The 71,674-nt window shown below is 39.6% G+C and overlaps 4 protein-coding genes across 11 annotated transcripts; 1 reads left to right on the top strand and 3 right to left on the bottom strand.

The window, feature by feature from the left end:
* Positions 1-24,203: 24,203 nt before the first annotated feature.
* On the bottom strand, positions 24,204-45,139 carry LOC141908681 (RNA polymerase II subunit B1 CTD phosphatase Rpap2-like). The gene is made up of 10 exons (XM_074798822.1): positions 45,018-45,139; positions 44,549-44,675; positions 44,143-44,241; positions 43,911-43,976; positions 43,675-43,808; positions 42,113-43,283; positions 41,460-41,551; positions 41,273-41,353; positions 41,014-41,082; positions 24,204-25,566 (listed from the first exon to the last, which is right to left on the bottom strand). Exons 1-10 carry the CDS (start codon positions 45,062-45,064, stop codon positions 25,425-25,427), a joined length of 2,028 nt encoding a protein of 675 aa, XP_074654923.1. The 5' UTR covers positions 45,065-45,139; the 3' UTR covers positions 24,204-25,424.
* A 59-nt stretch (positions 45,140-45,198) lies between these two features.
* Positions 45,199-55,206, top strand: LOC141908654 (uncharacterized). Of its 4 annotated transcripts, none has more exons than XM_074798779.1 (21): positions 45,199-45,272; positions 46,087-46,324; positions 46,528-46,720; positions 47,168-47,399; positions 48,065-48,159; positions 48,664-48,860; positions 48,944-49,022; positions 49,107-49,212; positions 49,301-49,384; positions 49,516-49,671; positions 49,907-50,103; positions 50,441-50,557; positions 51,042-51,188; positions 51,275-51,344; positions 51,787-51,959; positions 52,248-52,322; positions 52,398-53,395; positions 53,764-53,952; positions 54,095-54,297; positions 54,590-54,647; positions 54,732-55,206. In XM_074798779.1, exons 2-21 carry the CDS (start codon positions 46,125-46,127, stop codon positions 54,811-54,813), a joined length of 3,651 nt encoding a protein of 1,216 aa, XP_074654880.1. In that variant the 5' UTR covers positions 45,199-45,272; positions 46,087-46,124; the 3' UTR covers positions 54,814-55,206. The 4 variants fall into 4 exon arrangements, 3 of the variants coding, with proteins under 3 accessions (XP_074654880.1, XP_074654877.1, XP_074654879.1); XR_012619617.1 differs by lacking the exon at positions 45,199-45,272 and adding an exon at positions 45,426-45,498 and having other exon boundaries at positions 46,091-46,324; positions 54,095-54,301; positions 54,732-54,804; XM_074798776.1 differs by lacking the exon at positions 45,199-45,272 and adding an exon at positions 45,426-45,498 and having other exon boundaries at positions 46,091-46,324.
* A 70-nt stretch (positions 55,207-55,276) lies between these two features.
* LOC141908656 (transmembrane protein 98-like) lies at positions 55,277-57,523 on the bottom strand. Of its 5 annotated transcripts, XM_074798784.1 has the most exons (6): positions 57,410-57,513; positions 57,231-57,286; positions 56,638-56,813; positions 56,350-56,472; positions 56,008-56,214; positions 55,277-55,874 (listed from the first exon to the last, which is right to left on the bottom strand). In XM_074798784.1, exons 3-6 carry the CDS (start codon positions 56,781-56,783, stop codon positions 55,718-55,720), a joined length of 633 nt encoding a protein of 210 aa, XP_074654885.1. In that variant the 5' UTR covers positions 56,784-56,813; positions 57,231-57,286; positions 57,410-57,513; the 3' UTR covers positions 55,277-55,717. The 5 variants fall into 5 exon arrangements, with proteins under 5 accessions (XP_074654885.1, XP_074654882.1, XP_074654881.1 ...); XM_074798781.1 differs by lacking the exon at positions 57,231-57,286 and having other exon boundaries at positions 57,410-57,523; XM_074798780.1 differs by having other exon boundaries at positions 56,638-57,286.
* A 131-nt stretch (positions 57,524-57,654) lies between these two features.
* On the bottom strand, positions 57,655-71,067 carry LOC141908102 (DNA (cytosine-5)-methyltransferase PliMCI-like). The gene is made up of 36 exons (XM_074797940.1): positions 70,931-71,067; positions 70,769-70,817; positions 70,391-70,498; positions 70,012-70,150; positions 69,445-69,558; positions 69,279-69,357; positions 69,067-69,162; positions 68,524-68,650; positions 68,009-68,118; positions 67,317-67,435; positions 67,140-67,232; positions 66,476-66,705; positions 66,174-66,277; positions 65,586-65,748; positions 65,329-65,505; positions 65,018-65,074; positions 64,796-64,879; positions 64,550-64,674; positions 64,054-64,159; positions 63,851-63,963; positions 63,651-63,765; positions 63,084-63,266; positions 62,646-62,818; positions 62,105-62,178; positions 61,812-61,930; positions 61,429-61,500; positions 61,193-61,328; positions 60,935-61,086; positions 60,499-60,630; positions 60,176-60,378; positions 59,896-60,007; positions 59,367-59,516; positions 58,878-59,044; positions 58,477-58,723; positions 58,229-58,345; positions 57,655-58,134 (listed from the first exon to the last, which is right to left on the bottom strand). Exons 1-36 carry the CDS (start codon positions 70,981-70,983, stop codon positions 57,925-57,927), a joined length of 4,608 nt encoding a protein of 1,535 aa, XP_074654041.1. The 5' UTR covers positions 70,984-71,067; the 3' UTR covers positions 57,655-57,924.
* Between the last annotated feature and the right edge of the window lie 607 nt (positions 71,068-71,674).

Raw genomic sequence — 71,674 nt, 5'->3', positions numbered from 1 at the left:
GGTGAATTTCAGAGCGGGAGTGCGCATAATATTGCCTTCTTGGACAATTAAATGCCCTTTTGGGATATGGAAACATCTTCAAAATTACCCTTTGGATCATCTACCCATGTGAGGTTTCGTTTCAGTTCCGGTGTCGTTAAACGCGAGTCGTTAACGCTTTTATTGGATGTTGGTTTATGAAAAAAATATTCGGAGCATATAGAACTATTCTGGCGGGCCAGTGAGAGGCCCATCATGATCATAGCTGTCACAGCCGTTGCAGAGGTGTGCGCACAATAACAACATCATTTGAACGAACGTTATTTATTGTTGTCACTTGTTGTTGACCCGTGGGTAACGTTTGACAGATGTATGTATATAAAACGCCGATTATGGCCTCTTGAAAATTCCGTCGAGCCACAGGTGATGGCGCCATGCCGTTCTAGCCACTTCATGTGTGTCAGGTTCTATAGAAATCCTGCGCGTCGCCTCGGGCTCTTGATCCAGAATCGTTGACACAATCTGTACCCGAATTACGCCCGTCACTCGGCACTGTCCGGAACTTGTCGTATAATTCCGGTTAAGTGCGAGTTCGTGGCGATCGTCTGCGTTACTAAACCGTCGAAAAGACAAACAACGCCCCGTTCACACTCCACAGATACTACACAGATGAACTTACACCTTTTTTCTTCGATTTACTAAGCGTTTTCATTTTCATTGTAATTTACGTGAAGTTAGGGCGTACTTGTGCACCTCATCATAGGGATCAGTTTCGTAAAAACATACCTCTTATAAATGAATTTAAGTTCTTCATTGTGGGGTTAATCAGTTTTTGTAAAATAGATTTAAGAGTTAATGCTGAGTTAAGGCCCCTACCCGATGAAATGTTAATATAATCGCCGGCTAGCGGCGGATTTATCGACAGACGCTTCGTGAACTGATCGGTTTAGAAAGTCTTATATATCGCACCGGAGTAAAAACATTCTCAAAACAATTACTGAAACTAACCCGATCTCGATTCTGGGCGTCGGTTCCCAATGATCCGATAAAGTAAATAAAATGAAGCCGATTTCTAAAGAATCTAATCGTCTTTATCCGATAAAGAACCTGCGCGAAAAAACCTCTAATTTACACCTGCACCCGCGACTTATTCCTCGTCTAAGTCTTCTAAATTACCCGTTTTACGTTTTCAAAACAAAACTCGCCGGCGTAAAGACCTTTCTTTCCGACACATTGTCGGGTAATAAAATCGAGAATTCTAGTTTCTTTTTTAATGAATATAGCGGGATATTCTCTTAGTATTATTTTCATACGGGGATAAGCGGTTATTTGATGTGAAAATATCGAACAAATTCGCTCGATCTCTAACACTGAAACTCCCTCGGCTGGGATTCGAACCTGATGCCATCGCGAGACTTGTACGAACCTGTTTTGTGCTGTTCGCAAATCTAATCATTCGCACATAAATGAATTAAGATCGTAAATTGTAATTTTCATCGTAGCTCCAATAATTCGTGGTTATTGCATGCGCGTTGAAACCGACCCAGTTCTCAGAATGCAGTAGATCACAGTGCGTGTTTTGTCAGTAACGGTTTAGAGGTGAAACCCCGTCGCGCCGTGACCGAGCCACGCGCGGTCGTTACGGTCATATTCATTGGCTCGTTTAAACTATACCCATTAATTCTTTTTGCGGAAATAACCATAAGGCGACGCTGGAATTGTAAAGCGCGAATACCCGCATAGCGCGCGACAGGTGTATACATTGTCGGGCCAGGAAAGATTTTATCAATTGATAATTTATGATGACTTTTCAGAAGAAAAAAAAACGGTTTAATTGTATCAATGATAAAAATAACGGCAGACTGCATTCAGTCGAAATGTCGTCGACTGTTCTAAAAACGTGTGGTTTGTGGTTAGGTCTACTGTTTTTCAATCTAAAACGCATCTTTTGTGTTTGTTGTCTTTCCTATTGTATTTCAGCAGGTCATTCAATAATTCCAGCTATTCGAAATACGGATAGATATTATATGCACTAAAACAGTCGATGCTGGCGCTGAAAGTCTTTGAATCCGAGAAATGCGGTTATTTTGTAAACATTGATTCTATAAGCGCCCGGTCATTAAATCACCATTGATCGAACGACGCGTAACGTTTATGCCAAATAAAGCTTGAATTGAATTGAATTAAATGAAATTGAATTTAATTGACGGGTCTTAAGATACCTTTCCCCAATATCAAAATCGAGGCAACTTGGCGGTTGTCCTTAAGTAACACTTTAATGATGGATACGTCATTTGGTTCTATAGCGATGGTATTGGAGCCCGATTATAACTACGAGTTAATAGGCCCTATACAAACCCCTACTAACATGGTGCGTAAGTACGAATCATCCTCCCCGGCAGGGATTCGAACCTGATGGCATCGAGATTGCCAAGGCACGAAACCCTGCCATAATCGACCGTGTGCGCAGATACATGCGTAGTTCAGATGATGTGATTTTTAGCCAATCAGAAATCCCGTTTTATTTTATCCCGGGTTTTCCCATTTATAGTTCTTCCTTGAAATTTGCCTCAACGATTATACAACGAGCAATCTGATTGGTGCCGCCAGTTTTCGTTCGGAAAGCTGCGCATGTATCTGCGCACACGGTCGTTTATGGCAGGGGTTCGTGCCGTTGCTGAGTGTAGCGATGCCATCAGGTTCGAGTCCCTGCAGAGGGAGGATGGTACGAATAGGTGAATGAACCCGTGGGTCAGCGACTCTTGGTGGACGGTACGCACGTGTAAGTGCTCGTGATAAAGATGCGTCTATACGCACCGCATGCTGGTAGTGATCAACATTATTGTTATTGACAATATGTATGTGAAGCCAGTAACAGATTTTGCGACGAGGCTTTACTTTGTTCGCACCAGCTGGTGTACAATACCCACGATCGATGCAATGATTAAGTGGTTTTATATTGAAATATATTTAGCTTGTTGTTAAGGATGCACAACACGAAATTACAAATACGCGTACTATCAAAATTTACAAACAATGGATCATAGTATCAGCACGTTTTATTTTCTGTACACGAAAGTAACCGTTTAATGGGCTGAATATTGAGCGTTAGTTTAGAAGACATAATATTGTCATGGACGAGATAAATGACGATGTAATTTTCGTTAGATGAAATAGATGTCCCACGATAAAGTTTTATGCGATTAAGAATTCATTAAAATTGAACCACAACGTTTCGGCTGTTGACTAACAGCCGTCATCAGGTGGAATGATGTTGGATGATGTTGGTATCATTGCACCTGATGATGGTTGTTAGTCAACAGCGGATACGGCGCAGTTAAATTTTAATGAATTTTTAATCGCATAAAATCCTATAGTGTGAATTGAAATACCCTCCATCGAAACTTCGCCGTTAAAAAGTATGTGAAATCCTTCGAAATACATTTTTAGGGAAACGAATTTCATGTACGGGCTAAATTCCGATGTGGTTTTCCTTTTAAAAAAAGATAAAGAAACCTAGTAAGACATAAAAGTCATAGGCACCATTATGCGATACTTTATTGCCGAGTAAACTGAAGTGGCTAAGACCGAAACGCTTTGTTGGAGTCACATGCGTTGTTTGCTGACCCTCGACTTCAGGGCGGAATCGCGGAAAAGATGACTTTAAATCGGCGGGATTTAAGTACGTGTATCGACCTTATACCACGGACGGAAGCTATCATACGGCAATCGAACGATATTATAGCCGCTATTAATCGGTTTATTCGCGCCGAAATGCGGCGTAAGTTTTTGTTGAAACGATGGTCGAGCGATCCTCGGGAGTGCGATAGCGAACTGTCGCCACAATAGGGAAATCAGAGGTAATGGGCCCGGTCGAAACCCGAGTAAACAAGTTACATCTTAACGGCCGCGTTGGCAAGACAATAACTACAAGCGATTAAGTGAGAACTGTACAAACACTTTTGTACAATGATGGGTCGAATTCTTGGAGTTTACCGGGAGAGGCCTATAACGGGTTTTGTGCTTCGAATATATCCTTTTTATCGTAACTGACCTTAAAAGGACAATAGAGCATCTCCATATCCCGCCACTCCGAACAAAGCGATGCTTTTGTTTCTTAAGAACGCAATTAATAAATCTAAAGGTGGATGTTGAGAATGGGCTATGAGATAACATTTTTTTCGAGGGCACTCCGCGTACAGTTAACTTTTATGAACGCATTTCGTGGAGTATATTCTTCGCCAAATCAACCGGACAGTTTGGAGGCTACAGCCATATTCATCTAGCCTGTTCGGCCAATTATTTCATTAGGTTTCGGCTATCTAATATCACGTTCATTAACCGACACACGATCATCGCCAATCTGTCGTAATTTTAAGAATCACTTGTCGTAAGTGGCCACTTTCCGGGTATCGCTTATTCAATTAAGCCATTCAAGACGGCTCGTGATTCGAAGGCGCTTTCTTCGCGCAGTGCTACTTGACTCCACTCGAGTCGAGAGAGAGAGAGGAATCTTGGCCAATATTGACTCTCACTCGACGCCGGAGTGCCTGCTTGTATCGACAGTGTTTACCAGCTCTTCCTGATTCAATTAGCCGAACAGAAAATCTGGTCATTTGTGGCGAATCCAACGATCCAATTAGCGATGAAATTGCCAGTGTCAACAATTTCCTACGACGTCAACAATCCCGGTCGCCATGGCGATTGCAGTGAGTTTCAATGATTTTGTGTACTTTTGCCGATGCCCCGCGCGAGAAGGCACACATCGCCGGGGTTAAGATTCCATGTTCAAACTATAAATGTTTGCGTACACTGAACAAATTGAAAATTTCCTATTGATTTTTTGCATGTATTCCAAATATCCAATAATAACGTCGTCTCCAGAAACGGTGTATTTTTCACGGTTCAATTTTGAGTTCGCGGTGTGAGAAGCGCTTCCGCGAAAATATGGTAAAACCAGTTAATTTCAACGATGTGGAGGAGTCGTGTTAACCTGACGTCGAATTAGTAAAACGTAATGACGAATAATACTTTGAAGATTGTCTTCATTTTAGTTAAGGTAAGAGCTTTCTCACTACTTAGTGTGTAGTAGCTTTATCAGGTAAATTAGTTAAGTTCAAGTAGTTAGATGAGGTATGTCAAATGAAGTATCATATCATAAAACTAGTGCATGTGTTTAATCGTGAGAGGTATATAGTTTCGGGCAAAGATTTATTCAAACTCTGGCCAAGATGCCCTAATATCATGATACACTCACTTTATTTATCTAGGCCTACATAACCTTTTCGGGGGTTCGGCTCTTTGCCTTAAAGCACAGGATCAAGTTCCACAGACGCGAGTTAAAGTTAACCCTGAATCAAGATTAGGTAATTTTCCATGAATAACTCCGAGTCAAGAACTGTGGTACTGAGTCCTGCTCTGTGTCAACATCAACTTAGACCGAACACGGGACTGGCCTCGTCGATTCGAGTATCGTGGGTTCGAATCCTGGCGGCAAAGTTTCTCGGTCTAAGGTTCTTATCTCCCCCGGTGATAGACAAGTTCGATGACTTTTTGCTTCGGCCGTTTATTTCACAATCACCAACGCCTTTTACACAGATATCGATCGCGCGCGCCTCTCCGCAGCAGACGACAAGCGCAAATACGTTTCCTTCCGGTAGTGCTAACAACTGAAACTTCCTGAGATTGGGCTATTAGGATTTGACAGGTTGCAATAACAGAATTTCGCCGGAAATCCAATAAGACAAACATGAAATCCAATTTTAGCAATGATCTAAGGGCATGTGTCAATTTGCACAGGCGTCCCACGTTTTGTCCTGTATTGCTAATATTTTCTTAGCGAGCGTTTCGACATTTTTCGCCACTTCGGCCACGTTCGGTTCTGAATCAACGATGAATCTTATGAATCAACGAACAAAGGCGATCACGATCTCCCGATACAATTTCCATTGCGCCGCGACGAATCAGAGGCGAACTCAAATTTTCAATCGAACACGTTCTAAAAATCGTAGAATTGAAAAAAATTGAATAAAAAAGTGCCATAAAACAAAGACATCTTTTTTCATGTTTACTCAATAACAATGTATAATGTATGTTTCGAAAAATGAAAAGGGTTATTGAATGCAGATAACGATTAATCTACTTTTTTCCGACAGATCATTTGAAATCCTTTTGTTTCGCGAGCGCACCTGAAACCACAGAATGCCTAGATATTTTCGGTAATGCGTGTTATTCCTTTTGTCTCCGAGAATGTCACCTGTGCCAGCTGCATTAGTGAGCGGCATACAAATGTCGAATCTTGTCCGACAGAATCCGCGCAAAGGTGGAAAAATGCTATGAATCTACAAATGCTTGGAAATGCTGCATCGGACTGTGAAATATAGCGGTGTCTGGTGTCTATGTTAAGCTGGTCAAAGCTGCATCGATCTTTGATGGTGATATTATATCTCATTCTGGTTTTTAAAAAAAATGAGATGACTTAACGTTTGATTCAATCCCCGACAATCATGTGCTTGTATCGTGATAAGATTGTCGAATGAACTGTTTGAACTTAATTAGATTAGCTGTTTATGCAAAAGAAGAGAAATTGATGTGATATACATCTTTACAGTGTAATAATGACACTCATATTTTGAATTTAACTCACAATATGACGAAAAAGCTATAAGAGCATTAAACGTTTTGACTCAATTCTATGAGCCATTTCCAGAACTGTTCTTCCAATAAGGGGGTTTTCTCCTAAAGAATTAGAGAGTTAATTCTTGTACATTGAAACCGAAATGAAATTTCTCAATAGCTTTATCCCGCAGAGAATTAAATCTCGGGATCTGATCGGATTAAAATGATATTTCGAATCATTATCTAGTCTATATAACGTAACGATGTTGTCTTGTAGTTTCAGGTTCAGATTAAAGCTCTCATTTTTCGAGTATTCGTGATTACAAATATTTTACAGCGGTGAATTTCTTCCATCGCCGAGGACGAAAGTTCGGGAAGAAGATTCGTCCAATATCTCACGGACGCGAATATCTATTCTGGCCGATGCAATTACGGCTACACAATGGACAAGAGTCTGAATCGGATCGGATGGGGTTTTTTTCTGTGTATTTATGAAATCAAAGAATTGATGAAATAGTGGCCGATTTTTTCCCACCGTCTGACTGTCCTGTTGTAGCCACGACGGACAAAGGCGATTCAATTGTAGATTTTCGTTGTCCGAATCACAACTGGCGCGATACGAAAATGCAAAAAACCTGCTTATGAATATATGACCATTCGAACTTGTCAGCGACAAAAAGAAGCAGAGGGCTTTATATTCTAGTAATGTATGTATATTGACCGGACAAAAGGCTAATAAACTATAGGCAATAAAAAGGGTCCAGCTTACTAAACGAATAAAAATGCAAATCGTCAATATGCTACAAGCACACTCCCTATGTATGTTATTCGATTATTGTCGGATTAAAAAGACTCTTTGTATCTGTTAGGATGAGAAAATAGTAATTTACTCGTGAACCCGCTGGGACCAGGTCACCGCGACAGACCTCTGAAAAGAGCAACGTTTATACTAACAGAGAAAGGCATTTAATTTGATTTTTTCTCCGTGAGAAATCCGAGGCCCTTATCTACGAAATTGAAAGACGAGCCGCGAATTTCTCAAACTTTAAAATGTCATGTTTTCAAAGTCAGAATGCGAAGGTTTTTTAATCAAATCGTCGTTAAAAAGCTCAAACAAAATCATGACTGGAATGCGTATAACAAAAGAATGTTTCGGTACGAATATTGTTCTTTTTGTATCCGTGCATAGTTTCTCTGGTCTATCCGAGTTTCGATTGTATATATCCTGCCGCTATAGAGTTTTTGGGGAATTTCTCATTGAAGCGAGATTTTCAACGCGCGCCAAAACAAAACGCATCGCACTTCAAAACCGCATAGAAACGGAGATAGAATTATTTCTAACGGAAATATGCCAATACGGGGCGTGATAAATGACATATCATTAACGACCTTGTTTAATATTTCATTTGAATTCCGACGCATTCGCCTCTATGTGTGAGTCTTTAGATGCGTTTTAGAATAGAATCTATGAATACATTGTTCATATATACGTGCATGCGGGCCTCAGGACCAAGTCTTAGTTTTTACGATCAAGAAATCACGAGTCCAGTTGCACTGTGACTTGGTCCTGGTGGTCTCAAATCTTATGACTTCGGGTCTTAGGTTGTTAGATTCGATTAGCTATAGAACAAAGATGGTCCCAGACTGGTCTCAAATATAACCTACGACTGTGGAATTGGCCCCTGATTTTGATCACGATGGGGATGAGTTGACCCATTCATGACTTCATTAAAGTAGGTTTCGCCACGACGGATCCATTCGTTTAATCTGAATTTGAGCCTTTGATTCTGGTAAATCAAAAATGGGTTTAGTTTCATTTGATCTTATTTCAAAAGTGTCTCTGGGAACTGAGGGTATTGTGTGATAGTTCGAAATGAAAAGCAAAAATCTTGCGCATGATGCCTTCCATCATGGTGGCCTCAATATGCCGTGTAGACGATTTCTATTGCGCATCATTTGTCGTTATTTTTGTCCGTAATAAAAATTTACCCGGCCCGAGGCGGTAAAACAAAAAGGCTACAAGCTGTAGATCAGAAAGATACCGCCCGGAGCCAAGATCTTATCAAAAGCTATACCGAAATCATCGAGTTTATGTCGAGCCGCGACAAGATTGCATCTCTCCTCGCCCCGGTTATAATGCAAGCGAATTCGATTAGATTTGGGAGCTTTTTGTGAATATTATCTCGAACCGGCATCGAAACCGAGTTTTAATAGGTGGGACGGGATTAGGAAAGCGGGCTGCACAAAGCGTCCATTTTGTCTCGCTATTTACGATAAAGTGCGTGTCATTAATACGTGGCCAGTCAGGCGCAGATGCGCGCTTGTAATATGGACGAGGCGGGCGCTTTAGTTTCTACGATTAATACCCAGCCTTGTTAAAGCGTGTTATTGTTTGAATTCGATTTTCGGGGGTTTTGACGGTGATGCTGATCCCCGTCGGTCTCTGCCGGGCGACAGGGCGAAGCGCCGCCGTCACCTCGGCCGCCGCTGGCTACGATTAAACCGGCAATAGAAACTTACATCAATCCCGACCATTCAAAAGCAAAAACAACAAATCGACAAATACCGAAATGCGATGCCGAGTCATGTCTCGCTCATTTCGGACATGTTTTCAAGAAAGTTTTCTACGCTCGAGGCTGTGATTTTATCGGCGCGGCTTTTCTTTAAAATGTAAACACGACAAATATTGTGTTTAAATTGTCACCGGGAGCCGCCATTTTATCATCGGATCGACTCAGACGCTTCTAACAGTTGTTACCCGTCGTACCGAGAACAAACGGTTGCGTGGAGCGGTTGTTGTCGGAAAATATTTGTCGATCGCTACGAATATGTTATCGTTTCGTGACGGTTTAAAGACGTTTCGAGCCCCGAATAAGACGATCGGAGCCCTAACGCCATGGGCGCCTCGGCAACAGGCGCGCGCGTAGCCTAGAATCAAAACACGTTTCATGGCGTGGGAATTTTTCAACAAACTTGTCGAAGTCGAAATTATTTTAGACTAAAGCAGGGCTGTAAATAGCGTGGGGGTGCAAAAACCCTTTAGAAAAGTGCCCTTTCTGCAAATATTATTGTTATTTCCAATCGAACTGCCCATTTTCGGGTTTCTCAGCCCAAAAAAGAGAAAAATTCAAATGCTAGGTACGGCTTTGTATATAGTCGCAGTATATCAGGTATATCTAAAAAACCACAACAAGTGCAATTCTTGTTTCGTGTATAGTTTCTGAAAGATTACTTCTTCCCATCTTCAGAGTCCATTCAAAATATAATTCTACATATCCGATATTGAAATTTCGGCGTCAAATATTTGCGCTGCCTTTCGAGACCTTTTGGCCTTTGACTTGAAATGAAATTGATACCTGTAGAAATGTCTGCTGAACACGAAAGCCGTAATTTCGTGTTCGAGTTTATGTTCGCGGTTGTATATAAATCTAACACAATTCCATCCGAGCCCAAATGAATCCATGCAACGCGTAAAACTCGGATAAAGAAAAATTAATTAAAATCACCACGAACTTCGCCGGGGCGATGATACATTTCTGCAACCTACACCGAACGATGGAAGCCGTCGAATCAAATACCTTTAAACATTAAACCAAGAAATCTAATCAGAAATTTCACAGTTCTCGTCGTCCCTCGTGAATTCTCGCGCTCCCACGTCGCTACCGCTAGCGTGCTCAACTCCGTAACGTAATGTCGAACAATGTAGTTTAATAGTGCGACGTTTTTATTAAACTTTACAGTTTCAATCAACTGCGCGTCCCGAGTTTGAGGTGCAATTCGTGAAATTGCATATCCCTCGAACGCACATCAGTTCGAGCGAAACCGTATCTCTCTATCAAGAAAACTACGAATGGGGTCAGTTGCAAACGGTTTCAGATCTTAAGGCTACTGGGCGTACGTAACTAAAAATCCATCTGTTCATCAAAGCTTTTGATTAGATAAGTTTTTATCTTCTCCGTTCTCTTTGTATATCATCAAAGATACATTTGAAATCATGTAAAATCATATCATTTGATATCATGTAAAACTAATGAGCATATGCTATATGGATCTTATACTCGATAAATCCTTTAAGTTGTTATTTTGGCTATAGAACTAAGTTGGTCTTAGACTGGTCATAAGTCAAAGCCATGACTATGCAACTGGCCCCTGGTCTTAAAAAGTTCATAGCTAGATACTTAAAAAACTAAAATGAACTTAACGGCTTATACGTAGGTGAAGTTGTTAGTTAGAATCATGGATCTTTGAACCTCAATTGCAACTGGTCCCTGGCTGGTTCGATCAAAGTTTAGTAATTGTAGAATTTCATGAGATAGATAAAAAATTACAATTACAATTACAATTAGTTTATTGCTCCACAAAATTTACATTTGCACAGAGCACAAAAAACAGGTTCATACAGTGTACACGTATCCATGCAGTTTACAGAATTCATACAAACACGGTTTAAATGAAAAGAAATACATGAATACTTATCAAAAGGAACATCAGAGCAGGAAAGTTATCACGAGGAAAACCCGCGTTAGATTTTTGCTGAAATTAAAAACAAGGACCTATTTGTTTGGTAATCAAGACTATGAAATGTATTGAAAATGAATTATAAAGCCCGTTCAATTCGTACCAATTCAATTAAACCATCACGACAAAACAAAGGATATTGTAAAATATGAGTTCTGTTCCTGTTGGCGATTTTTGAGGGCGGGAAAACAGTGTTTGTTTTGTTCCTGGTCTCGCAGAGGATTGTTACAGAGCACCTACACCCGGTAGCTAATCATCAATTGGTCAATTGAATGCAGTGGTAATTCCCCGTGAATTGTGCCACTTTTTAATCGCTTCCTAATAAGGGTCCATCATCAATATTACGTATATATATTCGTAGAATATATTCTCGAAGCAGTTTGTTTATAATGTGAATTTATGACATGGAATTGAGTTTGAAGATATCCTGCGATGTTCAGAATTTCTTGTATGTATATGGTAATGTTATGAAATAAACCACACGGAATTCGCCTTTAAAATGTCATTAGAATTGCGCGCAACTCTATTGACGGGTATATACATATAGAAGATCTTAATATTTCGCATGATTCGCAATTTGGAAAACAGACGTTTGTTAATACTTGAAATGTCAAAATTAATCGTCGAAGATTGATGGACCGTTTTGGATCGTTAGTTTTCATACAAATCCGTCAAACGTGAACAACAAAAAGCTTCGTCACCGAAATCTTTCTAAAGGAAAACTAATTTCGGTCTGATCATCGCCTTGTCGAGAGCCGTATCGGTTCATGTCAAAAGTGACAATGCTGAGAGCAACACACCGACTTGACACTTAATGGAATAACACACATGGAAGATAGTTCACGAGTGCTAGACGCATCTATACATACAAAATTCAGACGTTTACCCGAAACGTTCTCAATCGACCAAATCTCAAATCGTCATAAGACAATAATACCGACGCGACTGCGCACGCGACCTTCGCCGGAGTCACGTGACTCGTGACGCCGATGGGATGGTTCGACGGTGCGCGCACGGTTGAAAGTAACGCCTCGAATCGCGTTCGACGAACGACACTTTTACAAAAGAGGATCGGCGCGTGAAATTCAAACTGTTAAACTCGTCAAACCGGGATGAGAGAGAGGGTTTTGAAAATTAAACAAATCGAGGGAAGAGACGTATTGTGAATATTGTATCGTAGAAGCTCTTATTGTCGACACGCGCTCGAAAATCAAACATTCAAAAATTCGAACATTCAGAATCTAACGAACGGTCGATGGGGTACAGGCAACTAAAGTCACTACTCTACACACCTGGTCGTTCGTCAGACGAATTGATTTAAAATCTCTAGTCGCACTAGTGAGTGAAGCAAAACATCATTTTTAGTGAACTATCCGATCCCATCCGAAGGTAGAACATGACACCTCCTTTCCCATTAACCAGACCACCCGATCAGTAAAAGGAAGAAACAACCTTTAAAAGGTCGGGATCTTTTTTAGGGGCATGGGAAAGTTCCCATTCGTTAGACTTCCCAGTAAACGGAAGAATCAACCGCTATATTGCTGCGGGTATTTTAGGGAATAAGAAACTTTGTCCGATCGCCACCAGGATTTACGAACACAAGGTAATTATATAGAAACCTACTGCAATGTCGGTTTATAGTGAAAGAGATGATTCCTCGTTCATCACATAATTCGCTCGCGTTAAAATAAAATTTTAATGAGCCTGGATTCGACGGCACATGAAAACCGATTCTCAATTCAGAATCAGATTGCGGTCGATTCTGGGAAAATCCATCCGCGATTTCATCGTCGTTGAATATTTAACCATACGGGTATTATCGTCGCAGATGAATACGTGATTATTTCAATGTGACTCGTGTGTGATTCGATTCTTCGCCGCAAAATCACCGATTTCAAATATTTATACGCTAATGCCCTAACGCGTGTAACAGCGTTTCCGGGGCGCCGTCCAGCCGTCTCGCAGACACGTTCACACGTCGATAGGGATAAAGCAGATCGTTATTACTATTTCATGCTAATTCGCCACGCAATCATCTCATGGCCTATCATCATTTTCGATGATTTATACATAACGCATTATCTCTAGATAAATATTGAAGTCGCATCTCTCTCTCATCCGATAACCGGTGAAAAAAAACATGTCCACCGCGATTCCATTAACTTGTTCTATTTATCTATGTGTATAGTATAAATCATAATGATATACTAATAATGCCAATTTATGTAATAAATTTGAAATCGGGCCAAGGATGATTTCGGTAGCTAATTTGCGAACAACAAAAAGAACTTTATTGTCTACGGAATCATTGTTTTTGTTGCGGAAATTGTGTTTGGCTCGTATAGTGTCCGTATTCAATGACAGCGCTGTAAGTCGAACCCCGAAGAACCAAATTGGACTTGTTGTTTCGACAGTCATAAAAAGTCGATTGTCTAATACGATGGCTGTATCAACCGTCGATGTGTTCCCTGGTTTCCTCCGCGAGGTCATGATAAAGTAAAGGAGCCGATACCTGAGTTGTGTCTACAATGTCCTCCCGGACTCTAAAACGGAACCGGATTCTTATTGTTTTTGTTTTTGAAATGAATTGTTGCGAATCCTCGCGTTCGGAAAAATAGAGTTTTCTTTTTGTCTTGGAATTGTATCCTTCCTTAAAGATGGCCGTCTTCATAAACCCTCGTTTGAAATCACTTATGCCATATCGTCTACACAAAGTGTACTAGTTTACGAAACAAGAACCTGGGAAATTTGATGATGTCACGGTGATTCATAGAGGCAGCCATTTTGTCCAAAGGTATTAGACTATACCCAAATCACTAAGTAATTTCGATGAAGTCATTAGGAGAATTATGGAGGCAGCTATTTTGTTAGAAGGTACTAAATAAATCTAATCACCAGTACATAAGACTATGAACTCTGAAACGAATTTTTCTCATTCGTTTTAGAGTCTATGATCTGCTTAACTGTGAGAGCAAAACAGACCGGATATATAGGTCTTCGATGAATTGATACACCGACCGGTCACACGAAGGATATGATAACCCACGCTGCGCGTATAATGCAACCACAGTCTTCAATGGTGATATCATTATCGTGACGTTAATTTGCTCATATATACCTATAATTATAAAATAGTGCAATTTTGAAGAATGGCTACACGAAACATTCCCATGCCAGGTATACAGCATGCCGAGTGACCCCCGACTCGTACTAGTGAAAGCCAGTGCGTTCCATTATTGCACCAGTATTCAATGGACCGCTGGTCAGTGTACACACCTTCCACCCGTGTGAATGGTATGCAGACCTGGTTCTCTGGGGTTCCGATGAAATGCCCGATTTTGAACGATGATGCATTCCGATGGAGTTGGCGGTCTATCCATGCGAACATGGGTGCCCTATTCGCCCAACTGCTGGGTACCCATCCGAGCTGATATATTATGGGAACATAAGTTCGGAATGATGTCCGACTGTATCCAAGAAAGAAAATTCGTAGTTCTTCGAGGTTTCTAGAAATAGTTGTTTTGGGGGTATTGCATGTAGTTTTCGATTCCTGAATTGTTGCAGCAGGGACGAACTGCCGCGAATATTACCGGAAACATTGCGCACACAGAATTGGATCTCTTTCATTTAGTCAAGGATAGGAAAATTTGTTAACTTGTTTGATTGTATAATCGGCGTAGCAGGTCATAAACTAACGCAAACAGAGTATATTTTTACAGCTGAGTTTGACCTAGATTTCAGAGTTTGACCTTGATTTTATTATTTGCTGAACAAACTTTCATAAATTCGATTAACTTTTATTTAAAAAAAGTAATTCCATAAACGGGATCGCACCTGCAGATGTGTGTAGGGTTTGCGTGAACCAGTCGATCGATTATTAGTGAAATACCTCGTAATCATAAATCGAATCTATTTCCGCGACACGGTTCAAGCATATAAACGATTTCAAAGATATCGAAAATTCAAACGATAATACGATAAATTACGGGGTGATAAATCAGCCAAATTAAAGCCTGTCATTCAGTCTCGTGCATCTTTCAACTGGTCGTCCAGCCTCCCTGGTCCATTCAGCCGATAATTGAGTATTGTTTGGTGATGTTTCATCCCCGCGGGCTTCAGGTGGAGTTTTAGACAATGTCTTACTTACATTCGTGTATTATTCAGGTGGGGCGTATGTATATATATAAATATATAAATAGAGGACACTTGTGTCTAATTAGGAAAGGCAATTTTAATGATCGGTTGTTAAGAATTCTATATTCGACAATTAAACCCCCCTCAGCGGTTCGGTGGCGCGTCCATTTTCCATGGGAAGCAATTACGAAGTATTCACGACTCAAATTTGAAGATGAGTTCTGTATTGTTCAACGTTTTACTTCGCATAAAAGACTTTGTTTTGACGACTTTCAAAATGCTATTGTTCTTTCTCTGCTTGAGAAATTGAATTCGAATCGCACCTGAAAACTGAAACGAAATTGGCGATCCATAATCTAATCAATAGAAATTGAAAATTTAAGTAGCTCGGAATATTTGAAAGAAAAGGGCTAATTATTTTTTCGCATTGTTTTTTCCGTGAGAAATTCAGTCAATAACAAACGAAAATTGGTGATCTTATCCTACGTATGGTTCGAGCGATGGAACAAGTCTTCAAGATTGCCATGATTGTCTTAACTAAAATTACTATAAACAGCAGGGATTTTCGGAAGACCACCGACCCGAACCCCGACACTAAACACTATATCTCAATCAAACGACTCGGAGATAATATTCGAGCATAACGGTTCTAAATCCGATTATCACATGACGATCGTCTGCCATCTTAAGATAAGGTCCCGTTAAGTGAAAGATGATCCGATAATTGACGTCGATTTAAGAGCCATTTAACCGATTGCATTTAGCTTAATTTCATCCACCTTATCGCGGTGTGGTGGACGGACATATTCGATATTTCAGAAAGCAGATATTGGGTTAAAACGGTTGCGAAAATGTCTTTATTTACAATTGGAGATTTGGAGAAAATTTCAACGGGTTTCATCGCGGTTCCTTTATGTATTTCGGAATCGCACCAACTACAATTTCGGGTTTCATCGCGGTTCCTTTATGTGTTTCGGAATCGCACCAACTACAATTTAAGCTCGATGATTTTAACTCCGAACTTTGGTCCTTTCCAAGTAAAGACCTTTAAACACTTGATTCATAAAGAGTGAATCTATACAATAAAGCACCAAAATGGTTGTTTTTGTGGCAATACATTATGTTACGTTTTGGACCGTCTGTCACAAGCCAAAGACACGAGCGCGTTGGGCCACTTTGCACAATTATTCGCTAATGTTGTGTGTCGGCGTCTTGATCCGTTAATCCATTAATGAGGATTACGACGACGCGGTCCATTACAACCATCTGTAGAGGCGAGACGCGCGTCTGCAAAAATGTGGGAATATTGCGTCGAAAATGATGTTCGATGAAGCGAATTGACGTGATGTCACCTGACATTGATCCCCGGCTCCGCATCTGTCTTTACTTCGTTTCGCTTACAAAACGACCTTGACTTATTAACAGACGACTGACTTTGACGTAACGACGCCGGACATTGATCTCCACGCGGCATCTGCCTCGCGGAAGGAGAATTAAAAGCGACCATTTTTTCGGGCAACCTTCGTCGTTATTTAGGCGCATTGGAGATAATTTCTTTATTTGCGAATTCAATTCGACAAAAATGACCTGTCACTGATGTCATCGCACTTGTCTGGATGCACCTGGTCATTTTTTAAACAACCCCAATACTTCCCACGGGACTCGCGTTCGAGAACGGGTATATCTATCATTACGATTGTGTGACCAGTCAAATAAAAACTTGTTTTTTTTTCGATCGCCATTAACCCGGGGTCAATCACGTTTTTTGTTACAATCGTTCCAATAAACACTGACCTATAGACGAAATGATTCGCGTTCTCACGATCTCCGTCAGAGAGATGATGAACCTGAGGCCAGACGTCGTTTTTTTCTCGACTGAGCCACGAACAACAGAATCCGTGCAGAACGCCAGAAATGTGGTCAATCGATTTGATATATGACCCGCGTCGATAAATGGGTAACGAAATAAGTCTGAATATTTCTTTCAAATGGAATGATAAATCATTTATTAATTCATACGGGTTTACTTTGAGAACAAGCCGACGATTCTGACCTCTTCAGAGAATATCCAAGTATTGAACGCCATGCTTGGTCCAGGGTAATATAAGGGTTACTTATTAACATCAAAATCCAAACATTTATCTTTATTCTATTTTTCTTTCATTACTTGAGGCTTGTTTCAAGCACAAGCTAACTGCTGCTTCAAAGCAGTCCTTCATCTACATTATTACATGTTAATGTTTGATTCTGTTCATTTATTAATTTTGTAAACATTTCATATGAAAATAAATCATATCATATCAAAGATAGACATGGCTTTCTTGGAATAAACTAAGTTTTCAGGTCGATTGGCCTAACTAGAACTGCGGTTAACATTCTAATGACCTCTGTACGATTCCATCAGAGTTTGAACTGACAAAAACAGTCGCCAAAATCTCTAATTGTATATTTATCTATCGCCGAAAAGCACGTAAATCTTATTATCGCCACCGCCGATGACAATCAACCCGGCGAAATCGGCACAAAGAACAGGTCGAAAGCGTCCGCGACGGCGAACAAAAAAAAATGCTCGATACAATTGCGAAATCGTCCTTTTGACCATCGCGATTGAACGTGATCTGCGGACAATTATCATCTCGACGGGAAAAACGAACTAAACAAAACACATGTTGGACACTGGAATTAATGGGAGTTTTATGTGAACATTAGATCCTCGACGATTCGCGAAAAGCAAATAGTATTTGTCTTGAGAATTGAAAGGGTTAGAAAGATGCATCTGACTCGAGTTCTAGAGAGCGACGTGAGATACTCGGTGCTGAGAGGTTTTAACCACCAGAAGGAATAAGCTTTCTTCGTTGATAAACGCTCGACACAATCCATTTAAAAAAATCCTGAATCCAAATTTGCGATCGAAGTTGGTGCTGAGACATTTTCAATTGAAGGGGTTTATAGATATTTTTAGGCCTATAACTTTTTGATTGGCAACCGCGCCACAACGGGACTACTCTCTACAGGTGCCTCATAATGAAGCATACAACTGATTAAAGATAGAATAAGGCGCACGTGTCTTCGGAAAGTTTGCCATACATAGGTGATTTATGAAAATACATAAAATATACCCTGCAGAAATGATTACGCGCTGAATGAATGACGACCTCCAAAACTAAGGGTCAAAGTTCTATGGAAACAAGAAAAATTCTCTGGACAAACTGTTGTTCGTGGCCAGGTGGGAAAATTGGATTTCATTTCAAAATAGTGAAAATCATATTGTGCCCGGCAACAAAGGAACGTGACCGATCTGCCTGGATAAAAACTATTATGTTTAAATTCAGACTGGCGCGTTCTGTATTCGATTTCGCAATGAAAACGAAAATAATCGACATCACAAATAATAAATGCAATTCGCAAACAATCAAATTCCAGGCACACGAGGTTGCTTGGGCGTGGGGATCACTTGTCACGCTGTCGCGGTACCTGGGAATCCCGAAGGGCCGCTCGAGGTAAGAACCCTTTCAGTTCGGGCAGGTACCTGGGAATCTGGACGTGGGAAATTTCGAGTCGGTCAATAGGTTTTTTCTTTCGGCTAATGACAAAAAAAACGTCCACTACTATATTATTGAGACAACTTCACAATCGAGTTGGTTATTTATGAGCTCTATTAAATTTGACCCTTGTCTGGACGTCTCAGTGACAAAGTTTCCCACGGCATGTTATAGGCCATTTTTCGCAGTTCCAGGGGCCAGTTTTGTTAGAGCCAACACAACTATAGTAGTCACCTCCGTAGTCACCTCTTCAACGTTTGAAATAACTGTGCTGGCTTCGGAGGGTTTTCTCAATTAGAAATTGCAACATTAACAAGAAAAAGCATGAATCATTGCGGTTATTTCTATTTCCGAAGTCCAATCCAGAAAATGGCAAGCTAGCAGCAACATTTGAATCAAGTCTTTATAATGAAGTTAGTTGGACAGTCGATTCAAGAAACATCTAAGGTCGAATCGAATCAAAGTACATTTCCAATGAAAGCACATTTCTAAAAGACGTTCGCCTGGTCTAACTTAAAAATGACTAAAAAATCTCGTACGCAAACAAAAAGTGGTTTTCGATATAGCCGACCTGCTGGCCTCGCAACAATCGTCATTTTCACACCAAAAACCGACTATCAAATTATATACTAATAACAATATATCTCTTTAACTGTCTTTCACAAAAATGGCCCATAGCGACAGAAAAGTCTTAACATCGCGAGACAATACGTCGTATTTTAAGCGGAATGATACCGCAAAAATCAAATGCCCGCCGGGCTGGACCGGACCAGAGGCCGCACGTCGCTTTGTTGTATATTCGACGGGGTTTTTTTACTGCTCGTCTTTTGTAACGTTGTACAAATACGGGAAGATTTCGTGAAAGACGGTCTCGAGTCCGATACAATAGGTCGACCCGCGCGACGAAGGTGAAATCATTCGAAACCTCTAGCGAGACAGGTTAATAGCGGACACCTTTGTGTTTAAGTGATTTTTCCAGGTGCTGGCGATTCGAAAAATTCGAATTCATCGAGAATTTCAATTAGTACGCATAACTAAGAATGTACTGTGTTTAAGAATGTACTGACTTTTGCTCGGGTCGATTCGAAACATTCGAAGTAGTCGCGAAAACAAAGTCGAGCTGAATTTGCCTAAAAAAGATCATTAGGAATTCCCATTTGAAATGTTCTTCTGTTCATCAGCATACGGTGGAGACTACGATCTGTGAAAGACGAATGCGTTTGCAACAACCATGGACGTATAAATTATGTACGTCTATGGAACAACCAACTACTGTCGTAAGGACGTTCCCAGGAAGAGCGACAGGGAGGCTTCGAATAAATGAGACAAAATATGGAAATATTTTGCCATTCTCACATCTACAAGTCAATAATGTCGAGCATATGTATCACATCTAAACCAAAATAGTTAAGATCGGAAATATTGAAGAACCAAACAAAACTTTTTTAACTATCAATAGCTCATGGCAACCGTTTTGGGTTGCGAAATAAACGGTCGCTAGTGCCTGGGAAACGAAATAAAGAAACCAACAGCAAATACCATAATAAATCTTAATCTCAGCTAGCCAGTGTACAATAAAACCTGACTTCGTTTTTGTATCTCGCGACGCTGACCGCTAGCAGGTGTCATTGTCCGAGCTCAATAGAGAGTGAGTGACCGCAATGACCACGCTGACCACTCACAACCCGAGTATCATTTCGCATTATGCCACCGTCCGAAAATAACTGCACCGATTTTTGTTGCCCGTGTGAAATAAGACGTAAAAAATGCAAGTCTATTGTTCGGTTACCAAGATGTGGTCAGTATTAATCCGAGCTTGTGATTCCTACATGACTAAGCTCTTCAGCCTATATTTCCAGGTACTTGGCGACGAATTGTAGAAAGGGCTTAACAAGAATCAACGGTTGGATTCAAGCGAAAGATTAGAATGACAGGTTTTAATCATGCGGAGGTATATAATCAGAGAATAAAGAATTTATATAAAGAATTCTTGAAATTTGCTGTTTTTCCTTTCCTTGCTTCTCCGGGACCGTAACAACAAAAGTGACTAATTCGAAGAAATGAGATGCGAATTGATTCGTTTAATTGAAAACATATTCACGACGCCACCTGGTGATAAAACTGAGAAGCCCGCTCAGATAAATAATATTTTCTTCATTTCTCAAAAGTAATTATGTACACACCTATAGTAAGTTATTCGGCCTGGCTATTTTCTGGAACGTCAATACGCTGGCCGGGATTGGTCATGGTTGAGATTCATCCAGTCCTAGAAGTGCTTAGTACGTACTAGCAGTGCACGCTCTATGATTAACCATCTTGAAGTAATCATCTTGACCAAGACTCCAAGGATTATTCCAAGGATCAACCTAACAAATTGCAGTTAGGCACACACCTTGAAATAATCATTTGACAAGTGATTACTCGAAGGCTACACTGACATTAAGGCTTTAAATGAAGGTTAAGGGAACCTTATTCTCGTTGTTCTAAAAGATGACTTTACATTTCTCTTAACTCCTGCAGAATTACTCCGACGCTCTACACGACACAGACTGGGCGCGTTATCAAATTAAAATCCCAACCAATTAACTGCGGATTTAGCCTAGAAATTCTAGTAACAGTCAGAAACAGCGAAAGACATCGACAGGGTTTCAAGCGACGGTGCCCTGTAATTTCCGACTGAAGGCTGTACGGATATTTTCCCGAGCATCAAAGTCTTTTCGTCAATAGAATAACGAAAATGGTTCGAATCTCAGAGGCCTGTAATTACATTGTAAATTACACCGATATTTCGTGTGCCGCGCCCATCTGGTGCGTCAGGTTCAAAAGCCCGCTCGTCCCCGTAGAATGCCGTCATAGTTTCGGATTTGTTCGGAAACATCAGTCGGATTAAGACCGTCGCGAATAACTTGACCGATTACGATCTATAAGATTGAATTTTAGATAAAGTTGGCGATCGCTCAGATTTGAAGTAGCAATGGACCCACACTTCATAACGCGGTCGTGTCAAGGTCGTTCTTTAGTGTACAGTCGCGGAAATGGAGGTAACTGAAGCGACGTGTTTGAATTTTGATCAGAAGTGCCGACGAAATTGAATATAATAGACTTTTAAAGATTTAGGGCTTAGAAGGAAATGCTTTGGAAAATGCATAACTTTAATTATAGGTAAAATCTCCGAAGTACGTATCAATCAACTGGACACGAACTGATCACCGCAAAGTGAATATATGAATAGAAAATGTGCACTCCTTGAAATATAGGCCAGAAAACTATAACGTTACTATCGATTTCAGACCGAAGCCGATGGTGCGCGACAATAGCCGTTAAACAGAGGGCCATTTTAAACCACAATCACGGAAGCGTTCGTCGTCGCAAACGGGCCGTTAATATTTCAACAGCAGACGAATACGCAGTGTCGTCTGGCGTATTGATTTCCGATCGGTGCGGGTGTATCGGTATCAAATTACGGCGCTATTTTCTATAGGAAATTTATCGGGCCGCAATCGAGCGCGTCAGAGTTCCGCCAGAAACCGGGCACTGCGCGCGTTTTGATGTATTATTGAGGACGAGCTTCGGGCGATGCGCGGCTTTGTTTATCCGGATAAACATGCGACCCGATGATGTCGATGATAGTGCGATAAACCGGTTGAATTGTTTATAAACCCGATATACCGGTACATCAAGATTTGCTGCATCCGATATCCCCGGCGTGTGTATCGACTATCGAGGAAGATTTTGTATAATTCGTTGATGTGAAAAAGTATATCAAATCGTTCCGAAAACAGGCATGTATATTATTTTTCCCCCGAGTACCAAACTAAACCAAGTCTCATTCATCAAACGGATTTGATTAGTCCAAAACCGCCGAATTAACACATCCATCAAATCAAGCCAATTATTTTCATGCGGAATCTCGGAGTCAGATTTTATTTGTATCGTCGTCCATTGTTGTCAAGATTCAGCTCTCGCGGGCGCTGGAATTCGCGTGCTGCCTTCGCAACTAATTTACAGATGAAACGTGGCGACGACTGCAGCGCCTGTTTCTGTGAATGGTTAGCGGCCCACATGGGACCCAGTCCTCTCTGAAGGCGTCTGAAACGACGAACTCCTTAACTCTCACAGACATTCAGAAAAAGGCGGCAGATCATCAGCTAATTTAAGTGCCTTATCGACAGTAGAGTATTCCCAAAAATAACTTTCGCATATATTATACATACAATTTCGTAAGAAATTATTCAAGATATTCCGCTTCTCATTTGAAAAGATTGTATTTTTCATTTAGTGAAAGGTTATTCAGAACGAAAACTGAACTTATAGCAACAATTCTACAATGGAAAAAAAAATTCTAAAATTAAAATATTTTTCGTGTATAGCTGGCACGTCGAGTGTAGACATTACAGGTCATAAAATAATATTCGCGTGTGGAAGGTTTTTGAATTCGTCGAAGAAACCACGCGTCGGGCCCGAAGGGACTCTCGATTCATCGCATCGAGAGCACGTATATACATATACATGTACATATTTTACTATGGTGAAACATGTCCCGGCTGCGTGACTGACTTACAAGTAATAAAATAGAAAGCAATTTGCTAATCGCGAAACCAGTGCTAAAATCACACTGTATCAGTACATTGATTTGTGTGATACACACAGCTAGCCGAACATTATCAATATTTCACTAACTGTCTTTAGCATACTATATACTGTCACCGGGGACCGCCAGTTCGTGCATGCTAACTACCGATAAATCTATTATTTCTTGTCGGCGCTTGTTGAAATTTTAATGTCGTTGCCAATAATTTCAAACGGAATACGTGCGCGTTCACTATACCCGCCTCCCGTGCTAAATCGAAAGATATATCTCCGTAGTTTCAGACGTTGAGCTGGTTTTGGCGCCATGATTTTTCTAATAAGCAAATGTGTATATATTGCACATTCTGTGCCATTCAGTCGTAAAGTAAGCCCATCAAAAAGAAACATTTCTCGTCAATAAAGAATTAATCTATCTATGAAATATATGCATTGATTGATAAAATATCACAGTCGCCGAAACGCGTAGCGTGTATCGGATATCATAAATAGAACACTCTTTCCCCGACGAGATACACTGTATCTTTTTTCGTACATTATGAACGCAATTTCTGGTCGCCCGTGATATTTAGCTAAACCACAGAGCGGGCGCTCCAACCCGAAACACAAAAACAGAAACACGCTTTTCGATTGTTTCGTGATTGTGTGCGTTGCTCCGAAACACGAAACATGACTTATCGAAACCTGTGTTTCTTGTTCTCGTGTGCGTTCGGCTATGGCCACAGGAACAGGAATAGAAAGACAAAAGACCACCAGGCAATCATAAATATTACTTATATAGATGTGAGTTTATTTCTTTACTAAAGAGACAATACAGAAATCCAGTCATCACTATTACATAAAAGAAAAAGTTACAGAAAGTACCTCTACTATTTCTCTATTTAAATTGGTTATCATGTCTTAACGATCATTAAGTTAATAACTTTGTTCATCAGACTAAAATGTGGATTTAGCCTAAATTAAGATATTCAAGCCATTCCTTAAAGTGAGGGTTGGCGCGGAGGAATGCGGAAAACTTCTGTCAATACGAAAGCGCAGTTTCGGGACACGAGGTATCAGGGAATTTCACAAAATCATCTTTCCGAGTCCTCGGTTCGGCGCGGTGTAGGCGCACACGTAACGCACACCGCACAACGCACACCACGTACTGCCGAGGACTCATTACATACGTAATTAGATAAGCAAAGATGAATCGCAGATCAGTCAGTCTGGTGACATCATGGCCCGCGTAATCGAATTAAACGATTCACACAACTTCGAAACGTACACACGAACGGTGCGTCCCGGCGGAGTCAGCCCGATATGCTGCAGCATATACAACAGCATGCAGCGCACACAGTTAACACAACACGATCCGGCACGAGAATCGTGTATGCATGTTTAGCAGTAGACATTGACGATATGGCCCAATCCGAATCCGGACCTAATTAATCTCAACTGCGACATTCGAGCAAATTACATCAATTTCAATACAGGCCTATAACATGTGTAGCATCGACGCAAAACACAAATCTAAACCATCATGATATAATAGTATTCTATTTTCTGCGCAAAACAAACCGATTAATATATTATACCCATATGCAGAAAATAAAACATCTTTTGAACGAAACAAATGATTCTATTATCTACAAATCAGTTGTTCATGAATTTCATTGATTGTAAATGTATCTGAAATATCCTTAGAAATTCGAATTTTGTGTAGGTTTAAATATTCTCTTTACTTTAGCCCTAGTTTGCTTTTCCTTTATTTCAGATCAAATCAAGATTACGTCATACTTTTTACAATGAGATATTATTACAATAAACAGAGTTTGTTTATTTTTGACATAAAAAGTTTCTCCACTCAAATCATCTCATCATATTTTTCAAATATTCAACATACCACCCGGGCACCAGCTTCATTATTCCAAGTACGTATTGACTTAAATGAAACATTTAAAACATGAAAACCTAGAACGTGAGACGACATTGTTTCAATAGCATCAGGCAAATTCCTAACCGGATCCGGTCCCAATTCGCGCGTACAACAGGACCGCAGTGAAGTCAGCCGTAGCTTTTCATTCGCTGCAGCACGGCGCTCACGTCCGTCTCGGACACGTGGAACGATCTGAAGATGCCGTCGCAAAAGCGTTTCGCTCGATCCGACTGGAAATTCATCGCTACGTTTTCATCTCTCGCGGCCAATCTGAAAATATATCGGATAGAAAAATGTTTACACTCAAAATTCGTTATCTTTAATCACAGAATACATTTTCCGAGCATCGGGCAATGAATAACATTTAAATACGGATTTTTCAAGAGATCTACGAGGCGTTTGAAGAAATTAGTTCTACGTTTCGTCGTATGTGTCGCTAGCAAACGGTAAACGGCTAGTCGACGACTTAATATGCAGATGCAATTTCAATCGGATATATTTGCAAGGAAGTGGTCAATAGAATTGAAACTTGCGCGTTCTGCGGGAAAATCTGCAGACTGAACGAAGAATCAAATACAAATCGAACCGACAGTCCGCATTATATCAACGCCGGATTCAATGCCGCAACATCCTTTCAAATATTTACCATCGACAAAGACTTTATTTAAATCAATTACAAGCAATTATCACATATTCGCTAAGTATCCGTCTACACAACACGGCTCGTGACGCACTTTAACGAGATATTTGCATTTTTGTAGCGCAGATGTCAGACGAATAATATATATATATATATATATAGATATATAACTATGGCGGTGTTTACACGGATTTTCAATAACAGGATGATCGCCAGCATGAAACCGTCAATTAGTGTCAACGCGTAATCTTTCAATTGGATAATAACCTAATAAACAACAAGGAAACGATGATAGCCCCGGGGCCCCCTCACTCCACGTGGCTTTCAGACGAGCCGCCATATCCTTTGTATATGATATAAATACAGGATTTTGACCATTTCAAAATCTATATTGAAGCTTTCATTAGAATGAATGGAATAATGCAAATGACTCTGTCATAATGACTCTCATGATAATGAACTAACGACTCGCAAGTCCCTGGTAAAATACTATGTACACCTGCCGAGCTGGGTCTCGGCTTTGGGTAAATTTACAATCATTGGAGTGGGCTCTTAGAATGTGGCATTTGTAATAAAATTGAAGAATAATGGACGAAACGCTCGCAACCTCAAAACGATACGAGATAATTTTCAGAATAAGCTCTGAACTCCGGGTCTGTCGAAAATCCACTTTCGATTCTGCGAAACTGAGACACGAATAGAAAGAAATTAAAAAATTTGATTATTGAAAATCATGAAGAGTTCCTGCCATTTACAATAATATATTACATAATATATATAAGAGGTATTAAGTGATTATTTCTATTTTTTCTTTGGGTCTTTTAGCGACAAAGTTATCGAGCACTTAAACAGGATAAAGGATTAGTGACAGCCCGTTCGACTGACAAAACAGAGTCGCAAAAACAGTCGAAATGAGGTCATAATCATTGACATTCTAATCGCAAACGCCCGTATACTTTCCAGTCGGCATTGAACATGAATAATTCCGACTCGGTGCGGATTATTTTCGGGGATTACTGGCATTTTACCGGTCAGGAGAACAAAGACCGCAAACATCTGTGACAGCGAATTTTAGTTTGTTCTGTTTTTAATCGAAACGGGTTTAAACCCAAAAACACTGGGTTTCATCCTTTTCAGAATTAAACTCGGTAATTGACTTTGCCTCTTGATCATTTTCGACACCGTAAAAAATGTTTTTACGAATTGATTATTATTATGCGTTATTTAAGGAGTACTGTGCGAGTCGATGTGCACTACGTCATCAATTATAGCGTTTCAAAATAACAATAATACAATTGTGAAAATTGGCGTTCACGTTGCCATTGAATAAATTTCATGACATAAATTTCATTTTCTATCTTTTTTTATTCCATTTCTGTTTTTTTCTTCACTTTTCTCTTTTGAGGCACCTGTTTTATATAAACTATTTCTTAGTCTCTACAGACTCCTCCAAGTTTAATTACTGCATTTGTATTATGCTTTTGTACACTATGCTGTAAATCATATTTCAAAATAAAACGTTTATTCATTCATTCATTCATATTATATTAATTCCCATGCATTTTCGATAATGAATTAGAATTATTTATGAGTGGATGTGCACCACGTCATCAATATTGGTGGTGGGACTGGTTGCCGTAAATTCAATTCAATTGGCGATACATCAAATTCCAAAAAAAACTTTTTCGATCCTTGATTTTATATACATGTACAGTGCAAACTGTATAGATCCCAAGTCGGATCGGATCCGTTCAACTCGGAGGTTTTTCCATATTACGCAATATAAATGTGTTATTAGGCGTCAATAAACTTCATATTAGTTTTCTTATGAACTGGGTCGAGAATCCACAGGCCGATAGGCGCGCTCAGCAGACGAGACCCGAGCAACGTACGGTATGACCTTGTACGAATCAGAGGTCAACGCATACGCCGATTTCAATGATACATAAAAATGTCTATCAAAACGGCACCAAAAGGCAATTAAATCGATGAGAAATTGCAAAAAAGACCTAACGCAATAAGTTTTTTGTGACAAGCGCACGGATTATCTTATTAAGTGTTTTCTCGATGAGCGCACGTATTGTCGTAATGTCGTCGATGCCACGCAAACGACTGATAACAAGGCAGTAACATCTCGGCAATACGGAATGCAGGTGCACCAGCCGTATTGTCGTTCGGAAATCTTCATTAATCGTCGATAATAAGACGACACGAGTGATTCGAGAAAAATTAGTAAACGTTAATCGTATCGATGGTTTCTCGTTCATTAGATCAACAGCGCACATACATTACACGGGCGCAGACGAGCGGCTATCCGAGCAAGCTGTCGCCGCGACACTCGCTTGAAAAGAAATTCCGAATCCATTCTGCCGTCGCGAACAACAAGACAAGATTGAACAAAACGAAACGCAGTAACATCTTGAATCGCGTTGAGAAAAAAAACCATGAAGCTCCACGGGCGCGTTTTAAACAATAACTCCGTTTAATACATGTATACACGCAGATAACTACTGATAAACACTGAGCCAAGTGACGCTTATACACTGTTTTCCTCAGTTTGTTGAATCCTCAGTTTGTTGAATCCAATCAGATTCATTTTAGGCACGTAACTGTCAGTTAAAAATATGCTACGGAGAGAGAAGGCTGGAGAGAGGGAGGGTGGGGGAGAGAGAGAAGGGGGGAGGGAAAGACAGAGAGAGAGAGGGTAGGGGAGGCTCTTACTTTTCTCTCTTCCTTCCTATCGCTATTGAAAGGTTACTGACCTGACACGTATTTGAAAAACTAAATTATGAAAACTTTGATTCGTTCAGCCCTGTGTCCTCCTATTATACTGTGTGATAAGACAGAATCGCATCAACAGTGACAACACACATGTAAACAAGATACTTATCAATTGCGCCGTTTCCCGTTTCAAAAAGCGTCCTCAATCGAGTTCAAATTCCGATAACTCGAATCCTATTTCGTCTGTAGTCAATTCGCCCATTGTTTGCCGAATGAAATTGAATTAAGTTGCGGAGTTTAAGTTCTCGACGTCCCTCAAACCAGTGCACCAGTCAAGACGTTGTTTATCAGAAGGTTTGGGGTTTCTTGTCCATATGGGCAATCACAATTGGCGTTGGCAGTTCAAGGTCAAACTCAAAACTTGGCTGTCGCAAACAACTAATATTGCGTGGGAATTTTGAAAAGCGTTATTTTTAAGATTATTGAATTTGTCGACGAGGTTGTCCGCATAATGATCTTAACACACGTTCGAAATCCAATTCGAAAACATTCTCAAATAGAATATGTTTTATTCATTATATCCTATATGACAAGGTATTCACGTAAAGCGTGTCGCGCGCATGGGGCAAACTTCGCCGATAAATCAGACTGGAGACGCCATTTTTTCGCAGACGATACCCGACAAATTTCCGCGAAATCGACACAAGAACCGACGGCCGGCCGGCTGAACAGATACGGCGATTAACCGCGTGTCATATAGTCTTATAGAGGCTGCAAAAAACGATCTTGTTTTCGGGAAGTTTTTAAGATCGAAACAACCGTTGAAAATATGTTAATTCGCGAAGTCGAATCGTCTGCGCCAGAGTGTGCGTCAGGTGGATGAAATGGCTATTAAATTAGGCAGACGCTCTATTACCAGTCGTCGAAGGGGGGAATTCGTCCGGCGGATAATGCGAGACGAGCATTCATTTCGAGCGAAAAAAGGTACTAACAAAAACGTGTAAACGCGCGGCCGCCAGAAAAGATTATCGGCTTTTTGTCGACGCGACAAAAGCTCCGCTCGAGCCCGAATGACAATATAATTAATCGTCTCAAACATCAGGTGGACCCGATGAAAAATAACACAGCGACCAACCTGGCGCTACATATATACATATATATATATATATATATATATATATATATATATATATATATATATATATATATATATATATATATATATATATATATATATATATATATATATATATATATATATATATATATATATATATATATATATATATATATATATATATATATTGCGGGCCCGTATGGCGTCGGCTGGTTCGGGGGTTCGGATGAACCCTCCACCAGAAAGAAGCTGAAATGTATTGCACTTCATACAGCTATCACAACAGGATACATGTCGTTATGATATCAATTCAATTCTAATAATAATCTTCATTAACTCCATCCATAATGAACAAAATTTCTAGGATCAGACATGTTAATAAAGAGACAATACTACAATACAAACCGAAACTGCGAACAAAACAGAAAATGGACCGGTAAATTTGACAATACATACATTTCAGAGAGACACTGTAACAGGACGATACTATTGCATTGACCATGGACGTTAGTTTATACATCAATGATGCATTGACGGACCCCTAAGAGAATCAACAATCTTAAAGATTTTATTCCGTTCCAAAATTAAAGAATTTACAAATTCACAAATCATGCTCCCCAATTCGCTGTTGTTGGAATCATAAAATGACAAGAAACCAAATTTGTCTTCAGAAGAGAGAAGGCGTCGCAATATTTGAACTCCCAGATTTGACCAAAAATAGACTCATTCGAATCTAAGACGGAGCAGTACAAAAGAAATAGTTTCTTACCTTCCGCGTGACCAGCATTACTGGCGGAAACATATTTACACTGTAGGCAGATTCTATTGGCCATTAGGATTTTAGGTCTTACATATTTGCCCATTTCTATTTGCAGGTGATGGGAACTGATTCTGAGTTTAGTGAATTCTTTCCTTTCAACAAAACAGAACAGTACAGAAATGAGGTACTTTTCTAAACAAAGATGCTTCCGGAAGTTATCGGAAATCGCTCAGAGGCCATATCTGAACCGCATCGGGCCTGCATTGTGCCCGAGTCGACCCAAATTCCTATTACGGTAGTCTATGACGATAAACTGAGCCCCAAATTCACGGAAGTCTTACACATTTTTAGCTGACACGCTCCGACTGACAAAAGTAATATATACGTTTTGTGACGTCACGTGCGATGCGCCTATAATGATGTGTAACGAGCGGCATGCTGCGAGTGACAACCTGTTTTATCATTAAACAATAAACATCAAATGATGATTATTAATCGGTTTCTCCGGCGCGGGATACAGCCAACTAAACAACTCATAAAGGTGGTGCCATGTGCGCCACACTGAACAGAGTGGGTGTTCTTGGGAAAATATACTTTTCGAAAATTACGTCACGCGCCACGATTTAACCGTATCATTGTTTAAAGCCATAAATAAAACCGGCAGAAATTATCATTTACAAAATGCAGTTAAATCCTTTCGAAGCGCAAGAAAAGCAATTAATGTAAAGGAGAAATGATAACATTTTCATGATAGCAGAAAGGCCGACAAATTACTGAATCAGTGGTTGCGGGTCTCAACACAAAATAATACGAAATAGGAGAATGATTGGATATTAAATTCGAGTTTAGATTAGACTTTTCCGCTCAGTAAATCAATTTCAGTGGAATCAATAAAATCACTAGAATAAGAAAGGGAATATCACGTCCTATTCGATGACTCGTTTAATAATTATCGGATTTGGAAGCCTAAAAATCAGGTTCAAATGTCATTGAAAATGAACCGATTTTCACTGCGAATGACCCAGTGTTTTGTTGCGCCAACTGATGTTTCCGGTTTACCATTGGATTTGGTTATTTGTTTCTACTTTGCTGATATATACACACAGGTCCAGCAGACATTTCTCTGCTCATAGAATACCGGGAATTACGAACTAACGTGACCGGTCTCCAAATTCAAACCTGTGACATTGTATGCGACTGAATTTAAAGGTGCATTAATGGATAGGTGCGGTATAGCGATACGACCGGTTTAAAAAACCATCGGTCGTTCACCGGTCTCGTCAATCCCGGGTTTACGGTTACGGATATTCGTGCGGCGACAAAGCCAAGGCCTCTCCCAATAAAATAAATGAAACGCCGAACTCGCGTGAAGTGGGTTCAAAAATATCGACGTGGAAAAATACGTAGACGGCCTTGCTTGGCGCCAATTTTCAAGCGGCGACACTTACGATTTCATAAGCATTTTTCCCTAACGCGGGCACGTGCCGGTTTTCTGAATTCGAAAGTGGCGACTGTAATGAAATTCCGCGGCTTCAACCGTACTCGAAGATCATTACGAGCGCTTTTAATTCGAGTTCAGGCGCAAAGGTCACGACGGCGCGCGAAGTCAAGTACTACTACGAACAGACGATCGAAAAAATGCCGAATAGGAAAATCGTGAATAGTGCCGGTAAAGACTCACTCGTGTACAAGGCGCGTATTATGCTAATTCACGAATCGTTTATCTTCGTGACAACACTTTGTTGTCAATCGCACGTGACGGCGATACGGAGTGAAGTTTTTTAGTGTCAGCTGTGTGTGAACACCGATGGGGCTCCGGTCCGCGCCGAACACAGACGGGGAGTGCATTTGCTATACATACACCATTTTTGTCTCCTTTTTTCTCTGTCGCATTGTCGCGCGAAAATCCGCTCAAAAGAAAAAAAAAATGCACCCAAAGAATATACTATATACAAGTTGGCTTGAAAGAATGAATTCAGTTTGTATATGTAATATATCATATATATATATATATACATATATATATATATATATATATATATATATATATATATATATATATATATATATATATATATATATATATATATATATATATATATATATATATATATATATATATATATATATATATCTTATATGGATATAGATAATTAATCATTTAACAAACCAGCGCGTCTCTGCAGCATCTTGGACCGTTTAAAGACAAACAACGCATAGCGCGCGACAGGTGTCGACTGCGAGCGCACGCCTGTGTTATTTGTTTTCGCGCGCGAGAGTTGTTGTTTAGCAAACGATTCTTTCTCGTTAAGAAGAAGAACCACGACACGACGCGCGCGCATCGTTATAATTGTCTTTTGTTTATTGGCGACACGTTTCGCCCGTAATTTGATTTTAATCGATATTTCAAACGGGGCTCTATTGTAAATCAATCTGCAGCACGTTTCATCAACGGCGAAATCGGTGGAAAAATCAATCGATTCATCGGTAACAGGTGCGCGAGTCGATTAATAACTCATTATGGATGATTTGTTCTTATTTGCGCTAATGTAAAAATGGCCGATCGCTGAAGAATCGTTGGCAGATTCGTAGCGGCCAAGACTTACTCACTTAGCAAGATTTACTCATTTACCAAGACTTACTCATTTACCAAGACTTACTCATTTAGCAAGATTTACTCATTTACCAAGACTTACTCATTTACCAAGATTTACTCATTTACCAAGATTTACTCATTTAGCAAGACTTACTCATTTAGCAAGACTTACTCATTTACCAAGATTTACTCATTTACCAAGATTAACTCACTTAGCAAGACTTACTCATTTAGCAAGACTTACTCATTTACCAAGATTTACTCATTTACCAAGATTTACTCATTTTTCTGGTGAAACTTTAGCAGCGAAAGCTCGCAATTTTGATAACATCGATTTATCTATCTGGTTAACTGAAGTGGCCAAGACGTAGTTGTCAAACCATCTATCTTGTTCTTTCTTATCCCGGGTCTATTAGTCTGGAATTTTAAACCCAACCGGTCGACTTCCATCCGATATATCTATCTTCATAGGAATTTAACATGAAACAAACATTTTGAAGTTATAATGTTCTGATGACAGATGAGATGGAGAACATTAAGCGGTAGCGAAACACAATTCGAGACGTGCGCGCGAAATAAGCACCATTTCCGAGAGATTTACAAAATATCATGAAATTCCCAGAGTGAAATCAGTTCCCTGTCCTTTTCTAGAATCGTGATGGTCAGTCACCCGATGAAAGTTAAATATCTGAAATAAATGTGAAAGTATTTTCAGTGCAGGCGGACGACGTGTCGGACTGCGAGACAACAAAACGAACCGCTGCAGTGGTTAACCTCCATTAGACCGGCATTCCGAGCTGAAATCAACCGAAAGTAATCCATCGACTCGCGGCTGTTTGATAGGCTCGGATTAGCGAGGTCGAAATGAGATGAAAGCAATCATTTTCGACGCTGGCAATTAACGGATTTATCCGCAGTCTGTTTGAAAGCCTTTTCCATCTGTGATATACGCATTTCATAATTCGCTAATACACGACAGAGCGGATTAAGTACAATATGAATTGCATCTTAATTCCAATGACAATAAAAACATGAAAATTGATTTAGTGGAGAGATGTATATATATTTATATATTGTAGCGTGAACTTTTTTTTTAAGAGTCCACGATTATTCACATCGGATCATTTTCGTCTGGTCCAAAAATGGAATTGATCTCATTTTAAGCCAACGTGATCTAATATCGGTTTAAATTCGTAATTAGGCACGACTATATACAAACTCCACACACAACAAAATGATGACGTGTTCAGCATTGAACGCTATGAAATGGTACATCTTTTCCCACCAAACATTTGTTATTTCAAAATTCCTGAAAATGGCAGCATTCAACGCGATTAGTTCACAAATTCTTTCTTGATGCCTATTTTCGAGGTGCCGTCTGAAACACGGCCGCGGTTCGAAGGAATTGCAAAAACAACTAAAAATAAAATGCCAAAAACAACTAAAAATACTTAATTAGTTGTCAACTCGAATCTGGTGGTTTTAATTTGATTTTTGCTCATTATGGAACTAACTATGTCCGTGCCTAATTCCAAAACCGTAGAAACGGTTTAGGAAATCGCAAACGCGGTTTAGGTGAATTTAAACAGGGAATTTCTAATTTAAATGATGAAACAACTTAAATACTTGAAGGAGTTTCCAGATAAACGATAGCTAAATTACTTATTCGGGGAAGACACGATTTCGTGAATGCCCGTGAGCGGGTCATCTGTTTTCATCGCTTCTACTGTCGACGCGTCCCAGGGCGGCGTATTTTCTATTTTCTCGTTAATTGCCAGTCAGATAACCAGTGACTTGTTTATATCGTTACTTATCAAGCTGCGAGGATCAGCCGATCACGCCTCATTAAACCGGCTACATTTACTAAATACCGGCCAACGTTCGGTAAATAGACGATGCGATTTTTCAACGGCGTGGCGGCGAAATCTTTCGACTATGGAGACGACGCGAAACGACGCCGCGCGATGAGATCGGGTAAGTTTTTGAGCGCAGCGATGCATGCAGAACGCGGCACGCAGCAACCTTAGTGCTTGCCGCCCCTCGAGAGCCCGAGCGCCAGTAGTGCCAGTGATTAAATGCAAAAATTTTCGAAATCGTCGCGTCGCAAATGGCTTAGCTGTCAATGCAGATTGAATAACGTCGACGATTAACGGTGTGCGGGACGTTTACTGCGAGTGCCGCCAGTCGGGCGAACGCGTCCCGGCGGTACTCAAGTCTGAAATGAGATTGAGAAATCATGTTGATGAATCTGCACGGGCTGGGTCAGCAATAAGGTGAGGAGACAGCGTGGTCGAGCACAGATAGCACAGCTCATCCGCGACTACGTCTTAATTAGATTTGCGTCTTATCGCGCGACGCCGAGTGCGTGCTGTCTTCACCGAAACCGAAACGATTAACGATTAAAGCGAATAAACTACACGTCGAGACGACAGACCGGAATAAAGAGAACATCTTTCGACAAAAGAACTCATCGAAATTTGAAAAGATAACAAAAAACGTTCGTCCGGAGAGTCGAGGATGTAAAACACAGTGGAACCTCGTTACAATATGATACACGATTTATTTTGTCCACAAAATGTTTTATGATTAACAGAAATTCTTATGAAATAGTTGTTAGACAATATGGAGAGGGACGCCAAGCAGGCTTTAAAGCTGTACAAGAGCTGAGGCGAGGAGCCCCACGTGCAATAATGAATAAAACGAACTTCAGGAGACCTGAAAATCTGTTCGTTATAACAAACATTTCGTTATAATCCAGTATGAATTGTACCTGAATTGTCCTATTTGGAACACAATTCTAGGTTTGTAATAACCGATAAATCGTTCTGAGGTCGCTATGACGAGGTTCCGCCGTATATACGGTTAAGTCGTCATCAGATAATCATCACATTACAGTGAAACTAATTTTCAAAGTCCCGATTTCCAATTGACTAAGTGTAAGTCGCTATCGTGTGGGTGTCCTCGTTCCTACACGCGAATGTTCTTAATGATAGTTAAACAGGTCAAAACGACGACCTTGCGCGAGTCCTTCGTATTCAGGTTGACCTCCCATCGACGAACCCCCGGGACGGGCTCTAGGTTTTAAAATCCTTTCACATGATGATCATTTGCAATTATTGAGGTCGTTCAAAATGATAAGTTTGCCATTAATAACTAATCATAATTCTGTTTCATGATGGGAGCTGGTCTCCGAGGAGCGATCATCAAGTTCACGAATGCCAGGATTAATAAGCGTATAGGACGTCTGATAAACTGTAAGGTATTATCAAGCCTTTATAATCGAATAATGAATAATGTCTTATTCAACAAATGAATAACGCATTCTAAACGCTTTATTCACTTCAAAAGGAAAAATTAAATAGATCTCAGAAACAGTAATTATTCTTACGCTGAAATACAGTGACGTCACTGAGAGTTAAAATGCTATATTGGGGTTTTTTTTAATGCACATTGAAAAATGTAAATCCCCTTAGAACAAAGCACGTATATTCCAGGTCCTATGCTAAATTTGACGACCGTTTGAAATGTGGCTTGAGAAGTAGCAAGACAAACATATCCTCACCACCGCCAATGAAGTTAATACTCAGGGCTTAACTGTCTATGGTGGCTGATTCGGGCAATGTTGGCGTTCTATGGCGCCCTCATTTGCATACCCGGAATTTTACGCTATGGCCCGAATCAGCCACCATAACTGTCTGTGTGGTGACGGTCAAAACGGCCCGGAAATAATAGTTAAACGCTTACAAACAGCCACAAAAAACAGCAACAACAAAATATCAATTCGGAGATTTTTGCGCTGGCCTTGGAACTAGTACAAAGCGCCCCTTAAAGTCACCCGTGGGTAATAAACAATACATCGGTTGTAATTACGCTAACGCCAGCGGACATAAAACAATCCAACAGCTCGTTTTCATTTTCCGCCGTCATAATACTTCAAAAAAAGAATACGACGACAATTGAATAAATTCGAACCAGCGGCCGCGATGCGTGATTCCCTCGACGGAATCGGTGGCTCTTCTTCTCGCGGCGCGTATAAAACCGCGTCATACTCTCTCCATTCGAGTTCAAAGTCAAACGCGTTACAGCTTCAATCGAAAACATAAACTTCGATCAATTACCGCAAAAATAAGGCCCCGCAGGCCTCGCCAACTTAGCTTTCCGTTTATCAAGATTGGCGTCCTTACATCTGGACGCTAAAAATTTCGTATTTCGAATGCAAAGATTTACCGAGTATAGCGCAGTTAAAACCGAAAGTGACGGCGACTTATTGAACCTGGCCGTTCGTCCGATAACACGTGCAGATCAGCTAAGGAAAATACAGAGGACACCTAATTCCTGTTGTGTACCTGAGATTAACCGACCGACCGAGGACGATTTGCCGGGTTAAGAAGAGCAGCACGGATCCCCGATTCCTCTCCAAGCATCATTTCCTTTATTACATTTAATACCGATGTCCAAAAGAGACCAGGAAGTCGATTCTAAAGGGAACCTCGTGATTGGGAAAGAGTCAATAAATTCATGATTTAGGCCCTTGTACAAATTCCTGGATGCGCCCCGGGAAAAACTAATATTTCAATCTGCGAGGCCTACACTCAAACGACAAACCGTAATATCGCGGGAACGAGTGTTCAAAGGTTCTGCCTAGAATACGATTTCCATACGACATTAGCTTCGGAGTGTTTGATTTTCCCGACCTCGCTACGAACACGATTGGAATTTACTGATTTCAAGATGATTGTCGCATTAACTTCTGCCATCGACGTCGTAAACGGGTTAGACGCAACGCCGTCGAAATTGTTTGATCATACAATAGCTCACTGTTTTCGAAATGGGATTCGCATGAGGCGCGACGCGAAATGAGTTTATCCGAGCAAAATTCGTTTGCGGCGCGAAAAGCTATATAATATTTCGCTGGGGAATCGTCTGCGAGACCCCGGTGTCCTTCGGCGCAATGTTACACGCTGTTACAAGCGACGCCGGTCCTTTGTGAGCGAAAACGTCCGAACGATGTATATTTATTTTTATGGTAAAACAACGTTACAGTTTAATAACAACTTAAAGAGCCGGGCGGATTTACGGGGTGGTCTCGAGGGTCCCGACCCCTGTCATCCCATTCAGGTTGCTCTTTTTCGTCAAATCAAGGAGATCAAAATATACAAATTTGACACCAGCGGAAATTGCACATTTTCGGGCGCATTTCTTTTCTAAGATATCTAATAAACCGGGTGGCTCCCCAATAGTAACCCATGGCTGCTTTTCCTGAAAAAAGCCATTTCTTCTCATCAGAACCCCATCCTTTAATATTTCCTAGATCCGTCCTTGAATAGTGTCCTAGGTCTAGACTGAATTGCACAGCCCCATCAGTGATATATACGCACTAGCACTCAGGAAGATTGAATTGTGAGTGAATGCTTAATCAAACCAGGAAATCACTGGAATGGAAGTCAGGCATTATCATTTGGGTGGTATGAAACGCGGCCGTGGCCTTAGCACCGGCCTCATCCCGAGGTATGAGACGCGGCCGCTTCATCATGTCTTATCGTGGAGCTTCGTCGTAGTGGAATTTCTTTTCTTTCAGAAATTCGCAAATACCCATCTGAAAGTTTAACTTGAAACGTTTTCCGGATATTTTTCTCTTGAAATATTTGAAATGTGCGATATTTCGTTATTTAGACCATATGTCAAACCGCTTTTAACCAAGTTATGCCCCGACGAGGACTTTTATCAAAATGTAAATCCTCATTCTATACATTCAAGTTTTTCTGCACATGAGGGTCATATATTTTCTTAACGTCTAATAATTACGAATATCGATAAAACTTCCAAAAAAGAATATTCTATCAATAAATCAAAGAAGGGGTATATAAACCAACACAAAATGTAACGAAATACACTCAAAAACAATTTTTCTTTTTTTACCCGATGAAGCTAGACTACAATGCACTAGATTATTCATTTCATTTTATTCATCATACCTGATGAAGTTGAAGTGAATCAACGAAATCGGTCGAGTTCGATTACATTATTTTTAAGATAAATTTCGTTATTGTAATGTTGTGATTTTGTAGTGGCCACTATATGCACTAAAAGCGAAAGCTCGTACCACAAATAAATCTACAAAGTACGACCCGGTACTTGTCTTTATGCTCAAAAACAATGTCATCCCAAAAAATTTAAAAAAATAGAAGCAAAACACAGAACAGAACATTTCGCCCGCGCTATGATTATCATTTTTAACGCCTACAAAGCCGGTCATTATCAACGCACTTATTTTCACTCGAAAAGCTTAATAGGAAAATAACACAGGCGTGATATTGCACCAGAACGACAGACAGCGCCATTTATAATTACAAACCACAGCCATCGACATCATCCGCAATCCAGCGAGGCAGACGAAAAACCAAATCAACCATTGCGCAGATTAAACGAGAACATTATATATATATACATATTAAATGAACGAATTAACGAGCGTTTAATACAGGAAAACACAAAAACAGACGGTGCTCCGGGGGAGGGAGGGAGGCAGGAGGGAGAGGGAGGCAGGGGGAAGGGCTTTTATTTCAGCTGAAACCACCGGCAAGTGCACAATCAACGGAACGAATCCCAACGGGTGAATACAAACGCAATAAAGCTGTAGACGTCGTAATTCAATTTCGCGGACGATGACCATGTCGCTTTTATGAGCAAAATATATGGCCGGTGGTAACATTAGGCGACAATCATTTTACTTTGTTGATACTGGTCGATGTCGACGGGGCTGGTCGCTGTCGTCCGCGCGGCCAGTGATTAAATCAAACCCGTGTTTTCATTCTATTTTGACATCAATGCCGGGACGGCTCCGACCGCGGGATATTTTCGCGGTCGACGCCGCCGCAAACAGGGCTCGATCAGTCGGAAAATTAGCCGGCAACCCGCGCGCGGTTCAATCATTCCCCTCTCATCCCGCCACGCGTTGTTATTCGACTTTGTAATCTTGCCGATTGTTTAATGACCGAAATCATTGTTGTGCGAGAAAATTTGAACAGTCGATTAGCGCCCGCAAGACTCTTTAAACAGTCTATTCGCGAACAGCGGAAATCTTCGATTATGTTTCCGCGCGCTCGCTAATTAGATCTGTCGCAAAGCAGACGGATTTCTAAACAGCAGGCACACAGACAGACACGCACGCTGGTTTTTATAATAAAGTAAATCGCAACTGCATTTTTGATAATTCTGTTACGTTAAAAGGTTCAGAATCGAAGATTAAAACTTAATCGAATTTCGACGACAGTGAAATTAATGTCGCAGTTACGAGAACGTTCAGAATCGCCGCATCTACTGTTGAACAATGCGAACCACGTAACGAGTATGTCAACTCGCAGACGACGGAAATTCAAATTTTCGATTATTCATTATTTTCCCAGACGTAGATAATGAAGAAGTTACACTTCGATTTTCATTTTCAATTTCGATGAAAATGTGTCGTATTTGAGTTGAATTAACAACGACAGAAAGATAGCTTTTTTTCCAATCGAACTACGCGTCTGTAAAATTGATCCCAGAATTCTAAGCTTGTTGTCGTTCTAACCAGAAATGAAAACCATTGTTTGAAATATCAACGAATAAGTGACTTAACTTAAAGAAATCCTACAATTATCAAACATATTCCACAAGTAAATAAAAGATCTTTATCTAGCTGTAATCTAACTACGTCTTTCAGTGTGATTGTGCCATTGGCAGAACTTCATGATATTAAAGGACATTAGGTTCTTACTAGAAACTCCTCAGAATTAGAACTTTTCTATTTTGGAATTGAATGGTCACATTTCAAATTACAACGATGCATCGTATATGGTAAAATTAGCGTCCCCTGGAGTCTAAATCTAGCACTATATACTTACAGCTTCAGTAGAATGAAGGTCAGCAGATTCCATTCAGCTGGTCGCATGGTGACATTATCTTTAGTTAAACTGTTGTAAAACATGATGAGAAAAATTTATCATTTCAATATGAACACTATACGACAAACTCATTGGTAAATCCGTTATTTTTAGGTGAATAACCTTATTCTCTCATATTCAACTACATAGATTTCAAATATTACCAATCTTGACGCTAGAAATGGGAAGGAAGGAAGGATCTTGTTTGATCGATACTCACTGAAATGTGGAGACAAGCTCTTGTATGTGAGTGGACACATCTCTGCTCAACATGTTCAAACTCGGAAGAATTTTCGAGAGACTGAAATAAGAACCAGTCAAACCAGTCGATGAGTCAAATTCTCACTGGGAAAACTGACGATTTTGAAGAATCTGGGTCTTCGAATTCTGCTATCTACTCTACGTACCATCTATCGATACTGTTCAATACGAGCTTTCTTCTTATCGGCATCTGTGATGTAGAATCGAGCAGGGGTACAACCGGTTCCCTTTGATAATCCTGATATAGACAAGTTACTTAGTTTAATCATCATAAAACGATGGTGCCTGATATTTGTCTTAATAATTGTTACCGTGTATCTGAAGTAAGAGACCAACTGTAGCAGTTCAAAAGGGCTCTCGAAAAATAACATTAGTCTTAAAATATTGGATTGGCTACAGAACTAAGATGGATTTAGATTGGTCTTGAGTTGTTGGATTGAATATAGAACCAGAACCTTGTCTTAGATTGTTTGGATGAATAAAATGAACTAAAGAGGTCTTAAATCTAAGCCCTAAGTCAAGTAATAATATTTAGTCTTAAAATATTAGATTGGTTACAGAATCAAAAAGAGCTTAAACTGGTCTTGAGTCATTAGATTGGCGATACAACCAAATAAGCTTTGGTCTTAAATTGTTAGATTTGCGACAGAACCAAACTGGTTTAGATTGGTAATGGATTCAAGTTGATTTTAAGACCGTTACATTGGTTACATATAGGATCAAAATGCGGTAAGTCTGGTCTATTATCGAAGCCATGGTTCTAGGGCTCTAGTATTAATCGTTATCTGTACATAATTACCAGAGTTTCATCATTTTCTTCATCTTTACTTTTTACTTCTTCATCATCATCATCGTCATCATCGCTATCAAGATTTTCAGAGCAGTAGAACTCGCGCACTTTCAGCGTACTGGCTTCGGCGTCTTTTACGAGCTGTTCGTAATCGGGAACTTTCTCGCCGGGCATCGACGCGGCTGCGCCCCCTAGATTCATCGACGCTACGAACATTTTCTCCAAATCGGTATCGTTATCGGCCGGTAAGTCGTTCGGTTTTCCCCTGCCGCGATCGTCGCTCATGTTCGTTATGAAATAAACCGATACGGCGGTTTTCCATTCGTAAAGCGTCCGTTGAACGTTGAAAAACGGCGTATTTCTCGACCTAGCCGGAATCTGATCATCTTTTAAAACGTCTTCTCGATTATCTTTCGCGCGTCGTATGTTGTCGAGAACCTCCGAGTACCCGCTCGCTCCTCTTAAATTCTGTTCACCGGTTTTATTCACGTTAACATCGCAGGCGCTTTTAGTTTCTAATTCGGTTTCACTTTTAGCATTTTTCTCGTCAGAAACTAAGTCTTGCTTAGATTTCAATTCATCAGAATCGGACATTGTCGATTCCTTCGACTCTTTTGTTAGTCCCTCCTCTAAAACTTTATCAGGTCCACTAACGTTGTCACTTTGAGTGTCACGATTTTGAGCGCTTTCTACTTTCAGTCCATTTTCACTATCTTTTTCAGATAAAAGATTTTGAGCACTTCGCGAACTGACATTTACCGCTGGGTCAACTAGCTCACATAATTCATCTTCGGGCTTTTTTCCCGTGTCGATATTGGCATCATCCTCGAGAGGTTGTCGGTTCGACATTCGAGTGATTAACGCATCGCGTTTATCGATCAAAGCCATCAGGTTTTTGTATTTTTCTTCATCCGTCCGCCCGGGAACGACGAAAGCATTTTCTGATTTAACTTCCGAAGCACCTGAAGTAGACTGTTGGCCAGATTGATCGCTCTGGTCGCTCTGCAATGATTCTCGAGTCTTCGAATCATCGGAAACTGACTCTAAGGAATGAGTATTTTTAGACCGCTCGTCAACATTCTTGTCTGAAGGTTTTAGAGATGCGTCGATTCCGAGATCATCGAGCTGACTCTTCAAAGCTGCAGACGGGTGCCGGACAACGACATCTCCGGGTTGACCACTGGAAGATTATGGCAGGAATGAAAATTGTTGAAAAATCTTTGCTCCAGTCAGTGCAAAGTTTGGACACCAGATTCCAGTTCCACATCATGACTTAAGCCCAAAAGTGGTCTTAAATCATAAGACTAGTCTTGAATTATTACATTGGCTATATGATTAAGTTGGCCTTAGGCTGGTTTTAAATCTAAGCCATGACTGTGTCCAAGGTGTATAAACCGTATTTAGAAGTGTGTAAAAGAGGAAAAATTATAATTGGTAAAAAAAAAATTTCTGCATTGGACCTAAAAATTGTTACTTAAATTTGACCTAAAAGTGCTTTTTGAGCGTTTATCTGGGACTAAAGCCTTAAAAAGAATTTGATCTAGAAAACTGAAAGGTTTTGGAATACACACCAATCACCAGATGATTTCTCCAGAAACTTTAAACGTGTCACAACTTTATCTGGATCTCGCTTTTCGATTGGTTCCGTAGAGATTTGATCCTTCAGGAATCGTGAAGCCTTGAAACAGTGATTACTGCAAAATTTCTGCAACGGAATTACCGGTACATGGAATTATTTACTAAGTGAGAATAAAATAGAAGCAATAGATCTATGGAATTTCTGCAATGAATAAAGGATGAATCTAACCTTTCTTTCAGAGACATCATAAACTCTGTTCTGTTTAGTGGACACGTAAAATTTTTGATTCAGCACCTGAATGATAAAATCATAAAATTCAATTCAAAAAATGTTCAGGTCTACTGAATTTTTTCTACATGGTGCACCGTAATTTTGAACAAATTTTTATTACTAATATGTTTCAATGTCTACTGGATCCTGATTCAAATGTTTTACATAAGACCTGGATGATTATTTATACCTGTTTTAGTTTATTAGCACACAGTGGGTAGCCACACAATTGACCTATCAATCGCTCTTCTACAATATCATCGTAATGACTGCGTTCTATAAATTTAGCCTGCAAACGTAAGACATCAAGTTGACTTTTCGGTGAAATAATCTATCAAATTTTTCATAATGAATATTCTCAATAAGGGAATCAAGTTGAGGAATAAGAGGTCATTTTATGTTACCATTCTGCAGGTTGGACACAAACTCCATTTCTTTTTCCCATAAGACTTTGGTTTTCATCAATTTAGTTTCAAGATTTTTTTTTCGCACAGCACTGACCTCGATGCATTAACTCTCACTTAAGAGGTTTGCTCAATGATGAAGAAAACAGAGAAGAAATAAATGATGTTTTCACACTGATTCTTGTTGATTACCTGCTCTGTGAAATCAGTTTCAGACACACAATCTTCGATTAATTCCTCAACAATCTTCTGCGCTTTTTCATAAGCTTTTTTACGTTTTTCGATAATTATCTGGGCTTTCTTTTCATGCTCCTGCCTCCTAGAAAGACAATGACAACGGACAGAGAGGACTAGAGAGAGAGCGAGTTAAATTGAGTGGAGGAGGAGTATTTGACTGAACTCGACATATCCAGATCTTTATATAAAATATCTTCAGCTTGAAATATGAGAAAAACAGTTAAAGGACTAAAATTTTTCAAATTGTTTATTCATGGTTTATTTGGCTTTCAGACACATCTCAAAAATGATACTTCTTTTTAAATACCGATTCGACGTTATCACAAAGACAATATAAATAGACGGTTCCTGGCCATAATTAGTGCGACCAGATATTTTAACTAAGCGAAATACAGGGTTTCCAAGCGGTAGAATTACAACTTACAATTTAAGATCAATCTTCTGGGCCGTAGCCTTATTTTTCTGGGCCATATCTTAAATAAAACCTCCTGGAATATTTGAAAAAATTGATTTTGGAAGAAAATATAGAAATTTTCGCCGTAACCGCATCGGCTCAACGACCTTGAAAATAATGCGATTTAAATGTCAATATAAAATAAAAACTACAACCTACCGCTTGTTGAACCATTGATTGTGAATAATGTGGCCAAATTCGACTAAAAGTAAAGTAATCAAAAATGTAAAATTATTATGTTTATGACAGTTATCTCTCAAGGGATTAAAATACGATTGTTTGGCTTAATCTGTGAATAAAAGAAAATCAAGTCTTTAATATTTCAGGAATGAGTTTTTCTTGTAGACGCAACTTAATTGCAAAATGTTGTTGCTATAACAAATCTATTGAGAATCGGTTAAAAAATTAACAAGTCACGTTTTATTTCCCGATAACGTTGATGATCATGTAGGTAAATCGGTATCTTTGATATTTTTCTACCTATTGAATGAAGTGACGCTAAAAAAGCGTGCATTCAAACGATGTCATTACTCGAGAAGCGAGTTACTTGATTTGACAAGTCAAGTGAAAATGTCAAAAAATCAATTAAAAACTTAATATTCATCGTAAACAGACAGGCTACTACATTTGATTTGAAAAATTGTGAAAAATGAATTTTGGATGATTCTGAAAATAGGGAAAAATGTGAAAATCTGTTAAAAACCATAAAAATGTAGAGTGAAAATCTATTTGATCCCTCTTGTCATATACCATGTCCATAGCTCAGTATTTATGCACAAGCTGTGTTGAAAGTTAAGAACTTTTGTTTCAATCTGTACAGTTTGTGATCAGTAACTACTAATGTGAAAAATCTGGAAAAATTATTTAAAAATCGGGGAAAACCAGGATTTTGTGAGGATATGAAAAAAGTGTGAATTCCGTCATAGTTCGTCAGTCTGACCCAGGCCGCTGCTCAAATAATCCAGTCCAGTTGTAACCCGACGTGCAGGTTTGCGATGGACGCTATTTTTTCCAAAACAAAATTCTTTACAATCTGCAGGTAGCCGCCAACTGAAGGACGCCTCGAACACTCGCAAAATGACTCATCTAAACTGGCTACAGAAAGAATATTTCTTTCAATTGATGAGATCTCACGATCAGGCTGAAAATGCGCTGGAAATGCTCGTCGATGATTTACACGCCGATAAAGAGAGAACAATACAAACGTTTTTATGCCACGCCGGTTCGGAGGATTTTCTCTGGGCTCTCATTCGACTGCTTGGAAATGAGAATGCTAGGTAAGCGTACCGGTTACCGGTAGTTACCTCATCATTGGTCATTTTAAACCTATTGAAAATATCCAATCTTGAAACTTGAAACTGAACCATAGATAGGTTACTGACTATGATCTCTTATCCTGACAAGATACTTGCTAGAATTGCATAAATTGGGGCTTGATTAGAAATTTCGAAAAATGTTTTCATATTTCATATTTTTTCAGGGTGGCTGGTAATTCGGCTTACATCATCGGAACAGTAGCTGAAAGCGAGATCGGTTGTTACCGCGTTCTGAGACTGACGCAACAGAGTAGAAATATACCGACTGGTCGTAATGTGTTGGACGATTTAACAAAGATGCTTACATTTGATGATGCTGAGAGCGTTATGAATGCAGCAGGCACTATCGGCACATTGGTACGTTCAGACGTTTTTGTAAGGGTCTCTGAACATCCTTTTAGATACAGCCTTTATGGCTCAGCTCAGGCTCCTGTCATGATTTTGTACATATTCATGGTGACAAATTGATTACTTACTTACTTACAGATGGAACTGCGTCCTGCAGCCTGAGTTCACCCCTTTGACCCCACAATCTATATTCTGGGCCAAAATGTTGTCATCTTCTTTATTCATCTTTCTCCCATTGAACAAAAGCTATACGTACATAAAATATCACATTTTTCTGACGTTGCAATTCAATCTTTATTGACACTATTAAGATTCTACAATAAAGTATTATAGCAGTATCTCAACAAAGGGGTATAATATGACGCAAAAAATAGACAAAATACAAAAAGGTTGAGAAATGCGATTACACCATTGGTCTTGAAAAGATGACACTATTGATGTTTTCATTTGAAACAGGCAGAAACACCTGAAGGTCGAGATATGATAATCGAAGAATCTTGTTTATCGGACACCATCAAAAACATCACCGATCTGTTACTCGATGATAACGTATGGACTGCGAGTAATGCGGCGTTGGTTCTGGCGAGGTTAACGATCTGCGAAGCCGGTTGCAGTAGAATACTCGATCACTTGACGTCCGATCATATTTTAGTTCGGCTTATTCAGTCATTAGGAATAGATGAAGCAGGTTAGTCCGGTAGATTTATACAGTACATAGCCTTGCATGGTTAACAGTGGTAGACAGATTCATTTTGAAGGGTATCGTTATCAACCCTGCTCACAATTTTAGTGTTCCTTAAATTACACGTACCGTAATTTTTGATGAATTTCTTTCCACTCAGTGATAAGCATGTCCTAAAATTAAGCGTTTCTACGTTAGCAAACTCTTCTGAGCTCTACTGCCGGAAATATTATCACAATCAACTTAATCCTGATCAGTTGAGACCGACGCAAGTCATCCTCTTTATAGAGAAAATATGGTTTAACAAATAATTGATTTCTACCAGATCTTTGAATATTTACCGTTTAATGGATCTGATCTGGATAAAGTGATTTTGACGCAGTTCTACCAGGTAATTAAACTGATGGAGGCCCCATTTGATGCACGAAGTCTGCATAGAAATACAATGCAACGCATGAAGGCACCTGGGGTCAGTTGCTCAAAAGCTGTTTAATGTTTACCAGTGGATAGTTGACAAAAAGACGATAGAAATTTGATAGTGACCATGGTATTTGTTCCCTAGTTAACTGTAACCAACTTTTGAGCAACACTAGCCCCTGGTATCCTGACCGGAATATTCTCTTGCATGTTTAGATTCTCTGTTATTGCATGTTTTATTGTAATGTATATAGGAAGGGGAATGAATGCTGCATTTGCTATTGGACGATTATGTGATCTGGATGTCGGACGTTCGAGGCTTTTAACTCTATCCGAGTCTGAGCGCATGGTATGTCGAGGTCACTATCATAGCTAAATCAATAAATTTCATAAATTGTTCACTTTGGTGCCTGATTTGATGCATCTTACTCTGTATTTAGTTTTTATGCACTCTAAGCTGGTTCTAAAGAGTTAAATGATATAAACGGTAGTCTCTGTACAGGGGAACTACCAGCATACGAGTCTCAAGTAGGAAGAATTTTCAAGGTCCAAAAAGAATTGCCTAGAGCGGAGGCCAGTAACTCAAAAGTTAACCTCTGGTTCCAACGTTTTGCCCTTGTACAGTAGACTTCATCTATCCAGATTCTATTGCCTCAGATTATAGCATCTTTGCTTGGAAAGCTTTAGAATTCTTATACCTGGACAGAATAATTATTTGTCCTGCTAGATCTGAGGCAAGTGAAGTCTACCGTAGCATCCTACTCAGATCGCAGTTTCTCAAGTTTTTCGTTGAACCAGTTATATACTAAATTGAATTCATTGTTTATCCAATAATTTGAATTATTGATTTCAGATATCGTCGTTAGTGATAATGTTAGCGTCTGCCGACAGCGGCGCGAGTAAAAACGCTTGTTTCGCGTTGAGTTGTTTGGCGACGACCGCCGACGGTCATTCTCGAATCCTCGATAACAATTTCTCGAACGATGTTGTATCGACTTTGTGTTCATTATTACGGTCTGACGATCCAGAAACTGCCTGGTTCGCCGCCATGTAAGTTTACTTCATCTTAATTCTTATACCCAAAAATGCCGAGGTCAACTTCACAATCAAACAATTTCTATTCCATTGATCAGGACAATTCGTACTCTCGCTAGTCAACCACGAGGCTGTATTCGATTAAGAGATGACAAACTCGTTCTGCAGTCTCTGAATGTAAGTAAAACGTACATCGAAAAGAAGAATTGTTCTCGTTACAAGATGAAGTTTGAAATGCAACATTTCTCGTCATTGTTTCAGAAAATGTTGTCGATGCCTTCGATTAGTCCAGATCTGAAAGACGAAGTCGAATTAGCGTTGGAAATCTTGAAGAAATTAGAGAAACCATCGCCTCCTAGTTGTGAAGGTTGGTTGAATCGATGGAATGGCGCAACAATCAACTTGGTTATTCGTAATAAGAATTAGTTTGTTATAGATTTGTTGTGTATTTACAGTCACTGGCTCGGAGAGCGTCGTCATAAACTGGGATGAAATTGTAACAAAATCCGGATTAAAAGTGTCCTACCGTATAATGGAAGGTAAGATAGGAAAAAATTCGATCAATTGTGCCTTATAAAAGTTTGATTTTACAGCGACTTACCAGTTTTTGTTTCGATGAATCACCAATTTTTCACATAAATCCTGATGGTTATTTTTTTCAACCCTTTAGTTAGTCATTGTAATACGGTATGGGTTGGAGACGCCACCTGCTGTAAACTGGAGAAACTAAAGCCCTACACGTCGTACACGTACCGATTGCGAGCTCATACCGCCGGTGATGACAGTCCACTCAGCGATCCCGTTACTGTTACGACTGACGAATCGGGTAGGTTAGAATTTGTGGAGATACCTCGTTACAGTAGACTCCGCTTACAAAAGGATAGGTGGTTTTTACAATGGATTGGAGCAAGAAGATTTGTAATATGCTGTCCTATAGACTGCCATTAACTTTGACGTGAGGGTTAACTCAATGCGATTCAGGGGAATCTGAGGCAGTTTTGCGGTAAACAGATTATACTGTATATGCCTTATTCACTCAATTCGTACTTATTTCGTTGTAGCTCCATCAGAGGTTCAAAACCTGCACATAGCCGGCTGTACGACGACGCAGTTGAAGGTCATGTGGGAACCGCCAGAAAATCGAAATGGCGTACTGAAAGGATACTACGTGTATAAGGGAAACGCTCTGTTCGAACAAACGTATGAACAGACTTCTATTATAACCGGGCTTCCTCCGAGCACAGTCTGTGAAATCTATGTAAGTTAGCAAAAGCCTTCTACTCAGGGTTCTTTAAGGTCGGAGAATTTCGGGGAATTCTAATTCTTTTTGAAAATCATGGAAAAGTTGAGGGATTTGAATTTCAGCCCCCAGTAAAAGATATTTTAAAATTTAATCAGGGCGTTTTTGGTCGAGAGTCAAAGAAATATCAAGGTATTTTGGGTTCCCTGATCTGGATGAACCCGGTATACAGTAAAACCTTGCCAAACTTAAAAACTGCCTTTATATCTAATTTCAGTTCCAAAATTCATTTGAAATGGCCTTGTATTAAGAGAGGTACATTAGTCATTTCATGTTTCTAATGAATTTCTTTCAGGTTTGCGCTAGTACTAATCGAGGTAAAGGGCCTCGTACCGGTACAACTGGAATGACTAACGACACCGGTGCTCACGCTCCAGCTAAACCTAATGTATCCGTACTCGGGCGCCACGAGGTCAGTGTGAAAAAGTGGGACCTGGTTCCAAAATTCTGAGTTTGACTCAAGTGATGAAATTACTTATCAACAGGGAATTTTACCCTCTCATTCAAATTTGGTTGATTTGTTTGAATTGATGTTATCCTCATTTTTGGAGTGTCCCTTACAGGGCTGTACCTAGCATTTGAATGTTGAAGGGCTGAGAAACCTGATAAAGGACAGTTACCTAAAGTAAAAAACCATACAACAATTCTTCAGATATGCCCAATCAAAAACTCTCTTAGATCCGTAATTAAATGCATGTCCTCTTCAGTCCAGTTTCATGAAAAGTTTCGCACTGTTAAATTTGAGAAATGTTGGCCTCATTTAAAACACGAAGGAACCAAGACCAATAAAGCAATATATTGTAGTTTGACCTTTTTGTGATACAGACTTCTGATACCTAGTCCCGCTGTATGAACATTTCATTACATTGTATGTTGTTTTGAACATCTTATTTTAGGTACACGTAAGCTGGGATACGCCTGAAAATCCTCTGGGTAAAATAAACCGCTACGATCTATCGGTGAACGGGAAGGTCGTCTATTCAGGAACGGATTTGGCTTTTAACGTTCGCCGGTTGAATCCCGACACGGAGTATACTTTCATGGTATTTGATCAACCGTATTGATGTAAAATCTCTGGGACAATGCGCGCTGGATATTTCATTCTTATTTCTGTCACTTTTACTAACAGGTCAGTGCAATAACGAATGAAGGTAAATGCGAAAGCAAGCCGACTAAGAAGAGAACAAGCAAAGACGAATGTAAGTCCAGGGGCCAGTTGGAGAGTGAAAGATCAAAGATCGGTTATCAAAGATCGGTTCAAGCCCATCTTAGGTCTTAGACTACACACTAACAGGATCAATCTTATGATTTTGCGACTTGGTTTTCAAGTCTAGCCTCAAAATGTCTAGCTAAAGAAGGAATTATGATCCAAATATACACAAGGAGACTTCAGCGAAAATCAGGGAATTTTGACTATGTTTCTTGAAAATTAGGAAAAAGTCAGGGTAATCTTCACTGTCTTTTTTGTTGCTGATAATGAGTGGCACAAGAAACTTCTTGAGAAGAAACAGCCCCCACTTATAATCTAATCAGCGAATTTTTGATTAAAGATTAGGGAATCACCAGGGTTTTTTGGATTCCCTGATCTGTTCCTGCTTCTTACAAATTTCACCAATTTACTACATATAATTCGTTACGCAGATGAAGGTCACAGACAGCCGCTTTACACGTCGCCGAAAAAGGACGAGAGCGGTGGAGACGGGCAGACGGACATCCGACGTACGCCTTCATCTCGATCCCGCAGGAGATCCAGTCTATCACAGGACGGCATTAAACAAGCTCTCAGCCGAATTGGAAGCGCGCAAAAATCAAAGGTGAGAGAATTTCGGAAAAACGAAACTAGATTGCTATCATTTCCCCGAGATGGTGAGGAGCTCGCTTGTTCTGTATCGAGAGATTACTTTTTAAGACTTCTTAAGATTTTAAGTTGTTGAATGAGATGATCAAGTTAAATCTGGTCTGGGGCCATCCATAAAGTATACTTATGCATCAATGGGTTGAAAAATAGGAAACCTCTCATCCTCCCTCTCTTCCCTCTCCCTCTCCTCCCTCTCCCTCTGCCTCAGCAAGACGACTCCTTATTCAAGTTCAATGCTTTATAGAGTCAGAGTCGACCAACATTCATCAAAGATGACAGTGACCGAAGATCCTCATTGAAGTCGCAACAAACGAATCTGGTGAGTTTTTAAATCGATACCCAAAAATTCTACCGACAGTGCTCGTTCACTCCTGATTGTTTCTCTTTCGTCTAGGGAACAAAATCTCCTAAACTCATCCGTCCTCACTCTCCGACTCCGAGCAGCGTCGCCGACGAAAGTCGGAGCAGTTCGAGATCGAAATCTCAAACGAAAGGGCAGCATCAGTCGACGTCGGCGACCGTCATTGTTCCGGTGGAAGACCCCGACGACGCGTCAGGGTCACATGACCCCGATCACGTCTCCGCGGCTACTCGGCTGCAGACGTACGAAACGACTCCGATTAGAATCAAAGTTACGAAGCGCAAAAAAAGCTCGAAAACAACGTCATCGGAAAAACAGCGCGCCGGGATCGTAACGCAGATGTTCGATAAAAGCGGCGACGATAACGGTCATCTGAGTAAATCATTAAATTCGACGCTGCTTCGACAACACGATGAAAACATGGCCGCCGCCGATACAGAGAGGGAAAGATCGGTTGAAAATTTGTCGAAAAGCGCGGAAAATTTCGTTTTCGATATTTCAAATACGTGGAGCATCGACGAATTGGAAGAAAACCGAGTCGACTCTTCGCAGGATAAACAAGATATAAACAATGAGGACAGTGTCGCCGATAAAAACAACGCAGTTAATCGCGGTAAACAAACGCCACAAAACAACGCGCAGCGTGCAGTTCCTCACTCTTCGATCGTACAGAACAAGTCGAAACAACAACCGCCGCAGCAAAGACAGATGCAATTTAAAGTCGCGCAGACGTACAGCGTCGACGAACGATCGACGCTCGTTCGTTCGCTCACGTCTGTTTCGATAAAAGAAGGCGTTAAACCTCCACCGCGTCTGACGTATTCGATGAAACAACATCCGAGGAGAATGTCGGATTCTCTGTACGCTCAGCCGTCTGCCGGGCAGCAGCCGTTCTGCGCAGCGAGTTCGTCGATGACAGCCGTGAAACGTCGATTCGGTTCGCGGCGGAAATCATCGCTGTTTAAGCCACCCCCTAGTCAGACCGCCGGTTCAAACATCGATAGATCTTATAATAACTTCGGTAGCAAAAAGTAAGTTATTTATTCGGTCGGACGCTTCAAATATTTGTTCAATAGCAGAAGTCTGAAAGTTAAGACTAGTTTGTTTGCTACGTTTTAACTCTCCAAAGTCAAACTTTTACTAAGAACTTTGGCACCAGATCTTGAAATGGAAGTACATTCAAACATCGTATATTTGAATCAGTTTAACTTTAATCCGGATTTTGATGTAATCGGGATATCATTTACTGTTCATAAATTAATGTAACATATCCCGGTATATTTGATTCGGATTTTGTCATAAATTGGTTGAAGTCCCTAATGATCGGGATCGGGATATTATGACACATCTCATAAGTTGTCAGTTATTGTACTATGAAGATATCGTAATGAAATTTCAGGCATCAAGATTCCACCGAAATGACTCGCAGTTTTACGACGATGAATTTACGTCAATCGAATCCTGGTCAGTCGCAGTCAGCTGTCTCCTCCTCAACGTCTTCGCTGTCAAAACCGATCTTACCAACAACGAATAATCACTTGAAGGAAATGCAATTACAAAGAACGAACACTTTCATCTGTACACATAGGTAAAACTTCTAGGAGATTGACTCGCATATCCTATGATAAGGTGACCACTTGCCTGGATATCAGGGATAAGTCAGGGAATTGTGAAAAAAAAGCTAAAAATCCGGTGAATTTGTTGAGATTGCTAAGAATTTCTAATTTCAGACCTGCGAGGAAAAATCTGAGCCGGTATTTCAACCCGTTGTCGATGTCTTTACTGAACGGTTTGCCTAATCAATGGAAACCGGACTTTCCGCTGGCTCAGTCGTCGTTGGCAAACACGTCAAAGTTCGTTCCGATGCAGTTTCGCACGCAGCCGGCTAATTTACCGAGTGCCTCACAAACACAGCAGTCGAGGGAGAGTGAATGTAAGTAAGTTTTGTTCAGCGCAGATATCACTGTCCCGGTTAGTGAGGATTATCCGAGGTCAAAGATCTAAGTCAAGCACCTCCAAGAGGCTAGTCAGTGACCTGTTCGTTGTTTTAGTATCACAATCGGATAGTTTTACAAACCAGATATTGGTATATAAACTTATCTGATTGCCCTTTGGATATTTTGAATTTTTACCTGCCTGCTACCCTTAGCAAGCATTTTCACGACAGTTTTCAAGAATTGTTAAACTACATGCAAATTCATACCGGTATGTTAATATTTCTATAGCTGAAACGATGATGAATCAGAGACAATCAAAATTCACCTCACAAGTTCCACTTGATGGGTAAATATTGCTTGTAGTATGAAATACAATCATCTCCATACTTATAGGCTTACTTGAGTTTAAACATCGATATCTTTTTTGCAGAACCCCCAATTCCAAGCCTTCATACGGCCAACAGAAACGTTATTACCATGGCAATCGATTGAGTGAAAATGTGCCTTCTTGAAATGAAAATATCATGCTTTCAGTTTACCCACTACTGTAGTGGTAACATAGATCTTAGATCATTGTGGAACTATTGATGTCCAGTTACTACCTTTAGATTGGTAAAAAGTGTCCTATCTTCTGATAACAGACTATGCCAGTGATATTTTGATGAATTAGCAAGCTTTCTAGTTAGTTAGAAAAGTTTGCTGGTCAAATCACTGACCAAAGAACTTTGAAGTTTCAATAGCCAAGCGACTTCATTCAGCATATTTGTAGATTTTGGGTTGAAATATCCAATAGTACTCACGCTTGACAGCTTTTTTCTGTTAACTGCAATAAAGTACTTGAAGGAATAGATTATTGATGCTTATCAATGAAACTACTGTAACAGAAAACCGTCCAAGTCACAACACAAAATGTATATTCTTAAATACAAATATATATTTACATATGATTAAAATAGATATAATTATATTTACACGTATATTTATGGATGTTGTTTACACTGTTGGATTGCAAATGTTTTTTTTATATACATACAGAATTGTATAAAATGTAATAATGTATTTTTGTAGAATGTCGTTTTAAACATGTGCAAAACCTTGAAAATAAAGAGCAAATTGATAACAATAACATTGGGTTATGATAATTAATTTCTGGGAATCATGCAAGTGATATGTTTGAAATGTAGATATGCATGGTGGAAGATATCATACACCAGTAACTGCTTGATCCCGATCAGATAAATTCTAATCCAGACATTGCGCATAAAGCATTGGTTCAATTGTGGATTCCTCATTTAGCAAAAAGGTAATGACTGATTTTGCCTCCCTATCGAACATAGCAATTGAAATGCAAATTTAACACTGTAATACGGATTAAATGAGCTTCAATTTGTAAACTGTGGTAAGATGAGACCGTCCTCATGTATGGGGAAGCTGAGCTGTAATACGTAAGAACACAAGGTGTTTTTCAACGTCGAGTAAAGCTTGATCGATCCATTCGGTCGAACCGGAAACGTGACAAGTGTCTTTTGTGACCAACGCCAGGTGACTGACCGACAAGACTAAAGCGGTACATCTGGAAAAAGAACGGAAACGACTACAGTGAACTCCTCATAACCAATCTAGCCAAGTTATCACTTATCGCTGTGTTAATTCCAATGTGAGAAGAAAAAGAATTCATGAATTCCAAGGCTAGGAAGGTACTCTACCTCGCTTCGAGAAGTTTTGGTTCAAGTGGAGGATACATAGCCGTTATAACGTCATCAACTCGAGGACTGATACGCTTCGCGATCGCGATTATCTCCAGCAATGGAACCGGTTGAGTATAATGACCTCGACGCATCGTCACGGCGACTAACTTCTCGGCTAGTTCATGGCATGTTTTTAGAATTTCGATGCAGTGCGGAACCACTCCCCTAAAAAATTAAATATTTTGTTTAGCATTGAGTTTCTAAACTTGAGGCAAGATAAAATCTACTATGGTCCCAGAAGACATCGTTTAGAACCACAAAACTTTTTCCATTTCCAAAAACTTGAAATTCCAGACTTACGTGACATCATCAACCCAGTTTTCATCTTGTAAGATTTCTTCCCAATGTTGAGGCATGATTTGTACATCATCAAGTTCCAGATCACCGCTATCCATATCAGCACCGACCAGCTGTACATCTGATCTACAATACAATAATATGAATGTACATTTTATACTCCTAAGTAAGGAGTTAGGCAAAAATTGAAAATTTCAAAAGGTCCAAAAAAGATCATAAACATTTTCACTGTCCAGAGAGACTTATGGGATCTGACTTGAGTGGTCTATTGTAATTACATGCTCTATTTACCTGTATTGTTGTTGCTGTACTAAAAGCAGGTCCCATTTGCGTCGACGTTGTCTCATAATCAGCACGATAAGAATGATCATCGCTAAAACAAATATAGCTGTCAGCAAACCAATAGCCACCAGCACGACGATATCCAAACTAGCCATCGTTGATGAAATACTTCGAGCCTGAACAACCTACAATTTGAACATTGAATCAAGGCTTGGATTAGTATGAAACCCACTATAAGTTTGAATAACCAGAGGATCTATCTATCTTATGGTTTAAGAGTTCAGTTTACTGACCAAAACGCAGTCCAATACTATCTGCTAGGGCAGATCTACCTAAGATTTTTTTGAACAGGGTCAACCTGAAACTGCTATCGGCGCTTGAGAAGGGCACGTTTGGAAATTCTTTGAAAATCTAGGGCGTAAAGGGCTTTTTTGATTTTACTCAGGGCCTATAGTTGGAATCTATTTTCATCCTTTTTCAAATTTTTCTTTGTAGAAATAGTGAAGCCTGTTTGGTCAGCACATTCGGGGGTGGCTGGGACAGTCTAGTCTAAATAGCAGACTGGTCACGGACTTGGTGTAAATAGCAGACTGGTCACTGACTTGGTGTAACGCAGGACATTCAGTTACTAGGTGGCAGATTCTTCATTCATTCCACTCTGTTGTGTAAATAAACATGACAGGAGAATTAAATTATGTTTGAATTTGTATTGCAAGAGGCTTATTTTTTATTACTATAACATTGCCTTAAAATCAATAACTCATTCTAAGTAGAGACCTACCTCGAGTCTTTTGAAAATAAAGCCTGGAAATCCTATTTGCAATGATATTTCGCCATAGCCAAAACTTTCAGTAACTTTTTAAAACAATGACTAATACTTGTCACTGCCTCCTTCATGTAGATGGCAGCACAATACAATAGAAAACTTACCACTAAGCTTATCGCAGCTTATCAAAGCGAATATAACAGCAGCAAAGAAATTTTGTAATATACAAATAACGTTCAAAATGATTTTTATTCTAACAGGATTCAAATACAAGAGACACACAAATAGAAATACAAGATATAAATGCAATTTTGACGAAATGAGAAATTAACTTTAAATGCACCAATACAAAATACAGAAATGTTTCAAATACAAGGAATTCATGCTCGCTGTAGATACAGTGAATTTTATTTCAAACATTTTATTTTTTAATTCGAGCGCAGAAAATCATAAATACATTATCCACGTGATATGAATTAGATTTACATTATTTCATTAATTAATTCCGTTTTTCATTCATTCGATTCGAGCTAAGCACTCGACGATCCGGATCCCTCTTCGACGACCGAAGGAGCCGCTTGTTCCGAACTATCAGAGTTTTTGGTATCGACGGGAGCCGCGATTTCTTCTTTCTCTTCCTTCGACGCTTTTTCGCGGTCCTGTTTCGCTTTCCATTCGAGACAGATTTTGATTTCGAGTCCGATGGCTTTCGACAGGGGCGGAGGCACGGCATTTCCAACCTGGAAAAAGATTGAAATCAACAATTATGAATTTAGATCCTTCAGTCGTGAAAGACCTTATAATTGCATTTATGGAGTCTTTTTTCAACCGTACCTGTCTGTGTTTATCTAAAGTCGTGCCGTAAAAACGATAAGTATCCGGGAAACCTTGAGACCTAGCGCACTCTCGCACGCTGACCACTCTGTGCTGTTCAGGATGTAATACTCTTCCCTAGAATGAGAAATAATACCGTATTGACCAGTTTGACATGAATCCTTAGGGAAATCAGTAATCCGTCAGTGGTTCAGTCTCATGTTATTAGGCTATTTCAACGTAGTTAAGTTGGTATGAACTCAAGGTACCTGTTTTCCCATCGGTTCCGGATTAGTGACGGTCGTACTGAAGAATCCGTCCCATTCTAAACGTCCGTACAATCCGGCCCAGTTGTTGTGACGGTTTCCCGTGTGAGGCAAACACCACGGAATTAACGTATTGAACTGTCGGTCCATCGTATCGCATTTCTCTTTCTCGCCCTCGGCGCAGGAACAGACGCCGCGAAGGGCGCCGCTCGCTGATTTACCATGTTTTTTGTCGTTATGCACGTAACGTCTAGAAAACAATTCGACAATTGCAGAAAATTACGGCTAACCTGAGTTTAAAGTTTAACCATCAAAATGGACCCAGAGTTTAACCATCAAAATGGACCCAAACTTTCTCTCCAGACCGTAAAGATCAAAATCAGTCAAGTATTAAGGAGACTTACAATTTTTTCGTTTTATTTCCATCGGCAAGTCGTATTTCGATGTTCGGCAAATCTCTCCAATCGGCGCCGGGGAATATGGGTATATGCTGCATGCGAGCGTGTACGAGCGCGTTCATATCTTTACACACGTGATCGCGTAGAATCGGCTGATGTTGATTTCCTCTGATCTAGAATGATAGATAATAAACACTGATATGTACGGTAGACTTACTCAAATCCGATGTTTTTCGGCACAAATTTTATCCGCATGAGTGATATGAATGAATGAATGCTTTATTTTTTAAAATATAATTTACAAAATACAGTAAATAAGACTTGAAGGGGTCTGTAGAAACTGTCACGGTTAAATGATTCAGTTAACTCAGATCTAATTTTGTTGGCAAACTTATCTGATTTGAAAGCGATATTCGAGTTGGAAGGTAATATCAACTCCGCTCAAACTAGGATCTATTCGCGCTAAGAGTCGTATCACATATGCGATATACACACCTTTCGTTGGAAATGCGACTGAGCCTCGAATTTATACGGCATCTCTTCGACGCGAGCGCCGTTTCTGATTTCGGGCAGATCGGACATCGTATCTCGTACTGTGATCGTACGGTACGGACATGATGTCATACGAGTTATATTCGACATGTACTGAAAATAGACAACACGTCAAAATAATCTCAGAATGAAAGCTAAACACCGTTTTAAATCAACTAGGCGGCCACTTTTATTTGACTTGCTTCTTCCCTGAATAATCCCTGACATGCACGTTGTCTTCCCCGACTTGATCCGCTAAGAATCCAATCAATTAACAGTCAAATATGTATTACATAGATGTTCGATTTTACACAAGAAATCTCAACAAATTTCCCTGACTTCCTTGATTTTAAGCTTCTTTTTTTTTTACAAAAGTCCGTCTCTATTCCTCGACTTTTTCCATGAAAAGAAATTTTCCCGACTTTTCCCCTGATTTCCAGACAAATGGCACCACCCCGTCCGATTCAACTACACGAATCTTTTTAAAACCGACCTTTTTCTCGTCGACGACCACCGTCAGCTGCATTGCTCGAGGGGCGAACACGTGAAGAGGTTCTGGGTACAACGGTAACTTTTCACCAGGAGCGGCCGCTAAAATAATAGCCCTGAAAAGATTTTCTAAATATTTTGCTATTTGCTACACAGGCTGAACTTGAGAACCATAATTTCTTTTTTCAATGAACTCTCAAAGCCTTTCTCTCGCCAGCACATACGTACATCGTTCAAGACAAAATTCATTTTCAGAAATAAGCACTGTTAACAGAGCTACGAACCTCCTTCTAGTCTGAGCGACGCCGTAGCTACCAGCCTGCAGTACGCCGAACGTACACTGATAACCCATACGTATCAGACAACGCAACGCCAGCTTCAAAACCATATTCCTTTTGAACGACACGAAATTTCGCACGTTTTCGAGCAGGAAAAACTTTGGCCGGTAGTAATCGCAATAACTGAGGTAGGATGACACTAATGAATTCTGGAAATAATAATATAGCAGGGTGCATAGTAAGACTGAGGCTAAAGTGAGCACTTTTTGATAGAAAAAGTAAGTATTCTAAAAAACTTTAGTGAGGCTAAAAAGTGAAACGGATCAAACCTTGAATTTTGAGTAATCGCGCGAGTTGAATCTGTTCATACCGCTGAAACCCTGGCAAGGAGGACCGCCACACAGCAGTTCGACATCTCCTTTCTGAGGTAATTTTTGTCCCGTGTGGTTCGTTTTTTCACCCTGAAATGAGTCAAAATAGTCAAAGAGATAGTGATACAAATTTGAGTGAAACTCGCTTGTAGCTTAGACAATTATTGTGTTAATGACTTAGGCAATCAATTAGGAGTCAAAAATAGTGACGACTAATATTCTATATTGTAATGTGACCACTTATCCGATGATTACTAAACTTAAGTTCAACTAGGCCAACCAGGGATAGGACAGAAGACTCAGAAGTACGAGACAATTGGTGGAGAGTTGATTGAGCACTGTCTAGCAAAGTCACCGTTCTTTTCATTCGCTAATCATAAAATCTTTTACTCACATCCATGACTAGTTTCAGGAGTAGATTACAATCATCGGTGAACACTGTAGCTTTCGGATTGTTGAGTTTGTAAGCTTGAGCGGCCGGTTCGAATACTTCGATCGCCCATCGACTATCAGCGATTGAGGCCTGATGAAAACCTTCCGACAAACCTGACAAACAAACAGAATATTAGTACCTCATGATCAACTGGTATTTTTTCTATAAAAAAAATTTGAAGTGGATAAAGCATTAAAGCTTGATGCTAAATTCACATACCTCCACAACCAGCAAATACATCGAGGCAGCGCAGCGGTCGAAATTCAACTTTCTCTTCAACGCATTCTTCCGGTTTTGACTCTGCTGCCTTTTCTGATGATTTTCCCTTGCCCTTACCCTTTCCTTTGCCTTTACCCTTAAACGGAATGAACTCTTTTTACATAACCTCAACCCGTATAAATGTAGTACACTCCTTACAAATGCAAACACGACATTAAGAGAAGTAAATTGCCTACCTTTCCTTTGGCACCGACTTTTCTCGCTTTTAACGGCGGTTCGTCCAATTCTTTCTTTTCGGCATCATACGCCTAATAGCAAGAAACAACGCGCCATGAGTTTGTGATTCAAGTTGATATCGAAAACAAAATACTTTTAAAAGTAATTAGCAACAATGGTTGCCGGGAATTGATGTTTTCTTTTTATTCAGTTAGGTAATAATTCAGTAGATTCTTTAATATCAAATTTCTATCTGAATTACTTGAATACAGCTTACTGAAGTTGTCATCAAATTCTTATTTTCTCATGTACAATATTTCTATATTTACCGTACATGTAATTTCAATTCATCCCGAAATAAAGAATATCAATCAACCAATAAGTAGAATTATAGTCCTTATACCTGATTGAAGTAAAAACGATCGCGGCCGCCTGCCGTGTATTCATCAACTGTTTCGTTCAGATCCTCACTGTAAACCACTTCACATTTATCGACGACCAAATCAAAACTGACCGTAGCTTCTGTTGATAGAAAACAACAACCGCATTTAATGAAACGACTAATCATATCTTCACACAATGCGATGCACCGATTATCGAGGTAGAGTAGACTTCGAAGTTCTGAGGAAAATGATTTCTGATTTTGGATTTAATGATTTATCAAATATTCTTAGGTCTACAGTATAATGAGCGTACCTTCGTCACTCCAGTAGAGCATGTTGTAATCACAATGATATGACGCAGATGCGCCTTTATGAGTGTTTTCCGGTCTAAAATGATAAAGAATAGGTAAATATTCAATCGGAAAAATACCATCGGTGATTGTATTCTATCCATAGAGCAGGGGTCAGAATGATGATCTCTGAAATTTTCATTTTTTCACATCGCTACAATAATTTTTTTTTCTTCCAAAACCAATAGTATCCCAAGAGATATTTTCCTTGAATTTTTCAAGGATTTCTCAAACTTTTTTTTCCCCCCAATTTTTTGAGCAGACACTGATTTATCCGACCCCTAATACAGTTAGGAACAATATAATCCCAAGAGATGTTTTCCTTGAATTTTTCACCCATTTTCAGGATTTTTCACGGATTTCAAAAATTATTTTTTCAACAATGTTCTGAGCAAATACTCATTTTCCACATCAATCTGACCCTTAATACAGTTAGGAACATCATCCCAATGATTGTTCATTACGCTTAATTTAAAAATGATTTGTCAAAAGAAAATAAAATACCTGTAGAATTTATTGATGCGTAATTTAATATCAGCATCCTTCGAGCTGTTCGTCTTTTTGTAAATGCTGACAATTCGACCGATTTGAAACGGTTCAGAAATCTGCGAGTTCGATCCTTTGATGTAATCGGATCGTTTTCGATACAATTCCGGATACATTTCCTCATCATCGACCTAAAAATTATCAACCACAAATATTTACTCAATATCAAAAGGTTTTTGTTGAACATCTTTTTCTCAAACATTTTATCGATCTATTGCAGGTATTAAGGTTGGAACCCTCAGACATTTGATACTTTATCACTATTCAAGTTTTGATCATCCAGGCTTCAGTATTCTCTGAAAATCAATCAGTAATTCCCCAATTTCCCTTGTCTGAAAGAACCACGACTCCTAAATAACTTAAACACAACTAATTCAAGCGTAAAATTCTACTTACGTCGCGTTTATCAACTTTCGATTTCTTGCCACTAGCCGGTTTCGCTTGGAAGCTAAACGCGTTCGGCTGCAGGTAAACCGAGTCACCGACTTTGAAATCATTTCCGTGCCAGCGTACAGAGTTGTAGAACGTTTTATTCGTTTCATCAGCGGGTTCCTCAGCTCCCAGTGTCGGCGTGTCAAACTATACAAAATAACATGGTCATATCTCGATATATTTAGGTTATGAAAGCTGTAGGTCGCATACGATCACGTAAAGGCTTGATTAACACAGAATATTAATTACGTGAATTACGTGAATACCAGTGAGAATGCTTCTACCAATTTTCAGTGAGATTTATTTGTAATTTCAACAAAATCTCTGAAAATAGGCAAAAGCATTCTACACAAAAGATCAGTTTAACTTATTTTCATTATCAATCTTCAATGAAGTGAATTCTTTTATATACACTGCATAGACAAGTCTCAATTGAATCATTTCAGTATCATATATTCCCTTATTCATTGGACTAGTTATTCTATCGGCGAGCTAATCTATTGGACGATTTATTGGTCATCATTCACTAACCTGCGTTGCTTCCTCGATGCGTACACAACTGGGGCAGTGATCGTGTTTCGTTTCATCCGATTTCGGTTGCGGCAAATCGGGAATATCTTCGAACCGAGCGCAATCCGGTTCATACCTGGAAAGAATCACAGAAATATCAGTCGTCGCGTCGGATTACTGCTACATCGCGAGCAATCTTTCCCGAGCCGACCACAACTTACCATTTCTGATAGAAGAACGTTTTGCCGTCGTCGACATCGATCACATTATCCGAATCGGGGTTTTCAATTCCGCCGAGATCGAACCAGTTCGGGGCTGGTGCCTTGAAAATAACCTGAAAACAACAACAATAAGAAAGGTGATGTCTAACTTATTAAATTAATGTTTACATCACGCATAGCTTCTCATTTGTCAGTGTACTTACCTTGACCTTCGAGTTGACAGTTTCCAGGCGGATGTCTTCGCAATCGTCGACCATGAACAATTCCAACGGATCACTCGCCTCTCCCAAAATAGTATCACTTCCACGGCTGAAGATATTAAACCAGGATTACAGAGCATATTTCAAAGATTATCCAGCAATTTATTTTCAGCTCCCCCCTAAATCGAGCTTATGTCATTCGCCACAGAAAAATTTCAACGCCAGCCTCAATTCTCTCGGTCGGGATTCAAACTTGGTGGTATCGCGAGACTCCGCGGCACGACGACCTACTTGATTAGCCTGAGTTCGCAGGTACTTGTGCACTTTGCCATGATGTCATTATAAATGACAGCAATTGCATTTTATTCTAGCCTGTGTTATTCTATTTTCTATTTATAGCTATGCCTCAGCTGGCAATCTTGTTTGGTGCCGCACGTTTTCGTAGCGGCTAATCGCTGGTCCCTGCCGATAGGAGGATGGCCTCAATAAGAAAACTCACCAGAACCAGTGGGCGTGGCACATCTTGTTACCATTCGCCGCTTCGTAAAAGAAAACCAATCTGGCTATGTACATCGGTATCGACGGGTCCTCGGTTGAAACAGAGATACAATCACCAATACGAACCTAAAAGTATCGAAACACAAAATTACACAACAGCACCGCAGAGCTTAATTTCACCGAATGAACTTATTTGAGAGTGGAATCTGAGTCTCTCACGTAGTATAAAATGAGAAAAACAATGTACCTCGTCCTCATTCACTTTCGCGGCTTCGAAATATTTCTTTTTGTCCTTTACAACTAAATACTCGCCGATCCACGATACCTTACTCTGCAGTGACAGAAATTGAAGACATAATTTACTAGGTGGATTTAGAAAACTCTTCCAGACATCCATATGAATATCATATATAAAGGAATGAATTTCAGCTTCAGCTGAATTTGTCAAATATCTTTAAAATTTTTTTACCTTTGATTTCTTGGCGAGTTTGTGAGTTTTGATAGCTTCTTTTGCTCCTTTAGATCCCTGAAATACGAAGCTGAATATTTTAGCAAATGGATACGACTTCAGAGGTTTTGATCTATAGGAATAGTCGGAATTGTATAAGTAGTATAGCCACACTCAGACGTAGAGCATCTGAGCATGGCGTCCGAAACAAAGCTTCTTTTGATTATTTAAACTTAAGATCAATAATTTTCATTTTTAATCTTTTAAATTTGTACATTTGTAGTTGCATTTGTAGTTGGTTTTAATCTGATTAGGATTGATATACAACTTGCCTCCTCAATTGTTGCGTCTGCCTCGGCCATTTCTTCTGGTTCGTCGTCTTCTGCTTCTCTGAACGCCATATTTGGACATCGTCTGAGCAGACACGCCTGTTTCTGTCGCCCCGTGCCGCCGAATTTAATCATATCCGCACAAGCTGTACACTTACCGCAGTCCGGCTGCTGGCAAACCTACGAATGAAATAATTAAACAACTGCAATCAAGTAATGACTTAAATATAAATCACGAGCTAATTTTCGATTTTGTTTACCTCACAGATTCCGCAGCGACGTTTTTTAACGCCGGCTTTATCGTCCAGTTGATCTTTGAATAGACTATCGAAAATACTAGTCACCAGCGGAGTAGTGGTCGCCTTGCTTTGACTCATTTTCGGTTTAGCCTTTACCGGACGACTGTTCTTGCGCAATTGCCGCCTAAAAGAGGAGAGTACCATATTTGAGATTTCTCAATTTATTGTATTTGCAATTACAGTAAAGCCTTTTGACATCAGTTCTTGGCAATACATTCCCTGTGAAATGGTTCGGACTTTTGGCATCAAAGCACCTTGTGGTCATTCAAGTCATTGATTTTCCATTCAGTCAATTAGTATGTTACGTACATGACTATTCAATAAAATTACCCAGTAATAAACCATGAATTGTGAACATTGATATAATGAACTGGTTTAAAATGAACACTTGAACACAGTAAAACCTATTAACAAATTTTGTCTGTCCACCCAGACTGGCATGTAGGCACTGTTCGCTGTCCAGAATGGTACTAAGAAAGTGTTCAAAAAGAACTACAAAATTCTGGTTCCGAGGAAGGAGCCTTATTGGTTAGACGGGATTTAGCCTACCTTTTACCGAGGGTAACGCCAGCTAACTTGATCAAAGCGCGCATGCAAGGGGTTGTTACTAACAATGTATCGTCTATTTCTGCTGATTCATCATAACTTTCAACCTACAGCAATAGGTGAGAGATAATACCTCAAATTCTGATCATTGATCTACAATTATTGATTGCACCAGATGAACATCCTAGAATTGGTAGTAGAGACAACTCAATCGTTTAATTTTGTTGAGGTGAAACGACGGTTCAGTTTGAAAGGATTCAAGTTAAGAGGAGAAAGTAAAGTGATACCGTACGCTTGCACTTTACCTGGTCAACGATAAACTGCGAATGTCGCAATAACGAATCCTCGGTGAAACGCTGGCAGCCCTGTGGGGGAACCGTGTTCTGTAGTTGATTCAGTAAATCTTCGTAATTCGCGTCCTGATTGTTCGTCAGGAATTCGATGACGACTTTCGACATGTGAATCTTTTCTTTGATGGCGTCCATAATCGACGAGTAGGCTTCGCTCGGCGCCATCAGAAAATAGTCGGCGTAACCTTTGAACGGAACGCAAACATTTTAAGGTAAGTTTAACAGGCAGGAGGTAGGGATAACAGGTCTTATATAGTTCTTGGTGGCCTCATTTGACAGGTCTTACAGATCAGGGAATCCAAAATTCCCCGATATTTCCCCAAGTTCTGATTTAAATTTCCTGAATCAAATTACAAGATATCCTCAGAGAGGGCTTTTTCTCAAAAGAGGTTTTTCGTGCCATTCGTCACCAGCAAGAACAACAAGACACCAAAAATTAAAATTCCCAGACTTTTCCCCAATCTTCAATAAGTCAGCACTCCCTGCTCTGTAAAAACTCAGTGAAGAATTCAATTGATTTTAACCAAAAGAGCGTCCTTCAACTCCTGGCCTCTCTACACCTGAAAATTAGAACCACCCGGGATGAAAAATTCTCATAAATTCTCAGAGCTCTGCCTACCTGTACTGAAACCGATGAGAGCATTTTCACCGCCATCAAAACCCGTAGTCCACCATTCATTGATAGGACCAAGCATTTTAGTCGGTATTCCACCTGAAAACGGATGATAAATATAAAAGAATTAAACAGCACGAAACAATCATTAGAAGAAATACTATTTCACAATCAATATCTGACCTTCTACGCTCGTGTTTTCATCATAGATCGGCTTCACGTGTCCGCTGAAAAACAGCTCCTTATTCTTCTCGACCATTCCACCGTCGAACGGACACAGGTGCCCGCTTTTATCGTAGACGCTGAAAAATACGATCTTAAAGATACATACAACAACCAACGATACCAACTCACGGTAAGCCTCATGATGACAACATCTCACGGTAAGCCTCATCATGATAACAACTCACGGTAAGCCTCATGATGACAACATCTCACGGTAAGCCTCATGATGACAACATCTCATTAAAACAAATTAAAACCCAGTTAGGTCTGTAAAACAGTATATTTTCTTGACAGTTTCGAAGCTTTAACTAAGCCCCATCATCAGAAGAACAAAAACACAATAATGAATTACAGTAATTCAAAATTATAGAGGTTACTAAGGTTACTATATATCTTTGTATTGTTTTTTAGCTCTCGGTTCCCTTCCTTAGTACACTCTATAATTTTGAATTACTGCAAGTCATTATTATGTGTTTGTTCTTCTGATGATGGGGCTTAGTTAAAGTTTCGAAACTGTCAAGAAAATATACTGTTTTACAGAGCTAACTGTAGGTTTTTATTTGTTAACTCTACACTGAGATAGATATCAGTTAATTGCAGTCATCTCATGATAAGCCTTTGTAAAAAGAGATTACACATATTGAACGTACGTGAAGTTAGTGATTTTATGTTGAGGTCGTTCGTCTCCGTCGTGGATTTCCTCCTCGTCTCCTGTGAATAACGACAATTTCGGGTCGCACAGAGCTATAAATTCATCGACCTGAAAAAAAAATACATCACGAACTCAGTTCAACGACGATAACAACTAAATTCATTGAACATCATAGACTGTAAGAGTAAGGGACCAATACTTCTCACCGAGGTCAGTGAACACTAGGATGGGTCGTTATCATGATGAATTGAAGAAAATTTGTAATACTGGACATTTCAGGGTTCCTACAGGACCATCGATAGGACCATCAACAGGACCATCAATATGAAATTTTAGGGGCATTTGAGGGGCTTTTGAGGGTATGATCACCAAATTTGAGGGTCATTTTCATTTTTTTTTTAAACGGGTGGTATATTGTCACAGCGCGCGATAATCCAAGGCAATCAACCCAGGGGTAAACCGAGTCTACTGTAGTATCACTTTCAGGGGTGTTCAGTGGTTTGGAAAACTCACCGAATCGTCAGGATCGCCGATGTATATTTTCAGATCCGGGTCGTCCAACAACTGACGACATTCGCGACATCGAATCGGGGCATCTTTAGTGATCGACGCCAGTGGAACGCTTTCAGTCTTCTCTTCACTAGAACAATACGTAAGACAATACTACAGACGAACTGTTCACAATCTATGATGATCTGATCTATATTCAGATAACAAGGCGGCCATTTTCACCCATTTTTGAATTCCCTGAGTTTTCATTGATTATTCCATACAAAATTCTTGGCGTGAATCAGAGAAATTTCTAAGTTTAAATAAAATGTTACAATCCATTAATTTTTCATTGAATCACATACTACCAAATTTAAACACATGATCAATAGCATTATCCGAATTCCCCGGGTTCTCCAGGTTTTTGGTAAAATTTGTCGAATTCCCTGATTTTTTCTAGATTTTTCTGATTCCATGAGTTTTCCAGGTTCGTTGCCCCCTGAATAAGAACTAAGAACTTATGTTTGATCGAAAACAAAAACTAAGACTTTTCACAACTCGCGGTACCTTTTTTCCTCATTTCCTCCATCATCTGTCGCTGTTGATTTGCTGCGTTTTTCTTTTTGTTTTACTTCAGTTTCTTCTTCTGCCTTGCGTTTCGGCCTGAAAAACAGGATAAGAAATCCTTGATGTTTACACAGACAAGTACCATGCAGGAATGTCACTGTTTTGTTTACAGTTTATACCATTTAATAGAAATGTTCAATTTATGTACTTACGTTTTTTGAAAGAATGATGAAATACTTGGTTGACTCGGTGGTGACTTTAGTGAGTTACGTGATCTTGATTTACGCGGTTCTACGAAAAGAACGAATCTCTCGAGCATTAAAATGTTAACAAACAGCACCTATTAATCGTACAATGAATCTCCAAATAATCCGATACCTTCTTCGTCGGTTTTTCTAGATTTTTTAGCTTTCTTTTTCGTCGTTTTCAGCTTCTCATCTTCCGCAACCTCCATCGACGTATCATTCACGTGATCTCCACTTCCGTTCGACGCTGATGAAAATTACGAAAATTCAATAAATCAACTTTTATAACACTGAATTCCTCTCGCTACTTTTAATGACAGAAAATTGTCCGCCGTAATTTTTTCATTAAAATTTTTTTTTTTTCGTTGAATTGACCCAGCTGGTTATCAATGTGTATGTGCATTGCGTAACGTATTTTCATATAGACTATAAGATATTCGTCTCCTCAATCTAGTGTCACTTTTGTTTAATAGATGGGATTTTGAGTCCCAGATAACAGTAAACAGTTCATAAGACAATCCCACACAATGAAAAATACTGTGCAAAAATGTTTCCTTGAGTTTAATTGACATTTAAACTACATCCTAATAGTTATCTTTAGGAATGCTGAAGACTTCTTTTTTCATAATCACAAGTGTTTCATCAATGATCTGCATGCAAAACATTTGAGACCGGTTGAGTACATGACTATCACACGTACCTGCCCCATTTTCATAAGATTTATCATTTTCTTTATCCACGGACGCAGTTCCGTTTTGCTCAGATATTTGCTCGCAACGATCGTTAGCCTTGTTCACGCATGATTCAAATATTTCTTGAAGTTCCGTGAAATAGCTTTTCTGCAAAAATATCTTATAAAATTATTTGTCGATGGAAATCTTGGCGAACAGGTGGAATACGAACTTAATGGCGCCACTGGACTATCATAATACCACAGCCTGTCCAAGCAGACCAATATTCTATCTTCCCTCACAGGGATTTGAACCTGATTTTCATGATAATTATTTGTATATTTTACTTTACGTCATTGGCATCTTGGTAAACTATGATTTAAGGTACCTTAAGATTAAGAAACAAACCTCGGTGATTACATCTTCATCTTTTTTCTTCTTCAATTCGGCGAGTTTATTTTTTCCCTCGTTCGATAAAACTGGTTCAAGCAAAGAATATTTCTTTTTCCAATAACCCTATTGGCAGAAAAATGGGTGATCTTGAGAATGAAAAATTGATCCTTAAAAAACATATGTTAGTCTTAGATCACAAAACTTGCTTTAACTTCTAATCTAAAAACATGGTCATCCAAATCATGACAAGTTCACTGAACTTGGTTTATCCTTATCTAAGTAAAAATATATTCATCCAACAAATTATGACAATATTCATATCAAATATCACCATATCGATAATCAAAAATGTATTTGGATAGGTTCAGTTGAAAAATTAGGAAAATTAATCACCTTCTCAGTTAGATCTCCGTCTTCAAGTTCAGAATCTAAATCTTCCAACCTACGACAGAATATATGTAAAGAATTTAATACGCAGTTCGATGTCTCAATAAAAATTGATTTAACTTTAATCCAGGAACCGGGAAATCCGACTAAAAAACTGATCAAACCGACCTTTTCTTTAGTTGATCCGACATAAATTGACTAGTGTTCACTGCAGCTGGCATTTTAGACACGGGTCGTATTAGAAATACGTTTCGAAAGTGGTAAAATATGGAAATTAGAACGAAAAAACTAAAAACTTCTAACCCAAAAACTACAACCCGGAAATGATTTTCCCGCGAAGCGGTTTTGGTTATGTAGAAAATGTGGACGCGGATTTAAGTCGACTGATGCCTGTTTTTACGAGCGCGCGTCAGACACCCGGCCGTCTTCGATCGTGTTTCCTTGAGTATTTTTGTTCTTTTTCGATCTTTTCCGGTCTTATTCGTTCCACTACCGGTACTCTTTTTTTTATTTCCTGCAGTCCTAACAAGATTTTATGTGAACAATACACGAATAAACTATTTTTCTTGACTATTTTGAAACGTGGAATTGTTACACACCGTACGATATAATTTTTGTAACTTCAATTATCGCAAACTTATTTTAACAGAAGAACCAACGGGATTATAAACTCATATGAAGTGATTCAAATACCCTTTTATCCATTTTATTGAATTACTTGTTTTATTTGACTTTACCGGATTCTATAAGTGTTTAGCAATTCGGAAGATTCACACGGAATCCTTCCTTGAAAACCGACACCATGCTGCATGAAACCTCGTCAACGTTCTTTCCTGAAAACCCTAGAAAAACAAGAAACCATAATATTCTTTGTGTCGATAACATCGTAAACCTGTAAGGCTTCCAAAAATG

This window comes from Tubulanus polymorphus, chromosome 7, assembly GCF_964204645.1.
Source record: "Tubulanus polymorphus chromosome 7, tnTubPoly1.2, whole genome shotgun sequence".
Taxonomy (NCBI): Eukaryota; Metazoa; Nemertea; class Palaeonemertea; order Tubulaniformes; family Tubulanidae; genus Tubulanus; species Tubulanus polymorphus.
The sequence above is the reverse complement of the archived record's forward strand: the minus strand, read 5'-3'. Positions and strand labels throughout refer to the sequence as shown.

Bases quoted from the DNA above. Each gene is read 5' to 3' on its own strand.
- LOC141908656 (XM_074798781.1), bottom strand. From the start codon at position 56,783: ATGGCTAGTTTGGATATCGTCGTGCTGGTGGCTATTGGTTTGCTGACA. The intron at 56,473-56,637 runs GTAAATAGAGCA...ATTGTATTGTAG, and splicing joins GTACAGCAACAACAATACAG to ATCAGATGTACAGCTGGTCG. The intron at 56,215-56,349 runs GTAAGTCTGGAA...TTAATTTTTTAG, and splicing joins AACTGGGTTGATGATGTCAC to GGGAGTGGTTCCGCACTGCA.
- LOC141908654 (XM_074798779.1), top strand. From the start codon at position 46,125: ATGACTCATCTAAACTGGCTACAGAAAGAATATTTCTTTCAATTGATG. The intron at 47,400-48,064 runs GTTAGTCCGGTA...TAATGTATATAG, and splicing joins ATTAGGAATAGATGAAGCAG to GAAGGGGAATGAATGCTGCA. The intron at 49,672-49,906 runs GTAGGTTAGAAT...ATTTCGTTGTAG, and splicing joins TGTTACGACTGACGAATCGG to CTCCATCAGAGGTTCAAAAC.
- LOC141908681 (XM_074798822.1), bottom strand. From the start codon at position 45,064: ATGGCCCAGAAAAATAAGGCTACGGCCCAGAAGATTGATCTTAAATT. The intron at 44,242-44,548 runs GTAATCAACAAG...TTACGTTTGCAG, and splicing joins AAACTGATTTCACAGAGCAG to GCTAAATTTATAGAACGCAG. The intron at 41,354-41,459 runs GTACGTAGAGTA...TTCTTATTTCAG, and splicing joins TTGAACAGTATCGATAGATG to TCTCTCGAAAATTCTTCCGA.
- LOC141908102 (XM_074797940.1), bottom strand. From the start codon at position 70,983: ATGCCAGCTGCAGTGAACACTAGTCAATTTATGTCGGATCAACTAAAG. The intron at 65,075-65,328 runs GCAAGTTGTATA...TTCGTATTTCAG, and splicing joins CAGACGCAACAATTGAGGAG to GGATCTAAAGGAGCAAAAGA. The intron at 61,329-61,428 runs GTAGGCAATTTA...ATTCCGTTTAAG, and splicing joins AAGTCGGTGCCAAAGGAAAG to GGTAAAGGCAAAGGAAAGGG.